This window comes from Hyperoodon ampullatus, assembly GCF_949752795.1.
Source record: "Hyperoodon ampullatus genome assembly, chromosome: 15".
Lineage (NCBI taxonomy): Eukaryota > Metazoa > Chordata > Mammalia > Artiodactyla > Ziphiidae > Hyperoodon > Hyperoodon ampullatus.
Window position 1 is genome coordinate 77,110,567 of NC_136928.1, and position 72,089 is coordinate 77,182,655.

Sequence of the window (72,089 nt, forward strand, 5' to 3'; positions counted from 1 at the left end):
ATTAGCCTTCTTTCTTCTCCACCTCCTTTATTCCATCCTTCTGCAGAAGATGGAAAGCCATTTGGGAAATTGAAGCCCATTTCGCTTTGATCAGTTTTTGAGGGGAGACAACAAAGCTTGGGCCAGTGCTGGAGGCAGGCTGCTCAGATTCAAATTCTCCAATCTTTCTGGGCTTCAGTTCCTCATCTGTAAAAAGCGAATGAGTATATATAGGTGACTTCCTATACTGGCATTGGGGTGAGGATCAAATGAGTTAATATTTGTAAACATTGCACGTGGTAAGAGCTACGTACGCATGTGATAAACCCCCAAATCATTTAAAACACTAAAGCCACAGCAAAAATCAGACTAGGCTCTCAGACGCAGAGGCACCCTGGTAATTCCTGGGTTGAGATCCCTTTCACTGTGGATCATTAAAGAATTACAGATGATGGGAAATGTCACATGTCATCCTGTCTCCCAGTTACACCCATGAGAAACGGATGCCCAGAGATGGAAGGCAGTATGGCATCCCAGGTGGCCTCAAGAGTTTTCTGAAAGAAAACTGTCTTCCAGGCAATTCCAAAGGGATGCAGCCTGCAGGAGGGCCATGAGGGCACCCCAGAAAGCCTGTGCCCCCATCTTTCCCTCCTGCTGGGTCTCCCCCCACTTCTGCCCAGGGCTGTGGCATGTTAATATGTTCTTCCTGAAAAAAATAGAATAAAAGGCCTCCCTGGTCATCTGCGCTTCGGGCGCTGCATAGGCTGGCTCAGCCCCACTGGAGTCTCCAATGCAGAGAACTATAAAAGCTCAGGGAAATCCCACAGGAACTAAGTCATTGTGTGTGTAACACAGCTTGTCCCAAATTTATCTGAACCCAGAGTCCCTTTGAGTCAGCATCTTGTGAGACTCTTGTTCCCCCAACACACAACACTGAGGATGATCCACTTCCCACAGGCAGTGATTAGCAAACACTGACCCCTGGGAGGCAGGAGGTGAAAGACCAAGTCATGGAGCATGGAGCGCCCCGCATTTCCTGGTTCAGGCCCGGGCCCAGCAAGGGCTCTGGAAATGTTTGCCTGACATCTTGCCTCCTTTTGGCTTGTGTTTGTTTGTTTATTTACCTGTTTGGTGGCTACTTAATGAATGGTGTTCCTCCTGCCAAGATAAGGATCCCAATGGCCCAACTACTTTCAGGACCGCAGCATATAAATGACATCTCTAAAGAATTCTTTTCGGTAGTTATATCCGATAAAAAAAAGTCTGAGACCACCTAGTTGTGGGGATTCCTTTCATCACCCGTTATGGTGTCTCATCAGCTCCAGAACTTGGCAGAGTCCAGGGCGGGAGCTTTAGAAGCCAAGTGGGAATCCAGGCTGTGACACTTCTCAGCTTTGTGAATTGGCCAAGTTACCTAACTGCTCTGAGCCAAGGTCTCCACCCTGAAGCCTAATAATATCCAACGTTTATCGAGCACTTACTGTTTGTCAATAACTGTGTTCACAGCTCTACGCATATTATCTCATTTAATTCTCACCATCTGAGAGGAGGAAACAGGGGACAGAGAAGTTATTTGTACCAGAGTAAATAACATGCCCCTAACGCAAATTTAGCTATTGGTCAACAAGTAAATGGCAGTGCTTGGCAGTGCTTGGGCAATTATCCTCCGGGTTTTACTGGTGGTTGTGAGAAGGGAGTTTTATGGTGTATTAGCACACAGTGGGAACCAGCAAATGTCACTTCCTTCTTTCCTCTGGGTTCCTACTACTAGACTGAGTCCAGGGGAAAAATGACTTTATTTCCCTCCCACCTTTCCTTGCTTCCCTCCCTATTTTTTTTTTTTTTTACATCTTTATTGGAGTATAATTGTTTTACAATGGTGTCTTAGTTTCTGCTTTATAACAAAGTGAATCAGTTATACATATACATATGTTCCCACATCTCTTCCCTCTTGCGTCTCCCTCCCTCCCACCCTCCCTATCCCACCCCTCTAGGTGGTCACAAAGCACTGAGCTGATCTCCCGCTGCTATGCGGTTGCTTCCCACTATCTATCTACCTTACGTTTGGTAGTGTATATATGTCCATGCCACTCTCCCACTTTGTCACAGCTTACCCTTCCCGCTCCCCATGTCCTCAAGTCCATTCTCTAGTAGGTCTGTGTCTTTATTCCTGTTTTACCCCTTCCCTCTCTATTTTGTTCATCAAACATTTACTGAAAACGTTCTCCATGTTCCAGACCAGATTCCTTATCAGCCACTAAGCAAATAAAACTGAACCCGACAGGGCTGTCCCTGCCCTCAGGCAGCTAGCAGTCTTGTCTTGGTCTTGCCATGTTAGCTAATTCCACGGGGAACATACACACAAAAAGATCCTAGATCTCACATTTCCATTTTGTTTTGCTGTCATTTGAAGAAGAGAGAGACGGATCATTCACTTCTTGAGCACCTCCACGGGCCGAGCGTTCTCCTTTGTCCCATTTAATCAATGCGGCCACCCTCAGAAAGGTATCACTGTGTCTACTTTGACGGAAAAGCAAATCTGGCACCTGGGTGGCTCAGGGACTCATCCCCAAGGCACTGTAAGAAGCCGACTCTAAACCCCCGGCACCTGCTTTGTTCTGTGGACCTGGGCTTCCTCTCCATGTCCGTTTCTCTGGGCTGAATTTGCAGACGATGACCCGAAGATTTCTGCGAATTTTCTTCTCCTTTTTGGAGGCTCAGGAGGGGCTATTTAGTCAGTCATTATTTCCACTAGTCAGTCCCCATCTCACGAATGGTCTCAGCTCGAGTCCCGCAGTGCAGCCAGGAGGTGGGAGCCATGGGATCCCCGGCACCGCCTTGCGTCCCCTTCACCCCTGGTGTTGGTTGGCCGGCTGCCAGGTTTACTGCGGCTCACACAGCTGTTTCCAGCCAAGGTGAGGGCTTCCTTTTAATGGTGTCATTTACAAGTCAATAAAGCGAGATGGAGCGCCGTTTCCGCCGCGGGTCCCACCTCGCTGGCCTCTGTGGTCTCACCCTACCGTCGGGGGCAAAGGGGGCCGGCTCGAGGCCTCATTCCTGACCTAACTGCCCTGTTCTCTCACCAGCCCCGGAGCAGCCCAGCCATAAAGCCCTTCCCCTCCGAGGGCAGAGTTCAAAGCTTAGGCTCCGCGGGATCCCGTCCTAAACCGTCCGCCCCGCCCCGCTTTATGGCTCCTGCTTCCCGGTCCATCGCTCAGCACGAGAGCGAAGCCCTGGGGTCTTATCTCCCGGCCGAGATAAAGGCCAGGCTCAGGGAAGCCGCCCACCCGAAGGTGCCTCGGCCCAGGGTTCCCACTGCTCCCTGGGGTGAGTTTGATGAGTTAGAGGAAAGATGGCCTTTTTCAAACGGACAGGGAAGACACTCCCTCTGGGTGCTGGGTTTTTCTCTATCTGACCTTCCAAGGGCAACACTTCTAATGGAAGGGCCGACGGGACAGCTCTGGACTCCCAGGGGCTCCTGGCATCCCTCAGCGCCCCCAGGTCAAGGTGATAATGAGGTGAGAGAAGATGGTGGCTTAATGGGCCAGTGCCTGTGGGGAAGCGAAGGAGGGAGGCTCGTGCCCAGGCCCTGGAAGCTGCAGCCCCGCAGGAAAGGGGAGCAAGCCAAGGTCACAAAGCCCCCTGAGGACCGCTCAGACAGGCACTTACCCATTTGCTCAAGACACACACGTAGAGAAGCTTCTGTGCACAGGCCTGTGCAGGATGCCGTGGGTTCAGCTCGAAGGAGCACCTCTCACCCGCTGGGGTCCAGGCAAGCGCGCCAGAAGAGGGAAGCCGAGTCCTGAAGAGCAAATAGGAGTCTGCTGGGCAGACAAAGGGAGCAAATACTTTTTTTTTTTTGCGGTACGCGGGCCTCTCACTGCTGTGGCCTCTCCCGTTGCGGAGCACAGGCTCCGGACGCGCAGGCTCAGCGGCCATGGCTCACGGGTCCAGCCGCTCCGCGGCATGTGGGATCTTCCCGGACCGGGGCACGAACCCGTGTCCCCTGCATCGGCAGGCGGACTCTCAACCACTGCGCCACCAGGGAAGCCCACATTGCTTTTTTTTTAATTGGAGTATAGCTGATGTACAATGTTGTGTTACTTTCTGTACGGCAAAGTGAATCAGTTATAATATACATACCCACTCTTTTTAGATTCCTTGCCCATATAGGTCATTACAGAACACTGAGTAGAGTTCCCTGTGCTTTACAGCAGGTCCTTATTAGTTATCTATTTTATACAGAGTAGTGTGTATATGTCAGTCCCAATCTCCCAATTTATCCCCCCCGCACATTTTCCCCCTGGTAACCATAAGAATTGTCATACTGAGGGGAGTCAGACAGACAAAGACAAATATCATATGCTGTCGCTTACACGTGGAGCGAATACATTTATAAAATGGAAGAGCGCGTACAGAAGACAGGGTGCATTCAGATGGTGCCAGCCATGCCGGTGAGAAAGGGGAGGCCCAGGGCAGGGCAGGGCATGGGCTCTCCTGGCAGCCTCACACTCAGAGAGGAAAGGGGCGTGGGCTGTCCCATAGCTGCCTCCTGGCCTGTGCCTAAACCAGAGACATTACACACACAGCTCTTTCCCATCTGGTGGTCCCAAGAAGCCAAGCGGGGAGGGCCTGAGTCACGCACCCCGTCACCCGCACAGTTCAGGCAGGGGCAGCCTGTATTCACTGACACCCATCCAGGTACTAAAATGGCCAAGAGGAAGCACCCAGGACCCAGGGAGGTAAGAGTCTAGGGGACGGGTCACCTTGCCACTCGCCAGGACACAAATATCTAAGGGTCAAGACACTCTAACCCTGACTCTGCCCACAGCTTGATGGAGATAATCCTGCTCTCAGAGAGTGTGCAGTGATGGTGAGAGTGGGATTCCCACTTCTCAGGAGGTAAACTGAGGCCCAGAGATGTTACAGCGACAACAGCTAATATCAGGCCACCCCTAGCCTATCTGGTGGAGTGGAAAAGGAGCCCCTGCAGGGTGGAGGCAGCCTGTGGGAACTGGGCTTCCGTGCCTTTGTGCAAAGAAGGCGCCCTTCTCTCTGGGAAGATGCAAAGGTGCACTGGGGCGCACAAATTGTCAAGGAAAGCACACGTTGGACTGCAGCCTCCTTGGTCGGGCAACCCTGGGCACCTTGAACTAATAAGAGAAGTAGAGAGACCAGCGGAGGCTGCAGTCAGGCAGAGATGTAATTCAGTCCTGTTTCATGACACAATTTGCTGGCATTGCAGCCGTGGATAACTCGCCATCCCTTTATCTGTAGACTAAGGCTGATAATACGTACGCACCGGGCTTGGTAAAGATTTCAGAGGTGACAGCAGTTCTTATTATTCCAGGGCCTCCAGAACAGAAGATGAAGGATCTGCAGAGCCCTGGATGTTTTCCTTCCTTCTTCACTTAGAGACAAGTCTTAGTTATTTGTTTCCTGCCTCTGTGTAATTACAGTGCAAGGGCCTCATTCTCCAGACCTGTTTTAGTGAAGGAGGAAGGAAGTCACAGGCCTTTCGCCATAACTCCCCGCTCAGAGACGCCAGCTGGGAATTTGACTAATCTGTGATTGCCGCCAGTAACCCCTGTGTGTTCCAGATCAAGGTCCTGCACAGGCCATCCGGGACCAGTCCTGACCATCAATCAGCCACTGTTCTCAGGCCTGACCTCCAGGATACCCATCCTCTCCCGAGGCCTGATGCATTTATGGTTGGGGAAGGGAGCAAAGTCCATCCACACACACTGTGGAGCACCAGGGCCACACTAGCCACTGGCCGCTCCCACCAGAAACTGGACTATGAAAACATCCATTGTGCATGTCCCTTCTGGAGGGCCTGGGCAAGGGTGTACCCGGAAGCCCTTGCAAACAATCTCAGCAGAGCTGAGTATAATCAGATGAGGATGCTCCTTCAGGGCCTAGTGTGGAGACCCAGTGAGGACCACTGGCTTTCTCCAGAGATGTCCTGGAAGAGAGTCCTTTCCACTGAGTTGAGGAAACTAGACAGAATTCCGGAACTGGCTCTGTTTCATGCCCTCAAGCAAGTTCCTTCTTACTTGACAGAAAACTCTTCTTTAAAACATGAGAGTAAGAATATGTAACCTCCAAGGGACCTTCCAGAGCTAACAGAACTTACTGTAAATTAATTAAGTTACCCATAGCTAAATAATTTCAAAGGCAGAATTGTGGAAGCTCTTTTGAATTTTTTTTATAGCAAACGAATCAATAAAAACCCTGTAATATAAAATGTAGGTGTTGTAACATATTGGATATGATATTGGTCAGGGTGTCCAAGAATAAGGGTATAAGTTCCTTCAGACTCTTTCAATCATCGCCTGATCGGTCCTGATATTTTTACCGAGAGCTAGGCACCCCCGTAGAATGCCCAGCAAGTTTCAAGGACTATCAGATATTTGTTCATCCAAGAATTGGGTACCATTTCCAACCCACCCTTTTCTCCAGCCCCTTCTGCCAAGCATTCCTCCAGCTAATAAAACACTGGTCACCCAGCACTGGGTTAATATTTACTCAGTATAAACCGTTCTAGAGTGAAAGGCTGAAGGCCACACTAAAGTTAAAACATTAAAAAGCAGGTCTGACCTCCTGGGTCAGTGTTACAGTTTTCTGGGAGAGGATTTTGATCACAAGTGGTGTTACCTGGAGGAGAGGCCAGACCTCCAGGATGGAAGATGGATACTTAGATCCATCTAGATACTCTACATCCATCAGGTACTGATATTGCAGAAGTGCTTTTTTATTCCCTTGTAGACTTCAGTTTCCACAGGGGAGATGATCTCCACCAGGAAATTGTGAGCAACCAATGAAATGGGTTCTGCTAAGATTTTAGAAACCTGACAAACACTGTATGATGTGATGTGATTATGCATCATTTGGCCAAGGATTTTTTTTTTTTTTTTGCTTTAATGTGACGATAAAGACCCCCAACTGAAATAACTGTTGCCTCACTTAACATTTTAACGGTAGATACTGAGATGTCCTTGCGAGCAGTGATATTTTCTAAAGATGGTCACATCAGTGCCTCTCCCATCCCACGTACTCTTCCTGCCATGGGATGATAACCTTCCTCCATTGAGAGGTGGGGTCCACGCTTTCCACCACTCAAATCCAGGTGGAACTTTGTAACTGCCTCCAGCAATGGAATCTGGCAGAAATGAAGCCAAGTGACTTCCAAGGTGAGGTCGCAAGAGATAATAAGAGTTTCCACCTGACTGTCTGCTGGGACTTGGACCTCTGGAGTCCTGAGCGGCCGTGTAAGCAGCCGGCTACCCTGCAGTCACAGTGCTGGGAGGACCCGGAGGAGAGAGAGAGGATGCCCAACGAGCCCCACCTGCTGATGCTCAATACCTCTAAGTGGTAGAATAATAATGTTATTCATTTATTTTATCCTTTTTGCTTATCTGCATTTATAAAATTTCTAGAGCAAACATAGATCACTTTTTTCAAAAAGTTTTTTAAAAATTTCACTCATATCCTCACCTTCTCAAAGGTGGGGATCAGCAGGCCTCGGCTAATACCTACACTGAATTCCAACCACTGACTCTTTGCACAAATCCACAAAAGAACTGCCTGCCCCAGAATCCCGAGAGGCTTAGACTGGTGACCAGACGCCAGAAACCACCACGCACTTCATTCTAGACAAGTGGATACAAGGTACGTGTTTCCCGTAGTTAGATCCACCAGCCCGGCAGCCTCAGGCGTGGAGCAAGCTTTCCTAAGGCCTGAGCACCTGTTTTGGTTTTTGTTGTTGTCATTGTTATTGTCTTTACTACGGCAAGATGAAATTCATTCATCAAATATTGATTAAGCCCTACGTGCGCCAAGCACAGGGCTGGGTGCTAGGGATACATCTGTGAGCTGACGCAAGGTTTCTGTCTTCATGCAGCGAAAAATACAAATGAAGCAAGTGATCTGAATGCGGCGTACGTGCTGTGAGGGGGGATGCCCCAGAGGCAGAAACAGAGAGGGTGCACCTGGCCCAGGTGTGGAGATAATAGTGGGACAATAAGGAATCCCAACATCACAAGGTATTGTGAGGTGTGATATAGACTTGAGTATTTATGTCCTCCCGAATGTCTTATGTTGAAATCCTAACCCCCCAGTGTGATGGTACCAGGAGGTCGGACCTTCGGGAGGTGATGACGTCACGAAGGCGAAGCCCTCACGAATGGAATTAGTGCCCTTGAAAAAGAGACCCCAGAGAGGTCCCTTCCTTTTTCCTGCCATGTAGGGACACAGCAAGAAGACAGCTGGCTGGGCCGTCTATGAACAAGGAAGCTGGCTCTCTCCAGACACCAAATCTGCCAGTGCCTTCATCTTTATTGTCCCAGTCTCCAGAACTGAGAAAAATAAATGCTTCTTTAAGTTCCCCAGATCTATGACATTTTTATTATAGCAACCGAGATGGACTAAGAAATCAAACGAGCTCATCCTTGTGAGCGCACTTAGCAGAATGGAAATGTAAGACGTGGTGGCCCGTCCCCTTCCCCCATGGCCTCTGGCTGCTCTGTACACCGGCCGTGATTCTGATCGGGCGTGAGGCTTCTGTTTTCCACATTGGTGAGCACAGAAAACCTCGAACCGTGACCCCAGCATAGGTCTTTGTTTGCATAGTCTCTTGTACTCCTGTGTACTGTTCACTAAAAGCCAGGGCAGAGAGAGCCTTTCTTGCTCCGAGGCCAATGGCCATGGTCCAGTATGCTGCTGGGGACACATCCCTGCTGCCAGGCCAGCCTGACCGTGCTGCCAGCCAGGTGGGGCTTGTGAGACCAGTGCCCTTAATTTGTTCTGACGTCCAGCCAGAGGGTGCACCAGTCCTCCAGGGAGCAGGGAGAGTTTGTCATGTCCCCCATCATCCACTGGAACCGAGGGCCAGAGCTCTGCCCTTTTTCCGCAGCCGCTGCCCTGGGTGGATCGCTCAGGATCCTGGCCCCAGCCTCCCAGCCCATAAGAGTGCCCCCACGCCACAGCACATCATCACCAGGGGGCTCTTGGTAACAGGGAAGTCCTGCCATCCCCCCTGGGTATCCTGCCATGCCTCCCTTAGGGTCTCTCGACAAGAAACCCCGAACTGGCTAGCCAGGCCCACTATCTCCTGCTTCTCACCAGCTGCCTCCCTCCATGGCCATTTGTCCCACTCAAAGCCAATTCTGACCATTTGCTCCAGCCAGCCAGACCCCAAATGGGACCCCATACCTCCTCCTTCACGTAACTCCTGACCATCCTTTACATCTCTGTTGAAGTGTCACTTCCTCCAAGAAGGCTGCCTGGAACTGCCAGCCTTCTGTCGCTCCTGAGACCCCACAGACCGCATCATGTATCCATCGCGCTGTAAGTGCCGGGACCCAGGTGGCCAACAGCGTTTTCCCACCTTCCCCTCTTCTATCTCCCACCACCCACCCGGCTGCACTGGGGCGTCTTTGGTAAAACAGAGACCGTGGTTTGCTGGCAGATATGTTACCCAACAAGAGTGGTCCGTATTGGCAACGGAAGCTTTGTCTGTCTTGGAGATACTCAGCTCTGAAGGCCCTGTGTGGTCTCTCCCAGGGGAGACCAGGCACTGGGGTCAGATCCTGGGTGGCCTTTGGGTGCTCTTGCTGCGCGGAGCCTTTGGGAAATGATTGTTTGAACCCAAGTGACCGGGTTTCTTTTCTGCAGACTCCTCCGAGCTCTCAGGAGAATGGACGCATCGCGAATTTTCAAGACGGGAATGAGCGTGAATATTAACCACGGGGTCTATTCTTTTTTTTTTTTTTTTTTGCGGTACACAGGCCTCTCACTGTTGTGGCCTCTCCCGTTGCGGAGCACAGGCTCCGGACGCGCAGGCTCAGCGGCCATCGCTCACGGGCCTAGCCGCTCCGCGGCATGTGGGATCTTCCCGGACCGGGGCACGAACCCGTGTCCCCTGCATCGGCAGGCGGACTCTCAACCACTGCGCCACCAGGGAAGCCCTACGGGGTCTATTCTTGAGGAATACCTCTTGATGTTGCCCAAAACCAGTGTTTCACAGGACACAATTTGGAAATGCTGCCCTAGGAGTATTTAGAAATTTGACAGTCCCCAGAGGGCTATGTGTCTTAATAAATATCTAAATCTTTGGGAGGATTTTATGGGTATTTTTCAATATATCGTACAGTGTCTTCTTTTACTGAGGCAGCGTTGTTTCTTGCTCATGCTGGGAACCATGTATGTGAGTCTTTCCCTCATTACCGTGGCTACTAGGGAGCTCAGAATTGAGTCCTGGCCCACATCCAGCTATTGCCCAGTCCCTCCGAGGGCAAATTTTGTCTTCTAACATTTTCTCTGTTAACATCTTATTTCTTCTACCTTTATTTTGTCTTAGCCATGATTCTTTTATTCGTTGCAAACCTGTTTTACTGGTGTGCCAAGATCCTTCTGAAAATGAGGCAAAGTGTACATATATAAGTGTAAGCAAGTGTAATATTGTCAGCAACGATGATAACAAAAACACTTGCATTCCACAGAATAGGTGAATCTCCCACAGATATAAAATAAGCACCAGCCCTTTTCCAACAAGGAGAAGAGGGCCTGAGAGAGATTTCCTCCTGAGCTTAATTTTCATATTTAACCCTTTCACTCTCTACTCTTCAAAATCAAAAGAAACACCCCCTTCCCTTCCCCACACCCCTTGAGAGACTGAAACAAAACCACCCTCAAGATCAAACAGATTACGTTAATGACACAGAGAAGACAGGATGGTCTGTGTCCACTCTCTGAGCTCCCAAACAACAGGCTTTTGTGCTCAGGAGAGAGATGGGGGGCTGGGGACACTTGATAACCTGTATCCACTGGGGGGTGGAGTGGCATGCCGGGCTCACACTCCAGCACTCGAAGGCTCCATGAGCTGGGTGGGCAGAGGACCTCCGATTCTCAGCCACTGCCTCCACCGCTGCGGACCCCTGCCTGTCCAACAGCAAACAGCCTTCGGAGGACCCAAGGAGGGCTTGAGTCTTCAGACAGCCCTGGCCTATTGGAATCTTCTTCCCCCAGACAAACTCAGTTGAATCCTCTTCCCTTCGGACAACTTCACAGTGAAGTGACGCACATGTGGTGATGATTCTCCTTCCTGCCTCTCTTCCCTGCTCGGGAGCTGCATGTCGTCACCCCCAGGGCCTCCTTGTCCCTTTCTCTGGACAGCCGCCATGCTCTTGCTCTTAGCTCTTCCTCGTGGATGTGGCCCAGGAGCAGACCAGGGGCTGCTGCCTGTTTCCTATTCTCATTCTCCTTGGAGACCACGAGCCCCAGGGTGGCCAGGGGACAGAGTGTCTCTCTCTTCTATGTGTTTACACCCCTTCCCTCAAACAGCTGAAGGACACTCCTTGCAAAAGGGCCAGTGGGTCTAAAATAAAGCAGTAGACAGGCCTGAAGCTGGGCAAGGAGTCCCCTAGACCTGGAGGGACAGGGCAAACCGCCTGAGTTACACATTCCCTCTCTGAGCCAATCACACACCGTGTGTCCTGTCATCATTAATTCCCTTGTCTGTGTGTCCCAGCGGGTGTGAGCCCTTGAGGACAGGAACCCCACAAATTCCAATACCGAATCCCAGTGTTTACAACAGGGCTGACCCCTGAGTATGCCATCAACAAATTAAGGGGAAAGAAAAAGGATAGAAAAGGGAATAAAAAGGAGAAGGAAGTTGACACCTCAATTAAAAAATAAAAACAAGTGGAGTGGGGGAAGGACAAGAACAATGAAGTCTTCAGGGCTGAGGCAGTCAGATGCTCTATTCTTCATCTCCCTGAATCTTCACGGAACCATAAGAGTTTAGATGTTCTCATGAGCCTCATCTCAAGAGATGACAAAATAGGCTCAAGAAGGAGGCAGCAACTAGTCAAGCTTTGGGCCAAGTTCCAGCCGCCTCTTCCGCTCCACCCAGGCCAGCCCAGGGAGTTTTGACTTCATCCCGGAAGCAGTGGACCATGAAATCTTTTTGAGGATTTGTGAGTTGAATTTGCAAAGCACTGTAAAAAATTGGAGTAAGGATTCTCCACTGTGGAATTCTCAGCTCTCAGCTACAGTCCAAACTGGATGTAGAAGACTTGCTTTTAGAGAGATTGTATTTGTTGGGCACTTAAATCCGAGAAATTACAGGTTCAGGAAGCACAGATTTTCCCCATCCTTCTCAGTGGACTATACTCAGCTAAGTGTCCTTCCAGAAAATCCAGACTTCATTCCTTAGGAGTCCTCAGGTCTCCTGGGGAAAAAAAGGAAAGAAAATGCAGGCCTATCAACAATGTCAGCTCAACTTATTATGACTAACTAGGTCTCAAGAGTCAGCCATGGGCATCAGGAAGACCCCAAGGTCACAGACCCCACCCCAGGCACCCTGGGCACTGGCACTTAGGCGGGAAGTTGGAGCAGAAAGAAGGTGCTCACAGGTTCATGGCATGCAGTCAGAGGTTTCCGTGTGGCCAAACCTTGGTTGTAAAAACTGCAAAGAGGCTTATTTTGACATGTCTGTCCCGGGGAAAAAGCAAATCTTTGTAAGGGATCTATTGGTTCCCGCATATGGCTTATTTTGCTTAAAAAAAAAGTCATTTAAATAATTCCGTTGGACTAATTTGTGTTCTTAAAAAATGAAAATGAAAACCATGAGATTTCATGGGTGGTGTTACATTTTTAATGGGCAAGTATCCCAGGTTCATACTTTTAATTAGAAAATGCATCAAACAGCTGGTCGTTGGATGGAGAGATAACACACCAGCAAGGGACTTATGGAGAGCTGACCAGCCCCATCGCCGGGGGCTGGGCACCAAGCAGTCTTAGACAGAGCCCATCTGTAAAGGAGCCACGGAGAGAAAGGTCACTGGAACAGGGCAGGTGGGGAGGGCTTTCTAGAGGAGGTGGCATTTGCACTAGGGTTCTTGTTTTTTTTTTTTTTTTATTAGTTTCTGCTTTATAACAAAGTGAATCAGTCATACATATACATCTGTTCCCACATCCCTTCCCTCATGCATCTCCCTCCCTCCCACCCTCCCCATCCCACCCCTCCACTAGGGTTCTTAAAGTTAACCTACGTTAAGAGAAATTGAGAGAGGTCCAGGAACACAGTGCCTTACACACGTCATCCTGGTGCCCAGTTTTTCAGGAATCTAGAAGTAGGTTCTGGGCTCATTTATGAGATACAGGCCACCTCTCTCTGGCTAGATTCCTGTTAACACCTTGGTGCATTTGTATATCTATTTATACGCGATAGCATCTATGCCGGGGGGACCCCGTTGCTTGTTTAAGTGATGCCTCTGCCTTGGCAGCCCCATGCTTCAGCTGGGCCTCAGATCTGCTCTTGAAATGCAAACTTGTTGTCCTGTGTTGTCAGCTCTGTCCTCTCGGAGTTCAATTTGCTTTGACAACTGGAAAGTGAGGCAGATCACAATTGGGCCCTTTGTTCATTTTCCACACTTTACTGTAAAGAAGAAGAAATTGTGGCTGAAAATATATAGGTATATCTGCTGGGAAACTCCCTTCTCCCCTCCAGTTCCAAATCATGCATTTGGGGATGTTTGTTATATTTTAAACCAGCTGGCGATGATTGGCTAGGGCTGTGTCTGTCTATATGGAATTCTTTCTCTCCTCTCGTTTTGGGCATGAACTTTCTGTCTCTCTGAATTTCTTTCCATCTGTCTTTTTGCATTCCTGTCTGTCCTTTTGGTTGACTGTCTTTCTTTTTTTCTTTCCATCTTTATGGTTTTTCTACGTCATCCGTGGGCCACATGATCATTCAAATTGAACTTCCAACTTTCAAATTACTGTGTGTGGATGGACTCCCCCCGCCTCCATCTAGAAAGGCAATATTCCCATGGGAAAAGATAAGTGTGAAACAAGGGTGGCTAGGGTCCTATCTTTGAGGTGTCCAGACTCATACAAAGAACTTTTTAATGAATTGTTTTTTCTTCAAAAAAGGAAGACATGTGTAGTGTCTCCTCCAGAGGGTTCTGAATTCTTGGCTGCGGAAGATAGAAACAGAATGCTTCCAACCCCTCCCCCTTCACATCCTAAGTCTTTGAAAGCCATCCCAAGATAAAGCAACGTTTTCTTGTCAATTTTGTAATCAGAATTCTGGACCTCTTGCCTATAAGGCAATCCGAGCTTCCCAAGGGAGTGAACCGTCTTGGGTTTTCGGGGCCCATTCTAGAATCCTGGGGAAGGGCTCCCTTTATTCCTGTTCTGCCTTTGATGACACATGACCTTTGACCCTGATCAATGCATCCTCCTGCCCGGAGCCGCAGAAAGGAGAGCGGCTCTCTGAGCGCCCAGAGGAAGAACAGGCAGGGAGGCCCTGACCTCCCGCCCTGCCCCTAACCTCACTGATAAATGAGTTTTCCATCCGTGCTCACCAGCAGGCTCTGAACACAAAGAAACGAGCCCCTCCTGACTCTGTCTTTGCCCAGATGAAACCACGAGCCGAATCTGTTCAGCTCACGCCAGCATCCGGCACCAGAACACACACGAGAGGCATCATATCTGGGAGCCCGGCTCCCCGATTCCATCCGGGGCCTCCCGGCGCCTCCCACGTCCCTACGGGCCGTTTGGCTGCAAAAGTGTTTGTTCCTCCTAACACAGCGCTGGCGGGGAGGGCCGGGCTCCCCGAAAGACGTTCACCCCGACCAGCATCTTAGGAAGTGCCCTTCTGCAAAAGCATGTTTCCCACACTTTTTTTTTTTTTTTTTTTGCGGTACGCGGGCCTCTCACCTTTGTGGCCTCTCCCGTTGCGGAGCACAGGCTCCGGACGCACAGGCTCAGCGGCCATGGCTCACGGGCCCAGCCGCTCCGCGGCATGTGGGATCTTCCCGGACCGGGGCACGAACCCGTGTCCCCTGCATCGGCAGGCGGACTCTCAACCACTGCGCCACCAGGGAAGCCCTGCTTTTAATTTTCACAACAATCCTGCAAGAGTGGCCCTATCAGTCCCGTGTTATAGATGAAGAAAAGCGGTCTGGAGATGCTGAGTCTCTGTCTGGAGTACCTGGAGGTGGGTAGCGGAGCTGGATCCGAGCTCTGGTTTGCGATGTGAAGCGAAAGCCTGTGTCACCCCACGGCGCCCTGGCTGAGTTCCATCCATCCATTCATTCATCCTCCTTGGTGCCAGGGTATATTCTAGGTGTGGACGAACCTAGAATAAGACGTTTCCTTTTTCTTCAAGAGACTCAGAGACCCAGAGCGATAATGGGATGGCGAGATAGTCCTGTGCAAAGCAAACACGGAAGCGCAAGAAACTATTCTCCCTGGGGTTGCGCATTGGGGGAGGGTCGGTGGTTTCAGTAAGAGAGTGTGTGGCAGAGCTCCGGGCCCTGTGCAATGAAGGGGACCGTTGGTGGCACTAGACGAGGAGCTGACCAGGTGGAGCGGGGATCCCAGAGGGCACAGGGACGTTGCAGGGGGAGGAAGAGCACGTGCAAAGGCCAGCGGGTCACTGAGGGGGCGGGCAGGGGACGCAGAGCCCGTGCCTGTGGCGAGGCTGCTGGGAATGTGAAGAGTCGGGGGGGTAAGGCAGGAAATGCAGGCAAGAGCTTGGAAGGTGGGCTGAGCAGCTTGCAGCCAGCATCCCAGGGACCACCTGGGGCTTTTGGTGGGGCAGGATGAAGGTGAGGAGAGTGAGGTACTCACCTCGGATGCAAAATTTAAGTGGAGGCCGAAAAACTCAGTCACCACGACACGTCACATCAGAAATCAGGGCAAAAATATCCATGCTGGGCAACAGGACCAACTTGAAATAAAGTCGACCCTCCTCCCAGCCCCGCTTTTGTTAAAAACCCAGATTTCTGGTGTTCCTCCCTGGATCTACTGACCCAGTCTTTCCACGGAAGGGGCTCTATAATTTCCCAGTGTCTTGGGTAATTTTTATGGTTGTGTTTACTCTTTTTTTTTTTTTTTTAAGATTTTTTTGATGTGGATCATTTTTAAACTCTTTGTTGAATTTGTTACAATATTGCTTCTGTTTTATGTTTTGGTTTTTTGACCACAAGGCATGTGGGATCTGAGCTCCCCGACCAGGGATCGAACCAGCACCCCCTGCATTGGAAGGCAAAGTCTTAACCACTGGAGCACCAGGGAAGTCCCAGTTGTGTTTATTCTTTTTAAACTTGTCTATGATTAATAACCACCTGAGGGCACCTGGTAAAAATCTAGATTCTCACGTCCCTTCTAGACCTTCTGCTTTCAAACGGGCAGGAGAGGGGCCTGGGAGGTTGGAGGTTTAGCAAGAACCTCGGGAGCTTCATGTCATCGGGCAAGATGGCAAATAGCAGTGAATGGCAGGGTGTGTTTTATGCCCATGGGTTCCAGCTTTGGGAAGACCCTCCAGCAAGCCCAGGCAACAGGCCCTGTTTGGGCTGAGGTTTTTTCCCTACTGTTCAGTTTCCAAATGGGAGAATGTCTCAGTTCTTAAAAGCTGCACATGTATTATCTCCCTACAGTAGGTACTCTGGGAGATTCTGGGCAGCATTCTGCGCTCCTCCCTGGCCTCTCACCCCAAACCTTGGAACAGTGCATCCTTGCCAAGAGGCAAGTTATTGCATTCAGGAAACACTGGCCCTGCATGAGGCCAGGCTAAGTTCTGGGCTAGGCACGCAGGAGACCAAGAAGGGACAAGACTGGACCAGCTCTGCAGAAGGTGCTGGGCCGGCAGGGTGGAGGTTGGGTGTGGAGACTCATATCTGTAACCAGGGGGAAGGAAAGATGCAGAGTAAATCCTGAGCGGGGTCATTTCCTTCTGGGGTCATCAGGGAGTCTCCCTCGAGCAGAATGCACCTGCCACTTTCCTAGCTGAGCCCCGCGTTCCCACACCTCCCACCCAGGAGCCAATAAAAGGGTGTCTTGAGCCTCCTTGGCCTATTGAAGGAGGCCCGCTACCCAGCCCCCTGTCTCCGATTCAGCCTTGACTCCCATTCTCAGCTCGACCCAGAGTCTACACAGAATTTCTCCACGACAGCTCTGGCCCTTTTCCAGCCCCAAGACCTCTCTGAACGAGGCCCCCCGAATTTGACCACACGGGGACCCCACTGGAATTCACTGTCTCTTCCCTCCCAGTCCTGGGAGCCGGCCCCAGCCGTGGAGGGATTGGAAAAGACAGAACTGAAGACCAGAATGTGCCCCAAACACCCCTGGGCTTCCTTCCTCTCCTAGAAGTTGATGGCCCGCTTCCCGGTCATCTAAGTCCTCACACTTCAGTTCTTGAGGCTAATTTCCCAAAGGAACCTTTGGGGATAGTGCTTGTGAGAACCGATGACTTCTGGGTGATTTTCACTCGAGCAAATCTTCTTGACTTCCTGACATGGGAGATGTCTGTGCACGGTGCCCAGGGAATAGAGAGGTACATTGATAAAGGATAGAACTGATTTCCTTGACACAGAAATTGAACCTCAAGCCTGTGCAGGAAAATGAGAAAAGACTGGGAGATGGAAACTTCTCTCCCAAATGTCCCAGGGTCCCAGAGTATCTGCCAGCAGCAGAGCAGGTAAGGCCCTGGAATTGTGTCTCCACTGGCCTCCTGGAGGGAACTCTGGAGGATGCTCCTGGGAAGATTCCAGCCAAACTGTCAATCAATAATGCTGCTGTTCAGCCTGCCCAGCGTCTCCTTCCCTCTGCCCAGCAAACAGACCACACAGCTCTCTCCCTGCCCTTCCTTCCCTGAGCACTTCCCTTCCTTATGATGCCACCCTGATTTATAAGAGGGCTTAAAAGTCACCTCTCCTGGGTGTCATCTCAGACCCCCTCCACATGGCATATTTCTGCCTGCTGCCCCTTGGCTCAAACCTTGGGCCCTCTGACCCCTGGCCTCTGCATGCCAGCTTCCAGCACCACACAGACTGGGCAGCCTGCTCTGCCTCTGACCAGGAAGCCCTTCAGCCAACCAGGGCCCTGACCTTAGCCATGACCAGCCAGCCCACAGCCCAAGCTGCCGCAGAGCCACAGCAGCCAACGTGACCTCGCCACCTGCCCAGCAGTCCCCCGGGCTCATTAGACTCCTCCCTCTCCTCTCCAGCCTTGAGTTCTGGGGCCTGACAACACAAAGACAGTCACCTGTCCTACAGGTAGCAGTAACAGCATCAGCTAGGAAGGCAAACAGAATCTTTACCTTCCATCAACTGGAGGATCTTCTTGTCTCCAAATTCAACAAGGAAAGGAGCCCAAGAGGAGATGCAACAATGAGCAAAGAGTGTGGACCACCCTCTGACCCCAGCAGGCCCCCCATCATCAGAGGTTAACCCTTTGATAATTTTGTGCAAAGTGGCCTCCTCTGCTAGTTTAGATTTTTAAGGGCAGGAAATGTATCTTCACTTATCCTTGTCATCATTCAGGTACTCATCCATGTATTATTCAGTCAACAGCATTTACTGAGCACCTAGTTCCCAAGGATATAAAGATAAATAAGACACAGTCCCTGTCCTCAGGGCTCCAATTGTGATAATAGAAAAATGCAGAGGGAAGTGAAAGTTTAGAGGAGAAAGCATGTTTCCCTGTTTCAGGAGATCCAGGAATGCATCACAGAGGAGGAGGCTTTTCAATTGGGTTTTGAAGGATGAATAGGAGTTCTTTTGGCCAGAAAGGCATTTCAGTCATGAACATGTTCCATCTTCACTGATGAAGTCTTAGAGACTGTGATGATGCCTGGCACCGAGAAGACGCTCAGAAACAATTGCATCATATGAGATGCAGACTCAGTTCTAGGACAGGCGCAAAAAGGTGTCATTCTTACTCCTCTGACTCAAACCTGGAGACCAATCGTAATCTCTTGGGAGTCTTGAAAAATACCAATGCTCTGTCCCATCCCCAGAGATCCTGATGTCATTGGCTGAGATGCTGTCTAGTCACTGGCACTTTTAAAACCTCCCCAGCTGATTCCAATGCGCAGCTATGTTTGAGAACCTCTGACTTAAACAATGCTTCTCAATGTGTACATCCATCCGGGAGATCTTGTTAAAATGCAGCTTCAGATGCAGCAGGTCCAGGGCAGGGCCTGAGATTCTGCATTTCTAACAAGTTCCCAGTAAGTCCAGTGCTGCTGGTCCTGAGACCACACTTTGAGTAGCAAGAGTCTCTGAGGCTGAAGCCCCAGAACAAGTCAATAGGTCTCAGCATCTTGCCTGCACCCAGGGGGCAATGGGTGCAGACTCTGCTCTCCCGGGCACTAACCTTCAGTTCTGGATTGGGAGGGCGGTGGCGGCAGGGCTGGGCAGTCAAGGCCACGGGGGCACATGGGGGAGGGGAAGGGAGGATGGGAACTTAGCCGTTTACCCACGTTTTAAGAGCTGGCGTGGCATACCTGTCCCCACCAGCTGCCTGTCCACCCGGCCGCACTCAAGGCCAAGGAGCAGCCAAGGGGACCTGGCGAGCCAGCTGACATCCCAGCGCAGAGGGTGGCGGCCGCTTCCTTGGTGGGAGCTGCCTTCTGGGTAAACATTGTTCCGCGTTTTTTCTTTTTTCTCTTCAAACAAGCCCTTCCCAGCGCTGGCCACATAACCCTAAACAAGGCCTCTCAGTGCTGTTGACACAAAGGCACAAATGGTGTCATTCCAGCCCAGAGATAAAACTCTGATCCTCCCATAATGGGGGGCATTTCCTCTTGGGAAGAACACCAGCCCATGGGGCAATTCAACAAGCCCAGGCTAAGCCCTGCCCTCCGGCGAGGCTCCGCTGCTCTGTTGTTTGGGGTGGATTTCTTTCTTCCCAAAGCTCTGCTTGTCTCCTGTGCCTCCGTCAGCTGATATGTCAGCCTCAGACAATGGCCTCTTTCTGCAGACAATGGTCAGCGTGAGGAATGTCGCAGGAGGGAAGGGCTTGAGAAGGGACAATCAGCTTTCAGAATCCAGTGGCCGAGTGGGTGCTGCAGGGAGGGTCCTGCTGTCACCAGGGCAGCCTCTTCAAAGGCACCATTTATAGGACACGCAGCCCCAGAAAAAATGGATGCTTTGGCAGCGGCGGGAATCAGAGGGTCCTTAGCTGGCCATTGCTGCAGGCCAGCTCCCATTACCTGCTTTATCAGCCTCCGGAGGCTCCTGCAGCCGCAGCCCCTGCCCTGCAGGCTTTGTTTAATGAAAAAACAAACAGTCACCCCCAAATCAGACCGGCGGCTCCCCACACGGCCCCTCCTGCAGTACCCAGCCTGGGCCTCCATCAGCCAGCTCTCCAGAAAAGAAAGGGCGTATTCATCCCCCTAAGGTGGAAACTCGCTTTCTCTCCGGGGGAAATTGTGTAACCGTTTTGTAGTGGAATCGACTACAGTCCTCAAGGTCTTTGGGAAAAAGGAAAACAGATAAGGGGGCGGAGGTTGCAGCCGGCGCTGGCAGCCTTCTCGTTAGATTTGCTCACTGCAGAACGATTTTTCTGACAGAGGCCACAGGCCTGAACGTCATGTCAGCTGGTCTCTGGATTCCAAGGCTCTTCACTGCCATTGGAAAATTAAACTTTTTTGGGCAAATAGCCAGGCATTCATTCATTCACTCGGCTAGCACAATGCCTGACACATAGTAGGTGCTTAGGAACCATTTGTTGAACGAATGAAAAGTTTCATAGTATCTGATTCTCTCTCCCTGTTTAAAAAACCTTCAATAGCTCCCTACTGCCTACAGTATAAATTTCATTTTTCTTACAACTTGTTACCTGGCCCCTCAACTATCTCTCCAATCTCACCATCCCGCTTCTTCTCCCCCACATGCCCCACCAACACACACACACACACACACACACACACACGTGCACGCATACATACACTCTGCTACTATTTCCTGAACCAAAGCACTGTGTGAGCCCCTAGGCCTTTGTCCCTGCTGTCCCGAGGCCCTTCCCCAGCTTCGTGTAGAGATCTGGAGAGCCCCTGGCCTCCGGACTCACCTCCAGTGTTTGCTCCTCCTCTTAAAAGCCATCATGATGCTTCCGACTCCATGGCCTTGCTTTTGCACGTGTCCCTATTGTGACATTTACCGTAATGTTATATTTATCGGTCCCAACCATACACAGACTCCTTGAGAGCGGGGACTGAGTCTGATTTAGCCTCATATGCCGAGTTGGGGCCCAAGGCCTGCTCCATCGTGGGTTCTCCAGAAGCAGGGGACCAGCTAGCCCTGGTGTGCCAGGACCGTCCTCATTTTAGCCCTGGAAGTCCCACGTCCCAGAAAACAACCCAGTCCTGGGCAAACCAGGACTACTTGTCCCCCTGTTAGTGTAGCAGTGGATGAATAAATGCCCGAGTCACCATTCATTCATTCATATAGTAAGACTCTGTGCACTGGGCCCCATGCTCATTCCATTGCAGAGCATTTCTAAACAACCCAGCATCTCTTCCAAACAGCCCCACTGCTCAGCATTGCAAAGGGATGAGTCTTTGCTGTTGAATGAGCATTAAGTCCATCAGGCACCTTTCCTTGGCCCTTGTTTATCTTCCTGGCTATCTCTTCCGGCAAGTAGCCACATTGTTTATAATGCATCTGTTGACATCTGCCTTATCTCCCGGATTTGCCCTGGGTCTCCCTGGGTCTGCCTCCCTCTGAAAGGATGAGCCCTCTAGCCTCACCGTTGAATTCTTATCTAAGGTTTTATAAGTCAAAAGGTCCATGCTGGGGCTTCCCTGGTGGCGCAGTGGTTGAGAGTCTGCCTGCAGATGCAGGGGACACAGGTTCGTGCCCCGGTCTGGGAAGATCCCACATACCATGGAGTGGCTGGGCCCGTGAGCCATGGCCGCTGAGCCTGCGCGTCCGGAGCCTGTGCTCCGCAACGGGAGAGGCCACAACAGTGAGAGGCCCGCGTACTGCAAAAAAAAAAAAAAAGGTCCATGCTGGAGCTTTGGTTCCCAAAGCAGCCCCCAGCCCCAGGCCCTCAGAACAGGAGCAATTGCAGCCTGGCCCCATTTGTCTGCTCAGCTTCCCTCAGACCCTCGGGCAGCTTGGACCCATCTGTTTCCCAGTTCTAGGTCAAATCAAGCTGAGAAAGGATCAGGCTTCATTTGACCTGAGATGGCTGTGGCATCTGGCTGCTCCTCCGACCCACCTCCTCCCCGTCTGGGCCAAACGAGCTGAAATCCAACCCCCCCCCACTATGATGGGCTTTAGGGGACGCCATCTCTCCTGGATGGTGATTTCAGAGCTTCTGGGAAGTGCGACGTCCATAGAAGCCACAAAGACAGACACATCTGGCTTGAATCCCAGCTCAGCCATTTAGCTGGGCGCTTTCAGGTAAGTTACTTAACCTCTCTGTGCAGCCTCATTTAAACAGGGAAATGTATAATGTCCACTTTGCTACACGATTATAAAGAAAGTAGGAGATCGACAAGGCACCCAGCTCAGTGTCTCGTGTACAGTAGCTGCTCCAGAAGCTCCTCCTCTCACTTTCAACACAGAGAATAAACAGCCATTTGGAGTGAATCCATTTAGGATCTTGGAGCCAGGCCTGTCCTCCTTGGAATCTCACTCTCCTGACTTGAGGAGGCACAGGTCACTGGGCAGGGGTTGCCTTCTAAACGTCCTTTTCTCTAGAAGGAGGGCCCGAGTTGCAGAAACTGCCCCCAAACGAAGATGGCTGGAAGCCGTTCATTTAAATTGGAACGTTCCGAAGAATCTTTGGTTAACGAAGGACAATAAAAATAAACATGAACAGATGGGTTTCTTTATAATCCTTGCCCCAAAATTCACAATAAAATGCTAAAATTTGCCAAAAATTGATTTTAAAGCCTGGCTTGAAGGCAAATAGGAGGCATCTTGGTGTTACCATTTGGAGGTCACCCTCGTAAGAAGCGCTAGTGTAAAAGCCCTCTCATTGCCCGTGTAAAAAATAATAATAATAATTTCCTTTCATCCAGAAGCAGTTCCCTGGCTCTCCAGGAGGCCAAGGCTGTGCGTTGTTGTATGCATGACCGCCTACCCTTTAAAAATGCATGTATTTAACCAACCTGCTCCGTTCACATTGCCCACGCTGCCTTAATCTGTCTTTGGACAATCCTTAGCTCACCTTTCAGCTTCTTCCTCTGTATATCATTTGAATGTCCCTATTTATTTCTGGCTTGCTTCTGTGAACACCTTTGACTTTTAATTAAATCAAAGTTAATAACTTTGCACCCTAAGAAATCAGGAATGAGCTGCAAAACTACAATACCTTTGGAAAGTCCTTCTAAGATTTTTTTCTGAATTAATTGCTTGAGGGGAATCTTTTTGTTAGGACACATTAAGAATGTGTCACGTGTATAAGCGCAACATAGGCCCAGGGTAGATGAATATCATAACGGCCAGGACATCGTGCAGCAGGTATAACACAGAGGAGCTCTATGTCAACAGCAGGGGCTTTCTATCACATTTTATGTTATTACAAGTCAGCTTGGAGAAAAACTGGGAATTAATCGGGATAGCCATAAAGACAACTCTTGACACATCACGGCACATGCGGTACTCATTTTTTCCCAATTAGTCTTTTGAAATACTTGCTTTTGTTCCTCACTAATTTCTGGGTAATTGTCCACTTTGGAACTCTTACAAAGTGGGTAGGTATTTGAGAACCATGATGACCTGTGACCTTTGACCCAAGGTGATCTTTACTTGGGGGGGATCCATGAAAGATTGATTTGAGCAGAGCTGAGTTAGACAAACAAGCCATTCACATAACTCCAAATCCAGAGGCAAATCAGGTAAAAATGTTAGCAACCTCTGTGGCCTGGAATTTCCTGTCTCCATAGGCAGGAATGAGAATAATACTTGTCCTAACCTCTGCAAGGGTTGATGAAGGAGTTTCTGGATCTTCCCTTCAAATTATCCCCTAGAATAATCCAATGGCACATGCTAGGTCCCACCAATGGGTGAGCTGGCTTCTTGCCAAATACTTTTTAAAAGGAGCCTAAAGGGTGCCTTTTATATAATTTCGAGCAATAATTCTAAATACTTCCATTACAGGCACTCCTTTTTTTTTTTTTTTTTTTTTCCCAATCTTTCTTCCAAAGAACCCAAGTTTGGGGAAAATTTTTTTCTTTTAAAAAAACTGCACCATTTTAATGAATTTGTTTTCCCAGTCATCAAAACACAGGAAAATTGATATTGGAGTTTCTGACGGGACTGAGGTCCCTAGAGCTGCCACACAGAAAGGACATGATGACAACCAGAGGAAAACTGGTCGATGCTGTGCGCTCTGGGGAGGGGTCCCAAGTCAGGGCCTGATTGCCTCCACAGTGAGAAAGACTTTTAAGTGTTCTCTGCTCCTGTTACTGCCATTCCAGAAACCTCTGTTGTCATGGAAGAGCCCAGGCTGGGAACCACTGACACCTAAGTGTCACTCCCACCACCTCTGAGCCCACTGACCAGGCTGTGGGAGCCAGGTGGGTGGGAAAGAGGGTATAGGAGACCACACGCAGGCTTGTACTGTTTTCCTGGAGGTGTTTTTATTATAAGATGAAGAAGAAGAAGAAAAAAACCTTGACGACATTGATGAAAATTTTTAAACAGGAAAGCACTGATAGTAATCCTATTTTATTTTCTTCTCAATTATCTCCAAACTTTATCCACATGCACATACTCATTATCTGCAGATTCCTTATTTGTGAACTTGCTTCTTCACTGAAATGTATTTGTAACCCCCAAACCAATGCTTGCCACGCTTTCTTGGTCTTTCACAGACTTGCATAAAGTGGTGGAAAGGTTGTGTCGCCCACATTCACCTCCCAAGCCAGGGACAAATGTGGTGATGCCCTGCCTTCTTGTTTCAGCTCTCGTACTGTACCCGAGTGTCTATTTAGTGCCATGGTTTTCATATTGTTGTGTTTTCTGTTGATGATTTCACTGTCTAAAATGGTCCCCAGTTGTAGCACTGCCTAGTGTTCCTAAGCACGGGAAGGCTGTGATGTGCTTTACAGAAAAAATATGTGTTAGAAAAGCTCTCTTTGGGCATGAGCTCTAGCGCTATTTCCCATGAGTTCCATATTAAAGAACTAACAATATATGTAAATAAAGTGTCTTTAAACAGAAGCACACAAAAAATAAGGTTATGAATTTATCACTTGATGAAAATGTTGTAACCAGAGGCTCCACGGAACCTAACCACGTTTTTCTCTTCACGAGCCATGGTTCCTGCTCACTAATTCAATGTCCACAGTGACTTTATAGTAAACGTAACGACTGCAAATATCGAAAATCATCTGTACTCATGATTTCATTTCCAGCTTCTTTCAGTTACTATTATATCATAAACACTTGTCAATATCATTATATAATAACGTTCCTTTGTGTGGACAAACCATCATCCTCTTAACTATTCCCTTATTGTTGGGCCTTCAGGTTGTTTCCAATATTTCAACCTTATAGAAGAAGGTGCAGACAGTATATGGTGTGTGAGCTCCCCGAGGACACTTGCCATCTTCTCTGCATTCTCGGGACAGATCTCAGGGCTTGACATATAGTTCATCTCAAATGTTTGTTGAGTGAATGAATGACTCAGTGATGGTCAGGGACATCAGTCCAACATGGAAGGCCCTTAGCAGAAGTTCAATAAATACCTGTTGTTTGACACTTAACATTTGTTAATCTTCTTACACTGTTGGTGGGAATGTAAATTGCTGCAGCCACTATGGAGAACAGGATGGAACTTCCTTAAAAAACTAAAAATAAAGTTACCATATGATCCAGCAATTCCATTCTTGAGCATATATCTGGAAAAGACAAAAGCTATAATTCAAAAAGATGCATGCACTGCAATGTTCATGGCAACACTGTTACAACAGCCAAGACATGGAAGCAACCTAAATGTTCACCAACAGATGAATGGATAAAGAAGATGTGGTACATATATACAGTGGAATACTACTCAGCCATAAAAAAAGAAATAATGCCATTTGCAGCAACATGGATGGACCTAGAAATTATCATCTAAGAGTGAAATAAGTCAGACAGAGAAAGACAAATATCATATGATATCGCTTATATGTAGAACCTTAAAAAATGATACAAATGAACTTCTTTATAAAACAGAAACAGACTCACAAATATAGAAAACAGACTTATGGTTACCAAAGGGGAAAACAGAGGGAGGGATAAATTAGGAGTTTGGGATTAACAGATATACACGTCTATATATAAAATAGATAAACAAGGACTTACTGTCAAGCACAGGGAACTAAATTCAATATCTTATAATAACCTATGATATTACATATATAATATATGTATAACTGAATCACTTTGCTGTACACCGAAACTAACACAACATTGTAAATCAGCTATACTTCAATTAAAAAAAAAATCTGCTAACCACCTGCTATGTGCTATGTAGCTAACCCCAGGCCTGCATCTTTATTTTCATTGTATTGTTAACTTTGCATTACCTTCGTCCGTCAGTTCTATTAGCCTCATTTTACCAGTAAGGAAACTGGTACTTAAATAAGCAACATGTGCAAAGTCACACAGCTGACTGGAGCCACCATCCTGCTTCTAACCCAGGTCTCGGTTACACCCAGTGCCCTGCTCTTTCTGCCACACCAGGCCGAAGCCCTCGGTGTGTGCTGAGCCCTGCGGGCACAGCCTCTTGCTGTCACCAGATCAGGGTGAACAGGATCAGTCAGCATCCTGCAGGGCCCACAGGGTCACATAATCCCTCGGGCTCTGCTTTCTCCTCCCCTCCCCACAATTCTCCCACCTGAATTCCCCTTTCAGCTATAATCACACATGCCTGATGTGATGGCTGCTTCCATTTTCCGGTCTGGGCCCTGCCTTTATAGAGGTAATTGGTGGGCACTCAGGCTTCAAACCTGATCCCAGGTAAAATGAAACCCACAGCTGACTTGACTGTGCTGTGAGAGTGGACGTGGCAATGCACGCTGGGTAGAGGCTGCAGGGTTCCGGAGCTTTTCAAGGTAGGGGTCTTGATCTCCTCTTTTTATTTGGGGGTGATGGTGTTGAGGAGGATATTGGGCCTTTTCTTGACATTTATGAAAGAGGAGGTAAAGATGGAAATAAAGTTTGCTACATTTGATCTGCATTTCAAAAACAGGGGGAAAACATCCTGTAATCAAACACAATGGAAAAGAATATGAAAACAAATGTATATATCAAATACATAAAACTGAATCACTTTGCTATACACCAGAAACTAACACAACATTGTAAATCAACTATACTTCAATTTAAAACAATAAACTAAACAATCGAACAAAAAACAGAGAGATCCCCTTGACTGGTATCTCCCAGCCAGGGAAGGCTGTCTGGTACTAGGTATAACCCTCGGGTTGGTATTGATAACAGAATAGCTCAGATATGGTGGTGAGTCCCAAAGCAGGGGTAGGAGGCCTCTTGCAAATTCAGAGGCACCTTGATTAGCTTGTCAGTAACCTTCCTCATTTGCTATTGTACAAAGCGCTTATATAGCCATATGCTCTCTGTCTCCTGATACCATCAGGGAGGAATAGAGAAGGTGCTCCCTCCTCTGGGAACGGCCTTTCCCACTCACCTGTCTGGGGCGCCCACACTCAACCATCCTGCAAGACCCAGGGCAAATGGTTTTCCTTCTCTGAAGACTTCTCCGACAGAACTCCCCCAAGGTGGTCCCAGTGTCCCCTTTGCCACATGCTGCACCGTGTGAGCTCACTGTAACCAACACACTTTCCTGAAACATGAACTTATTATGTCTGTCTCTCCTGTGGGCAAAGGCTATGCCTTACCCATCTCTGGGTCCTCAGAACTGGTGCAGTATCTTCCGTGTAGAAAGGGTTCTGGAAGCACTGAATGAATAAGTGAGAGAAGACGGACATCAACTTCTTAAAAGGAAGTTGCAAAGTCTTCTTCCACATTTATTTAGGCACAAGCATACCTTGTTTTATTAGGCTTCACAGATAATGTATTTTTTACAAATTGAAGGTTTCGGGCAACCATATATGTAGCAAGTCTGTTGGCGCAATTTTGCGCACAATACTGGCTCACTTCATGTCTCTATGTCACATTTTGGTAAATCAGGTAATATTTAAAACTTTTTCATTATTATGATATTTGTTCTCGTGATCTGTAATCCGTAATCGTTGATGTAACTACTACAACTCACTGAAGGCTCAGATGACGGCTAGCAATTTTTCTCTAAATTCTTTTTTTAATTAATTAATTTATTTTTATTCATTGCTGCACGTGGGCTTTCTCTAGTTGCGGCAAGCGGGGGCCACTCTTCGTTGCGGTGCATGTGCTTCTCACTGCAGTGGCTTCTCTTGCTGTGGAGCATGGGCTCTAGGCACACGGGCTCCAGTAGTTGTGGCACACGGGCTCCAGTAGTTGTGACTCATGGGCTGTAGAGCACAGGCTCAGTAGTTGTGACACACAGGCTTAGTTGCTCCACGGCATGTGGGATCTTCCCGGACCAGGGCTCGAACCCGTGTCCCCTGCATTGGCAGGCAGATTCTTAACCACTGTGCCACCAGGGAAGTCCCATGGTTAGCATTTTTTAGCAACAAAGTATTTTTTTAACATCTTTATTGGACTATAATTGCTTTATGATGGTGTGTTAGATATACATGGTATATCTCTCCATCTGTTTGTATCATCTTTAGTTTCTTTCATCAATGTGTTATAGTTTTCTGCATAGAGGTCTTTTGTCTCCTTAGGTAGTTTTATTCCTAGGTATTTTATTCTTTTTGTTGCAATGGCAAATGGGGGTGTTTCCTTAATTTCTCTTTCAGATATTTCATCATTAGTGTATAGGAATGCAAGGGATTTCTGTGAATTAATTTTGTATCCTGCTATTTTACCAAATTCATTGATTAGTTCTAGTAGTTTCCCGGTAGCATCTTTAGGATTCTCTATGTATAGTATCGTGTCATCTGCAAACAGTGACAGTTTTACTTCTTCTTTTCCAATTTGGATTCCTTTTATTTCTTTTTCTTCTCTGATTGCTGTGGCTAAAACTTCCAAAACTATGTTGAATAAGAGTGGTGAGAGTGGACATCCTTGTCTCATTCCTGATCTTAAAGGAAATGCTTTCAGTTTTTCACCTTTGAGAATGATGTTGGCTGTGGGTTTGTCATATATGGCCTTTATTATGTTGAGGTAAGTTCCTTCTATGCCTACTTTCTGGAGGGTTTTTATCATAAATCGGTGTTGAATTTTGTCGAAAGCTTTTCCTGCATCTATTGAGATGATCATATGGTTTTTATCCTTCAATTTGTTAATATGGTGTATCACATTGATTTACAGATATTGAAGAATCCTTGCATTCCTGGGATAAACCCCACTTGATCATGCTGTATGATCCTTTTAATGTGCTGTTGGATTCTGTTTGCTAGTATTTTGTTGAGGATTTTTGCATATATGCTCATCAGTGATATTGGCCTGTAGTTTTCTTTTTTTGTGACATCTTTGTCTGGTTTTGGTATCAGAGTGATGGTGGCCTTTTAGAATGAGTGTGGAAGTGTTCCTCCCTCTGCTATATTTTGGAAGAGTTTGAGAAGGATAGGCGTTAGCTCTTCTCTAAATGTTTGATAGAATTCGCCTGTGAAGCCATCTGGTCCTGGGCTTTAGTTTGTTGGAAGATTTTAAATCACAGTTTCAATTTCAGTGCTTGTGATTGGTCTGTTTATATTTGCTGTTTCTTCCTGGTTCAGTCTCGGAAGGTTGTGCTTTTCTAAGGATTTCTCAATTTCTTCCAGGTTGTCCATTTTATTGGCATATATTTGCTTGTAGTAATCTCTCATGATCCTTTGTATTTCTGCAGTGTCAGTTGTTACTTCTCCTTTTTCATTTCTAATTCTGTTGATTTGAGTCTTCTCCCTTTTTTTCTTGATGAGTCTGGCTAATGGTTTATGAATTTTGTTTATCTTCTCAAAGAACCAGCTTTTAGTTTTATTGATCTTTGCTATCGTTTCCTTCATTTCTTTTTCATGTATTTCTGACTTGATCTCTATGATTTCTTTCCTTCTGCTAACTTTGGGGTTGTTTTGTTCTTTTTTCTCTAATTGCTTTAGGTGTAAGATTAGGTTGTTCTTCTAGGTCCTTGTTAAACGTTTCTTATATTTTCTCCGTTCTATTTCCAAGATTTTGGATCATCTTTATTATCATTACTCTGAATTTTTTTTTCAGATAGACTGCCTATTTCCTCTTCATTTGTTTGGGTTTTTACCTTGCTCCTTCATCTGCTGTGTATTTCTCTATCTTCTCATTTTGATTAACTTACTGTGTTTGGGGTCTCCTTTTCACAGGCTGCAGGTTCATAATTCTCATTGTTTTTGGTGTCTGCCCCCAGTGGGTAATGTTGGTTCAGTGGGTTGTGTAGGCTTCCTGGTAGAGGTGACTGGTGACTGTGTTCTGATGGATGAGGCTGGATCTTGTCTTTCTGGTGGGCAGGACCATGTCCAGTGGTGTGTTTTGGGGTGTCTGTGAACTTATTATGATTTTAAGCAGCCTCTCTGCTAATGGGTGGGGTTGTGTTCCTGTGTTGCTCGTTGTTTGGCATAGGGTGTCCAGCACTGGAACTTGCTGGTCATTGAGTGGAGCTGGATCTTAGTGTTGAGACGGAGATCTCTGGGAGAGCTCTCACCGATTGGTATTACGAGGGGCCAGGAGGTCTCTGGTGGACCTATGTCCCGACCTCGGCTCTCACCTCAGAGGCTCAGGCCTGACAGCTGGTTGGCGCACCAAGACCCTGTCAGCCACACGACTGCTAGTGCTGGAGGGTCTCCTGCAGAGGTGGGGGGCAGCTGTGGCTCACCATGGGGACAAGGACACTGGCAGCAGAAGTTCTAGGAAGCCCTCCTTGGCATGAGCCCTCCCAGAGTCCACCATTAGCCCCACTAAAGAGCCTGTAGCCTCCAGTGCTGGGTCGCCTCAGGAATAAAGCATTTTTTAATTAAAGTCTGTACATTGTTTTTTTGACTTAATATTATTGCACACTTAATAGACTACAGTATAGTGTAAACGTAACTTTTATATGCATTGGGAAACCAAAAAATTTGTGTGACTTGCTTTATTGCGATATTTGATTTGTTTGTGGTAGTCTGGAGCTGAACCCACGACGTCTCCAAGGTATGACTGTACCTTAAAAATCCAGTGTTGTCGGGCTTCCCTAGTGGTGCAGTGGTTGAGAGTCCACCTGCCGATGCAGGGGACACAGGTTCGTGCCCCGGTCCGGGAAGATCCCACATGCCACGGAGCGGCTGGGCCCGTGAGCCATGGCTACTGAGCCTGCGTGTCCGGAGCCTGTGCTCCGCAACGGGAGAGGCCACAACAGTGAGAGGCCCGCGTACCGCAAAAAATAAAATAAAAATAAATAAAATTCAGTTTTGTCTTGAAACATGGAGTCTTTGAAGGGGACATTAGCTCTAACTTCTCCCAAAGTAAAAGAATCCTTTTTTCAATATCTCAGAAAAAAATAGTTGTTAAGTATTTCCCCAGGCACCCCCAGTGATGGTAAGCAGGGGGAATCATCCTAACTTTCTGTAGGCTCTCTGCCTTCCTCATCATCCAGGGCCCTGAGATTCTAGATGATGGAATAACAGTAGCAATCATGGTTTGCTATTAACAGTGTTCATTACCGCAGCCAATGTTTATTGAGCACTAAAATGCCTCATTTTATCCTCACATCAACCCAATAAAGTGGCATGATTATTTTCTTCACTTTATGGACAGGAAATTTGAGGCCCAGAGAAGTGAAATAATTTGCCCAAGGTCACAGAGCTAGTCAATTGCAGAGCTGGGATCACAACCCAGGCAATCTTGCTGTGGACCCCACATCCTGACTACCACACTCTGCCACCCAGTAGAAATGAGTGAATGACTTTTATGATGCCCAGGGTACCAGGTATTCTATTCGCCCTTTCCCAGATGTTAGCTCACCCACCAACATGGACCACCCTGTAACATACACAAGTGAAGGTCCCCATTTGACAGGTGAAGCACCATGCCACCCCCTCCATAGGGTAAGTGCCACAAGCGCCATACCTTGACTAGGACCACACTGAAGATGCTGCCTTATACACACAGAGACTGTGCTCAGAAAGTGCTTCTTTCTCGCTATACAGAAATGCCGGTTCAACAAATTCATTTGGGTCATGTTGATATACACCGAGAATGTCCAAGGAGTCTCTTTTCCTCTCTGGAGACCACAGCAGAACTCTGAGATCCTCTCCTGCTCTAGCAAAGGGTCCTATTTTTAGCTGAGGTCTAAGGAAGAAGAGAAGGGAAGACAGAGAGAAAGGGCAGGGAGGGGATGTAGTTGGTAGAATTACAGGAAGCATTTGGCTGCCAAATCCCCATATTTTAGAAATGGGCAGAGGAGAAGAGCCTAGAAAGAGCAGTAAAAGAAAAAACAGGAGGGGCTTCCCTGGTGGTGCAGTGGTTGAGAGTCTGCCTGCTTATGCAGGGGACACGGGTTCGAGCCCTGGTCTGGGAGGATCCCACATGCCATGGAGCAACTGGGCCCGTGAGCCACAACTACTGAGCCTGAGTGTCTGGAGCCTGTGCTCCGCAACAAGAGAGGCCGCAATAGTGAGAGGCCTGCGCACCGCAATGAAGAGTGGCCCCCGCTTGCCACAACTAGAGAAAGCCCTCACACAGAAATGAAGACCCAACACAGCCAAAATAAATTAATTAATTAATAAACTCCTACCCCCAACATCTAAAAAAAAAGAAAAAACAGGAGAAACCTATCAGAATCTCCTAAGTGATTCTAACCTATCAGAATCACCCCCCAAGATTCTGTTCTCGATTCCAGCAGGCAAAACATGTTATTCAGAGCACCCCTTCCCAGACACTCTAACACGAGCAGCTCTTAACTTCCAGGCAGCGGAGGGAACTGGTCGTGGACATCAGGATCTCAAAACTTCACAAGTGATGGATGCTGGTCTCCGCCTCCCAGCCTCCCCACTCAAAGCTCCTTTCCAGCTGCCCTCAGAGAAGTTGTCCAAAGAACACCAGGTGGGAGTGAAGGGGGGTTAGTCCCACTGACACACGGCCCTGTGGTTAGTGGAGGCTTGAAACTCACCTGGAGAGCAGGTGGGGTCAGCCTCACCTGGTGTGGGTGCTGAGGCCCAGCCTTCTGCAGCCTTGACACCAACTAGGGGACCTGCTTGGAGTCACCTGTGGTTTGGGCATCCTGCACAGCTCACCTCAGCACCACTGCTGGTTCAACACAAGTTGTCGGGACCCCCTGTGTGCAGCAGCCCCGGGGAGACCAGGGCCAGGAGGCACGTGACATGAAGCCCCACTGCTTCGGGCAAACTAAAGCTAAAACAAGAGGCAACCCTTACTCATTGCGCATTAGGGGGAGGCATGCACCCTCCCCGACAGGAGGAGTGAGCAGGGGAGACCCGGGGGCCCTCACCTCCCTAAAGAAGGAGGAAGATTACCTTTCAGCCCTTCCCTGGGCCAGCCTGGTCAGCTGGTGCGATCCACCATGTTCCCGAAGGTGACCTTGAACGCTCAAGGTCAGGCCGAGCGGCCTGACCTTGAACGCTCAAGGTCAGGCCGAGCGGCCTGCCACATCCAGAACTGGAGCGCCAGCCATTCTGTGGGTCTGATGGGATGAGGCAGCAAAGGGGAAAATGCCACGGCTCAGCTAGCCCCACTCGTTCTCAGGTGGGTCCTGAGGTGTAAACTCAGGGCGGGGCTGTGAGGATGCCGGACTGCGGCCGTGAGGCTAGGCCGTGCTCAACAGGCCGAACTCCTCGGTAGGAAAGCCAAGGCTGGGATCTCCATCAGTGCCTCCTGCATCTGCTTCCCAATCGGCCCCGACTCAGGGAGACACAGTTGTGCGGGGACCACCCCTCAAACACGTCTGCTACTATTTCAGCATCGGGAAGAACGACCCGGCCTGAATTTACACCCTACCCCCCAAACTCTAGTGTTCTCTCTGCCCAGGAGAGCCCCGGCTTCGAAGGCACGCGCTGCTCCTACATCAGGAGAAGGGACCCAGACAACAGACAGGTCACCCAACCTAGAAAGAGAGGGTTCCAGATCCAGCCTTTCCACTTCTGCTCTCAGCACCTCAGTCTGCTTATCCGGAAAACAAGGGTGAAAAGAGCAGGTTTGATGAAACACTTTGCAAATCATACTGTGAAGAATATTCTCCACCATCAGAGGGGGCCAGACCTGAGAGCACTGGGCCTGGCCGGGCCTTCCTTGGACCCTCCACTGTGAATCCTGGAGGACGGGGCAGGGGCATTGCCTGACTCCCAGGGAGGGCTCGTGCAGTGCGGAGAGGACTTGATTCCATCTATGAACCAGTGGGTCTCACTGTGGCCACGTACGTCTAACACCTTTCAGCTGGACAAGGCTGGCCGAGATGTCTTAGAATTCAGCAGGTGCCAAGGCACAGGTGAGATGTCTGACCTACGAGGCAGGGGACCCTCATTTCCCATTCAGAAGAGCTGAGAAGAGCTTCTCTGTTGAGAACAGAGAAGCCAACCAAGCTTCTTCAAAACTACAACTTCTCCCAGAGGAGAGAGTTCGCTGGGACCGGAGAGGATGTTCTCGGGGCCAGGTGAGTGAAGATCAGTGCTACTGCTCAGCCAGGAGAGGTAATAGAACAGAGGATGGGGCTTCGAGGGGCAGGTGCGGGCCTCTGGTTTTCAGAATCCATGATTGTCTCCTGCTCTGCTCCCCAACCCATGCGGCAGGCAGAGATAAATTTACGGCAATCAACAATGAAACTTCAACTTTCTAATGAACTCGGTGGCGGGCGCTTTCTATTTTTAACTGGCCCAATTTCTCAGTCACATCACATGACTCCTATTGTCTTGGCTGAGAATTATGAGAAGCCGAGAGAGAGAGAGAGAGAGAGAGAGAGAGAGAGAGAGAGAGAGAAGGGAGGGGAGAGAGAAAGAAATCGGGCCATATTTTCTAGATCAGGAATGACCTCTTTAGATGCACGCATATTTGCTATTTCATTTGAAATTGGTTAAGTAGCTTTAGAGAAAAATGATTTCTTACTACCTCTTTGCTAAGGAGAAACAAAAAGCTATAAAATGACCTCACTGGGGTCACATAGAAAGTTCTGAGCTAAATAAGAAGTGGTCTTGGAGAATATGTCAGTGTCCTAGGTTCGTTTAGCCTCAGGAGCCTCAGAAACTTTTGGTTTGGAGATGGGGTGGGTTCATCTTAATTTTTTACAATTCATATAAGATTTCACCTTATATTGGGCAGTCCTACAAGGCAGTGGAAACAACACTGCTTTAAGCTTGGAGAGAAGCGATGCTGGGCCTTTCTCCACCAGCACGGCCTGGCTCGGGCAAGTCTTGTCACATAGCTGTGCACCCCTTCCCATATTATGCCATCCCCTCAGTCTCTATATATGACATTTCCAGGGCAACTGTCAATGTCTTAAATGTAATATGTAACTCATAGCTCACCATCCTTGAGAGAAGGGGAAGAGATTGTTTCTCACCTGTTACACATGAAAGAAAGCCAAAGTGGTTCCCTAAAATTCATCAGTTTGGACAAATCAGCTAAACCACCCAGGACTCAGAATTACCCAAATTCAGTGTATCCTAAAAATCTGAAGTCTGAATGCCCTTGTCAGGAAGATGAATATCTGCTAAGAAACTACACCTTTGGCATATTAATCAGGCCCTAATTCAGGATCTACTATGTGGAAGCCCATGATCTCCAAACCGTGGACTGAGGTACCCAGAGGCCCACAGCAAAGTCTTAGGAGCGCAGAAGGGCATCTTACATTTTTGGAGCAATTCCTGACATTCATCAGTCCACACACAAGCCATGAGTTCGAGGTTTTTGGTGTTTCAGCATTAGATTGTGTTCCATTCCTTTCGAGGACGCCAAATCCTCGCGAAGCTGGGATTGGGGTGGCTTCGGTGATAACAAGCACAGGCGGTGAGAAGATGGATGTGGAACAGGAAGTAAAGGTGATGGTGTCCAATCAGACCCCAAGATCTGAGAAGTTGTGTTGGCACCTCCCACATCCTGTTAGCTGTCATTATCTAAGAGTGAAATTCAAAACAGTACTTTTCTTTCACTTGATGGGAATTATTCAAAGGGCAACTAATTTGTGAGGAGATAAATAATTATTAAGTCGTTGGATATAACTACTTAATAAACAGAACTGTTAGGTATTTCTCCTGGCCTAGGGGCACCATGAACCAAATTGGTTTGGGAAACTTCTGGTTTAATTCTACAACCCTATCAGGTGATCTGTCAGCTTCTTACTAATAAAGTTATATTAGAACACAGTGGTAATGATTATGAACATTGTGGCCAATGGTATTTCCCTCAAAAAAACCACAGGAATATTTCTGATCCCACGTGTTTTTCTAGAATCTTGCCTCTCTTCTCATCAAAAGGTCGAGTTTAATTGTCCTTCTCTTTGACCATGAATCACGCTCAGTGACTTCCTTCTAATGAATGTTATGGGATAACAGCATGTACAAGCGATGCTGTGTGACTCTCAAGACCAGGTCAAAAAGGTGATGCAACTTCACCCTGACTCTTGAAATGCTCATCCTTGGAACCCAGCCACCATGCTGTGAGGGAGCCCAAGCAGCCCACATGGAGAGTGCACGTGGGGAAACCCATGTGGAGAGGAACCGAGCCCCGCCCCCAACAGCCAACAGCCAGTACCAACGGCCCATCATATGATAAAACAAGCCTTCAGATGATTCCAGCCCCAAATTTTGAGTCTGGAAGCCAAGGCCCCAGACATTGTGGAGCAAAAATAAGTCATCCCCTCTGTGCCCTGTTAGAATTCTTTACCCAGAGAATCAGTGAGCATAATAAATGGTTGTTTTAAACCTCTGACTTATGGGGTATTTTGTTATGCAGCTTTAGCTAACCAGAGCAAGTGTGATGGATGCTTATGAGATGCCTATCCAGCCCAGGAACTATCAGCTTCTCCACCTCTCCTCCTGAACTCCCTCTACATGACCATAGGGAGAAGGTCCACCACATCTTGCTTGTACAAGGTAACTCCACCCCTCTGGCCACAGATAATGATTGGATTAGGAGTAATAACCTGACCAAGTTGGGCCAATCCAGGTCCCATCTCAGGAATTTGGAATTGAGGGAGAAAAACAGAGAGAGATGGATTCTCCTGCTGTGACTGGGTCCTGTGACATGTAAATCCAGGAGCTTTGGGGCAGCCCTCTTCTATGCCATGGAGACTGGCAAACAGATCTTTCTCTTGAAAGAAGCAGATACCCAGGGAAGAGCAGAGGTAAAGGAACGAGAAGACTGCCCGGGTTTCACAAGGCCTTGCAGTTCTGGATTCCAATTCTTCCTGAGGCTTAAGAGAGCCCTCTCTTTAAAATAATTTCCCCATTTTGCTTAAGCTAGCTCGAGTTGGCTTTTGCAGCCCTAGGGGAATTGTTCACATCTACCCAGCACTTCACAGCCCACTGAGCCTGTTTACATGTGTGGTCTCATATGATCCTGACCATAACTCCAGAAGATGTATGTTATTACCCGCCTTATAAGGAAGAAAATATGGAGGTCCAGGGAAAGTGACACGGTCAAGGGTTCACAGGAAGAAGCAGAGGTTAAACTAGAACTTGAACTAGAACCGTCCTATGTCTCCAAATGCCAAGCTCTGTTTGGGAGACATTTCCTCCTGCTCTGTAGAAGTGGAGAGGTAATACCCAGTCTGTCCTCAAAAACCAATTACGTGTTCATAGCCTTTGCCTCTTGCTGCGTGGGACTCGGATATCCAGGATTCAGGCCAGTCCTCAGGGAGACCAGACCTAATTTAGCCAAGGAAAGAGAGTGCCAGGCACCCAGAGAGCTCAGTCCCCTGGGAGAAACTTGCCCGGTCAGTACTATGTATGCTCCAGACAAGAGGCTCTGCAGGCCTGAGATGGCAGGAAAAGCTGCCCAAAAGAGATGGAGCTGAAAAGTTGAGATTTGGACAAGCACGAGGTGAGGGAGGGGGTGCTCTGAAATTGCTTCCAAGGATCTTCCCCTCAGATTGTTTGGGAACCAGAAATCTGAGCTTTTCAATCCTCAAGTCTCACAATTCTCCCAGAGAAAGTTTGCTGAAGAAAGCATCTAGTCCAGCCTCCATGGATGCATGACTCATCCTCCATGCATGAACCAACCCCCTCTGCAGAATCCCAGCAATGCTCAAGGTGGGATGGCGGGGAGGGCAGTAGGGGCAGTGGAAAGAGCAAGCAGAAAAAATGATCTGGGTTCAAATCCTGATTCTGCCACGTATTCGCTTTGGTCCCCAAATAAGTCACTTAAGATTTCTAACCCTCCGTTTTCTTGTCTCTCACCTTCCATTGAGATGCTGTGGAGCTCAGAGAAATAGTAGATGAAGTGCCCGACATAGGCCTGAAACAGACTGGATGCTTAATAAAGTCTAACAAATGATCTCATCTGACAGCCCGTCCCTCTCTGTTCAGCTCTAATGGTTAGAAACACCTTCTGGATGAGCTGAATTCTGCCTGCCCAGCGTGCCTACCACTGACCCAGTCTTTCCCTCCAGAGCCCAGAGAAGGAGGACAGCCTCTCGGACCGCACTGCTGCTTCCCGCCTCCACCCTCAGACAAGTCCCCTCCCTGCTCCCCACTGCGAGATTTCTGAGGCTGTTCCTGGGGAGACTGCACACACTGAAAGCCTTGTGTGCATGGTAGCTCCTCTTTGAGTCGGTTCAGCTGCTTCCGTCAATACAGCCCTCAGATAAGATGCTGGAACTCAGAATGTTTGGCTCCAGAGCAATCTGCTACAGCGGAATCATACGTCCTTTAGGGAACGTCCTCCAAAAGGCAACATTAAAGCTCCCCAGCCTGCCACACCCCTCCCCCCCAAGGCTGGCCTCACCACTGCACAAACAGAAGCCAGAGGGAAAGGTCCAATGATTCCATGGAGATTTAGCTACTGTATTGACAAAACTCAGCGTTAATTCCCAGAAAGCATTCGAGCCCCGAGGTGGGACGGGGCGGGGGGAGGAAGGGAGGGCTCGCTGGATAACTGGGTGAGAATCATAGCCGCTTTTCAGCGGAATCTGACCTAGTTTAATGAAATCAGGTCATCTGTGAGCTCTTCATTACCCTCAGACTAAACAGGACCCAACAGAGCAGCCAATGTCCCTGGCCTTTCCGAATCCTGTTCATTCGTATTATGCCATTTTGACGTTGGGTCTTCATACGTGTGGACTTAGTCTCTGGGCCCGTCCAAAGGTAGTAAACAGCCTGGGTGAAGGCAGGAAAGTAAATAAGAGGACTGATTTTAAAAGCACACAAACACAAAGGCCGTGTAAATACCCCAGGTCCCCCAGCCTGGGTCCTCTGGGAAACCAGCAGACAAAAGGCATCGTGAGGGTCTGTGACTATTATCGCTGACTGCTGGATGGAACTCACCTATTATTCTGCCGCCTTCTCGAATGGAACTCGTGGTTCCAGCAGATCTTTGGGGCAGGGGGCGGGCTTGGGAGGGAAATGAAATTGTCAATTTCGGGATGGTCGGCTGGATTCCAGGGCAAATGGCTCCCCAGCAGCAATCGTAAAGGACAGTTACCCCTCTTGAGACTGTCCTAGGGGCTGGTGATGGCTCTATTTCATCTGCATTTTCCTGAAACCAAAAGCCCGTGGCCTGAGGCTGGAAATGAGCCTTCTTCTTTCGGTGGATATTCATTCGTTGAATGACTATTTACAGAAGAAAATGATATGTGTGAGTTTCCCGTCCTTATCAGAAGTGCCGCAGACCGTCAACCTCAGAAAGGGTAGGATGCCTTATCAGGAATACACATACCAAAGGTGGCCCAAGAACTGAGTGTTTGGGGTGTGGTGATATTTTTAGTCCTCAAGGTCACCCCTCAAGAACACGTTCCTCGTCAGTTACCTCAGTTAAGTGCCTTGTTGCTGTTCAGAGATGCCTGAGGACTTGTAGATGTAGACTGGGAGAGATGAAGTGTGACCCTGGGCAAGGGGTGTCCCTTCTCTGGGCTTTAGTTTTCCCATGTATCCAATGCGAAGGTTCTATCACGTAATCTTGAAGGGCTTTCTAGGAAGGTCATTCTGATGCTCCAGAGTCCTAAAACCATTCTCCGGCTCAGTTCCACAGGTACCCCGGGCTCTTCTTCAGAGCAGGTGTGCCCTGGAGAAACCGCCCCTCTGGTCCTCTGGGATCCACCACCGACCTTGGCTCCCTTAAGCCCAGGCTATGACACAGGTCTGCTCACTTCCAGCCCTGCCATTTGACAGTAGTGTTTGGCCTAGATCTACTGTTTCCTTTCATGGTTAGTAAACATTATTGAAAAGAGCAGAAAAGATTTCCTTCCCAAAGGTGAGGGACTGTGACCCTCCAGAGCTGAGGGGCTGGAAGGCATTGGGTGCCTCTGTGCCCGGCCTGACAACCAGAGTTCAACTCTGTGAAGAGAAGCCAGAACCTGCCAGCAGAATGACGGCTGCGATTCTGGCTTTAACCCCTCTGTACTATCTAATTGGGGAAATGGCAGGATAGAGTTTCCTGTTTTATGGGCATTCGATCATATATATTGAGTGACCATGTCTGCAGTGGGGCAATTGGTTTAAAAGGGGGTTATAAGGATTGACTTGTATTTAAGTGCTTAGAATTCCAGAATGGTAATTATCTCGATGTGCATCCTAATTTATAGGAACTCCAGCGAGCTCGACAGCATATAAATTTGAGCCTGTCTAAGGGAGTCCCTGAGAGAACATCTCTAATCAGGGAGGCAGAGAAGCCACAAGAAAACCTACAGAGGTTTGGCCTAGTGGTTCTCAAACATTTAGCCACAGAATCTTGTTTTTGCAGTAAACGCTTACGTGAAACCAAATACAGAAAACAAATCCAAGGGGACCTGCTCAAGTTGAAGCAGAGTGAGGGCCCAGGGCCCTGCCTCGCCTTCCCTGTTTCAGCCCCCTCCCCAAGCCTCCAAGGCCCAAGACCCCATGCAGCTCCTAGGACTCAGAAGAATCTGAATCTGAAAAGCAATGAGTGACTCCAAGGTCTTCAGTTTGTAGTTGAGGACACCAAAGTCTAGAAAGATAAAATGACTTGCCAAAATCAGAGTGTAAGTCGGAGGCAGAAGAGGAACTAAACTTTCACATCCCTGAGTGATGCTTGCTGACCGTTCCATTAAGTGCCCAGTTTTTAATGGTGCCCCAGCCAATCTTCATTGTTCACTTCCATTCAGAAACCGATTTAAAACGTTCCCTCTGGTAGAATCGAAACAACATTTTAGCCATGATCTGAGGAAGCGGTCAGCTGCCTTTCCTCATGGCGGTGGAAAGGCAGCTGACTGGAAGTAAGAGGTGGTGCTGCTACATTTTCTTGGACACGCGCTTTTCCTTTCTGGGAACCATCATCTTCCTCTGTCGAACTGGGGGTGGGACTGATGATGGGAGACACTAAACTCTGTGACTTCAGGGTTCGTACAAATTTGAAAGCTAAGTATTGTGGATTTGGAGGGAGGGATAAATTAGGAGCTAGGGATTAACAGATACACACTACTATAAATAAAATAGATAAACAACAGGGTCCTACTGTGTAGCACAGAAAACTATATTCAATATCTTGTAATAAACTATAATGGGGAAAAATTATAATGGAAAAGAATCTGAAAATGAATATATGTATGTATATATATAAATCACTTTGCTGTACACCAGAAACTAACAAACACAACATTGTAAATAGAAGGAAAGATAATATTGTGGATTTAGATCCCCAAAGTCATCTTCTCTATATTCTCCCATAAAACAGTCCTTTGAATAATTTTAGCTCAGCAAAAATAGAAAATTCAATAGAAAGATGAGAAAATAAAAATAAGGAATCTTCCAAATTTTCTTTAATAGGAAAGAGTTGGAAAATAAAACAGAAAAGGAGAAATGTCAGGCTCAATCCAGGATATTTAACATCTGACTAACACTATTTACAGAAAGAAAAAAGAGAGGGGAGAAAATTATTAAGGGAACTTAAAAATTATTTCGTTTAAAAAAAAAATTCCTAGGAGGAAAAGACATAAGCTCCATGATTCAAAAAAGAAAAAAAAAGAATGAAAAAAGATCCAAAGTAAGTTACATCAGTGTAAAGTTTCAAAACATCAAGATAAGGAAAGATTTAAAAGCTTCCAAGGAAGAAAATTTAAATTGTATCTAAAGGAATGACATCAGACTTTTCAATAGCAGCACAGAATATTAGAAAACAAAGGGACAGTGCTTTCAATTTCAGGAAGAAAGTGATTTTCAACTTAAATCTCTATACCCGGCCAAACTAGCTAAATAATGTGGGAATATAATAAAGAAAAAAATTTTTTATGCAAGAACTCAAAAATTTTACATCTTATACACCGTTTCTTAGGAAGCTAGCATGGCTTATGCTCCAACAAAATGAGAGGTTAAACAATTAAAAATAGATAGATAGATAGATAGATAGATAGAGCGGGTGGGTAGATAGATAGATCAAATGAGCAAGCAAACTAAGCACAGAACAACCAACATAGAAAAGCAGCAATGATAAGTCACATGTCCCAGACAAAATAGGCTAGGTTACATGCTGGGGCTTACAATTACAAAGGTTTATTTCTTGCTACACAACCATTGTGGGTTGACTATGACTCTGTCTCATGTTGTCTTTACTCCAGATCTAACTTGACGGAGCATCTTTTATCTGAAATGTTGACAGCCATCATGGCAGAGGATAAAAGAAATCATGGCAAACCATACTCTGACTCTAAAATTTCTTCTCAGAAGTGATACAGACACATGCCACGTCTACTCACATTTCATTGGCCAAAGCAAGTTACAAGACTAAGCCTGATATCAATGGGACTCAGAAATATAATCCTCATCCAGGAAGGGACAGTGAATATGTTTTAACATGAAGTTGACTACATCCCAGGATGAGAGCTATGTGTCAGGCTTAAATAGCAGTCCTGATTGAAGCAGAAGACAGAGAGCCATGGGAAAGTGTTCTACAGGTGGGAAAATGCAACTGATGGATGAAAGCACTTGCAAAAAAAACTCTTGATACAACTTAAAGATTAAAAAAAAAATTAAGAATATGTATAGAGTCCTATGTAAAGAATTATGAACTCCAGAAGAAACCAAAATATTATATTAAAAAAGGAAAGTATTCTTAATACAGCACTTGTAAGTGAACAATATTTTCATGTTAAAAATGTAAATACTATTGATTTAGGTACAAATTGTGAAGTATCAATAATTAAATCGGGAGGATAGGAAGAGAGAACGTGAAGGATGTAGTTATAAGAGATTTAAATCCTTAAGACAACTAAAGTAACCTGAAAGTTAGAGATATTCTTTCCTGGATTCTGATTCTGTGATATCTTGTGCTCCTTCTAGACAGTAGCACATGGTAATCAACCAGTGGCGCACCAGCAGTCAATATGGATAATGCCCAGCGTTAATACATTTAAAAATACCAGTACAAGCACACAGAAAATGGAAATAACTCATATAAAAACCAACTTAAAGTGCTGAAACGGGTTGCCTTTAAAGAGCAAAAATCAGAAGGTGAACAGGGTAGAGCAGGGGATTTTTGTTGTTGTTTCCAAAACAATGTACATTTTACTTTAACAAAAATACAAATAAAATATAAATATATATATATGGCATGCTATTTCTGATTCGTGTTTGAAGTAAGCAGGGTATAGATCATAAATAAATAACAAAATTCCTATATTTAAATGATCAATTTTCAAGGCATCCAGACATAATAAATTGAACCTGACATTATAACCGTCCTGGTGGTAATGCAATCTTTCTTTGATGATTCAGAAAGCACTTTAAGGACCTGGCAATGACCTGAGTCATTTCTCTGAACATCCTTCTTCATTCTTCCCTAATTTGTTAGTCTTGTAGAAATTGATTTCATGTTGTCCATTTTAAAATCTCAAAGAATCTTTCTCTTTGGTAAACGCAACCCCCCTTTGGGGGCTCTACTCATGATGCTGGAAATGTCCACGGCTTTCCCTTTGCTCCTCAGCAGACAGAAGAGCTGAGGGCTTCTGGTGCAGTCAGAGAGCCAAGTTGTGCAAACCAAGACGTGGAAATCAGGCTGAGAGGAGACATCCTCGTGTCCTCAGAGGCAGAGGGAATCAAATTAACGGAAGCCACTCTGGGAGTCCGGAAATGAAGGGTCCATCGTTCCCACATAACGCCGTGTGGGAAGTATAGCCAAGCTCTCTGAGCTAGAAATTTCTCTGAGGTTGTTTTGCCTGCCTTCAAAAGGTTGGGCTGATAAGCATGTCTTTAAACAGATTTTACCTGGAAAAAAAAAAAAGCCAATCTTTCAGGTAAGTTCATCATGTGATATATCCATATGATAATTTATACAAATATTAACAATCACATTTACAGAAATATTCCTAGTGTCACGGTAAAATATTTATAATATAATGTTAAAAAAGCAGAAAGAAACTGATATGTAATCTACAAATTGTATACATATATGTGTGTGCGTTTTGTATGTTAACAGTATCTATCGCTGGATGGTGAAACTGACCAATTTTTAGTGAATTTTATGAAAATCAAATGCCATTTAAATAGAAAAAAATTATGAAATTACTGTAGGCAACAAAGTAGGTAAAAGATATGGAATTTAGTCCTGGTTCATCAACCAATCAACTGGACAGCTGAGCAAATGTATTCACCTCTTTGGCCTCAGTGTCCTCATATGTGAAATGAAGCAGTTGAATAAGAAAAGTCACATACACCCCTCCACGAAGTCTGACACCAGTACCTGGGGGCTTCACATCCTCCACACCAGCTCTACCCTCCCTCCTCTCTCTTCCCAAAGTACCTTGCATAAGTTTGCCTCTGTCACAGCACGCTCCATACTCTCCTGAGTTGTTTGTTTACTTGTCTCCTGAGAAGACTCTTAGCTCCTCTGGCTCAGGGTCTGGTTTTCTGTCTTTTTATTCCTTAGTGCCTAACACAGCACGTGGCCTGAGTGGTCCTCAGTACGTCAGTATGAGGGAAGGAGGGAGGCAGGGAGGGCCCATGGGTGCCTCCACCGGCCCTGCCATTAATCTGCTATAAGACCTGGAGTGGGTCATTCTAATTCTTTGAGTCTCAGTTTACCTATCTGCCAAAGGAGCTCTTTCATTTATTGAAGACAAATATGGTTTGAGCACCTATTTTGATGCCAAGCCCAATGCTCCGTGTGGTGCCTGTCATAAATGTAAATAATTCCTTTCCTTTTCTAGGACCTTGTGGTCAGAATCACATTTTCGTGGGTCTGTTCTGCAGCCAGAACAGATGGCTCACTTCGAATGCATTTGCCGTAGCTCGTCCATGATTTATGTACCCCCCGCATACCTCTCCCGGGTCTCCTGAGCTCTGAGGAAAGTGTGTTTCTAATCTCAGCTAGGTTCCCTTTCACACAGCATCACCAGGGATAGAAAGCTGGAGAATGACACACTTTCCCAACACTCAGCTTTTCTAGAGATTCCCAGCCTGGTGGAAGACATCATATAGTTTTGGGGTCTGCAAGCCCCAGGCATCCTTTACCTGGATCCTTTCAGCCCCAAACTCCACATTTGCCACAATAAACTGAGAAATCGTTTTATCTTCCTTTGGCTTGGGGTGTCTGAGCTCCATATTCTGTGTCTTGCACCCTTTTCCTCATCCGTATCCAAAGTTGTGATGTAAGGGAGGAATGCGACGTTTCTGTCAACAGACATTGGGTAGGGGGACGACCACAAAAGAAGTTAAATGTCCATCTTCTCTCGTGGGAAGCCACTAGAGGATTCCTAAAACTGGCACAGCAAGAAACGATATGTCACTGAAAGACGAGGAGAAAAACAACGGGAGTCAACCAAGAGAGTTAAAAGGCGTCACCTCTGGGGAAAGGAAACAGGGAGAGAGAGGTTGGGGGAAACTTGCTTTTCCTAAGAAACCTTGTGGAATTTCTCAAATTACATGCATGTATAACTCTGATAAAAAATTGAAAACTGAATTAAAGAAAATGAAATCCTCACTGACCTCGAGGATAACAGCCCATACACTGATGCCAATAATCTGAACCATTGGCCATGGCGGTATCTGAGGATGAAACTGCAGTTTTGACCATCCCTTCCTGCTCCACACCTCCATCGTCCCATTCCAGTGAGCCCACCCCTCCCCCTCTGCTCACACGCCCCTCCAAGATTCCACGGCACCTACAGTGGGGTTCATCCTGAGACACCCAGGTAACTTGCATCTTCAGCAACATTGCAGACCACAGGTGGGACCCGGATCAGCCCAGTTCAGACCCCACTCATACCCTGAGCGTGCTCTTGCAATGTTTCTCCATGGAGTACTTGCTAACCTTCTCAGTAGATCAGCGCCACCTCCTCATCAGCTTCCAGGAATCCAAACAATAAATGCCCCCGCTGTTGGAAGCAGCGAATCTTCATTTCTGGGTGAAATTGGCCAGACCCAACAGCAGAGAACAATTTCTCTCATGACACCAACTCCTCGAGCTCTGGCGGGTGGCAGCTGCTGCCCCATTAGGAACGCATTTTCCACGGTGCAAACAACCCTGCCACCCGCCGGGCTACAGCCAACTTTGGAGCTGCCCCCGGAACAGCTGGAATGGGTCACTCAAATCCACGGGTTGTGGCACCCCAAGAAACATTCGTCCCAAATAGAGTATCTCCTTCTTCCCATGTGAACAGTAGACAGAGAAAGCTGCTCAGGTGATGTCGGTGGTTGTGTTGCAGTGATTGGAACCACTAGGCACTCACACACACCTCACATTCTCACATACACATGCGCTCCCACACAGATACACACAGCCTGCATCCCTGAAGACGACCTGGAGGGCTCAGTGGGCCCCAGGTAGAGCCCAACCTCTCGTCCTGATACGTCCAAGAAAAGACACTGCATTTAGCCACGATACCCGTGGACCGGAGGGAAAACACACACTGAGCCTGCCGTAGGTTCATGCCTCACTTACTCATAAATAGGAAAAATAATTTTTTTTTTTTTAATTTCACATCTAAGGTAAGGACGGAAGTGTGCTTCCTTTGGCTTCAATGGAAAGATACGGAGAGCAGCATCGTCTTATTTCACAAACGCCGTCTCCCTCCACTCTCAGCAGCATCATTCCTGGAAACCCTAATGCTCCTAATAGTACCACTGGAATTGGGGTCAGAGATAATAAATATTTGATTTGAACATCCCAGTCGACTGATCCTTGCCCCGGCAGACTGCACACCAGGCTCGGAGGGCTCAACTGCATTTTTAAAATCCCCCGGAAAGCTCCAGGCATTGTAAGCAGGTCCTGCTGACCAGGCTGATGTTTTACAGCCAAGCTCTCCAACAATGCCATTTACTGCACACGAAAGATCACAGCCAGCAGATGTGCGCGGCCTGGCTCTGGCCTCTTGAAACTGCATCTGTTTTGAAATGTGACTCGACTTCAATCCGAAGCTGACCATAACATCGACAGCACGGACGGGAGGTGTTTACTAGATAAGCTTTTGATATTTGATGTTTGCTAATCATATTAAAGGCTTGAAACAAAATCCCGGCTACAATAAATCCTCACAATTGTCCACATGAGGCAGGAAACGCCAAGGAGCTCTGCCTGCTGGGGGGGTGATCAGAGGCTGGGTGACACAGTGAAGGGAGCACAGGTCTGGAGGTCAAGGAAACAAAGACTTAGGGACTCAGTCTAATTCCTTCTGGGACTACCAGTGGACAAGTCACTTCCCCCATCAGTTTCCCCATCTTAGAATTATGGCTCAGACTCGTGAAAGGGTGACTGGGGAGACAGAGAGCTGAGGAGCCTTCATATCGCAGCATCGCGTGTGAATGTCTGACTATTCGTGGGGTAATGAATTCGACTTTGCAGCAATTCCCAATTCCCTTTCCTCTGTCCCTCCTGACTCTGTGACAACCGAGGCTTTGGTGTCCACAAGAGATCAGCTTCTCAGAAGCAGCCTCTCCATGGCAGAGGGCGAAGCCTGCCTTTGCTGGTGGGCAGCACGGAAGGCTCAGGACCTGGACCACAGCTGTCACTCTCAAGGAGAGTCATCCCTGGATTCCTTCCCAGGAGTTGGACCCTAAGAAGGCAAACTATTTGGGGCTGAAAGTGGCTCTGGATGTCATCTCAGCCACACACACACACACACACACACACACACACACACACACACCACTTCCTGAATGAACAGCTGGTGCCCTGCCCTCCATGCTTCATGCCTTCATGCCTTCTATCTCCCTGACCCCATCCCATACCCCTCATCTCTCATTCGAGATGTCTTCCTCGATTCTCTCTCACCTTAACCATAATCTTGCTTTAGGCCTTAACTTACACTAAATTTAAAAGTGGGTAGGGCTTCCCTGGTGGTGCTGTGGTTGAGAGTCCGCCTGCCGATGCAGGGGACGCAGGTTCGTGCCCCGGTCTGGGAAGATTCCACATGCCGCGGAGCGGCTGGGCCCGTGAGCCATGGCCGCTAAGCCTCCGTGTCTGGAGCCTGTGCTCCGCAATGGGAAAGGCCACAACAGTGAGAGGCCCGCGTACCGCAAAAAACAAACAAAAAAGTGGGTGAAACCTAAAGCCCAGGGGATCAGAGAAGGCTGGTCTACAGTGCCTCCACTACTATTCCGCTATCTGGTTTCACTTTTGCCCAGCCCTACTTCTCAGAACCTAGCCAGCACCCTATCCTGATGTGTCCCTATTAACCTGACCTATCAGCAGTAACTAATAATAGCACAGGATCTGACCTTCCCAAGACAGTCTAGCTTTGAAAAAGGGAAGCATGAAGACTGAGCATCCTTCTCGGCTCTGAGAAGTTGGAGCTATCGTGATGGAATGGCAGGTAGTAATTAGGTTGCGCTTTCTAGACACAGCGGCCTCCCTCATCACCTCACAAATCCTCACCATCTAAGCCTCCAGATTATTGGGTCATCTTAGGGCTGCCAGAGCTTCTCAGAGCCATCTGGTCAGAAAATATGGATCATCGACCTTTCCGAAATCCCCATTCGGCAATAATGGGGAGATTTTGCTTATATCGAAGGAATAGAAAACTCTTCACTGAACTGGTACCAGGCAGGTAGAAGACCAGAGCAGAAGGGCACAGAAGTTCGCCTTCCCAGGAGCCCTGCCAGCCACTGTAAAGGCTGGTTCTGCTTCCAGTCCTCAGATCTCTTGAAACACTTGGCCAGTTGCGTGAAGTGATTGGCCGTCAGCTCTGTCTTGGGGGGAGGGGGACCTTCTCATTGGTGTCAGCGCTGGACATCAGTAAAGTAATTTCCTTTGTGGGACTAATTTAGTGCCTGCTCACACAATGAGGCCTGCCTGCTAGGCGATGTCATTAACCAAACTGGCCAATTTAAAACCGGGATCATCACAGCAAGAGCTCACCACCAGACACACATTTCTCACCGACAAAGAGGAAGCAGTGCAACTCAGCTAAGAAGAAACTTACAAACATGAGCTACTTTGGGCTGAGTCCCTTCTCTGAGTAGGGCACTTTGCTGACAGTACCTCACTGAAATCTCTCTGCCTACCTCTTTGGGGTCCTGTTGTAATTCCCTCTTTGATGGATGAAAGCCAAGATCCCAGAAGGAATTAGAAGTAAGTAAAAGCAGGGGACTTCCCGGGTGGTCCAGTGGTTAAGACTCCTCATTTCCACTGCAGGGGGCACAGGTTCAATCCCTGGTTGGGGAACTAAGATCCCATATGACACACAGCGTGGCCTAAAAGAAAAAAACAAAAAAAGTAGAAGCAGGATTTGAGCCTGAATCTCTGACCCAAAGTCTAGGCTCTGCTGTGAAAACTGTCAGCCTCCGCTTTTTCCCAAGAAGTTTAAAGACAGAAGGTAGGCCGTGTTAACATTTCACAAAACCCTGGGGAGGCAGACTTTCACAACTTTTTTCATGACTCGCTGTTACCCCTGGGTGCCTCCTTCAGAGCCTCTGAGGAGTTGATTTCACTGAGAAACCTGCTTTTGGGGCTGGGATCCAACACCTGCCAACCACCATTGTCTCAAGCGCTTCCCCACTACCACCTGGCCCACCACTCTTCTGATGCCTGAAGCTGCCTTCTTCCAAGTCACGGATGCAACTAGTCCGGCCCTGGCACTAGAGTTTTTGTTGTTATTTTTATTGCCATTATTTGTGTTTTCATTTAAAAAACATATTTATAATGTTTAGCTTTCCTATTAGAAAAGTGAAATTAATTTTTTAAGCCCCTAGAGTTCCATCAGTCAAAGAAGGCCACCATGAATGCTTCTTTCTAATTTTTTTCTATGCGTAATTGTGTGTCTGCGGCTCTGTGAGACTGTGTTTTCTCATAATCATGGCTAAATGCACAATTGTATAGTCCTCAATGTTATGACATAACCATTTCCCTCTGTTTTTATAGTCTTCATAAATATCCCTTCAATAACTGTAGAAAAGCCTATTGTTTTTAGTATAAAAACAATATAAAAATTTTTTTAAGTAAAAAAGAATTGTTTACATAGTGAATCCCCTATTGTTGGATCTCTAGGTTATTCCCAATTTTTCTCCCTTATAAACAACGCTGTAATGAACATGCTTGTTTGTAGGTTGCCTTTAGAAAGATGTCATGAAGTGATATCACTAGACCAAAGGGTATGAAGAAGTTAAGATCCTCAATAGATGTCCAAACAGCATTTAAAATATTTAAATATATTTAAACATTGACTCACAAAGTGTCCAAGTAGGAAAGAAACTTCAAAATCACCTGATTCAATCCCTTTGCCTCCCAGGTGAGAGATGGCAGTGGGTCTATGAGATCGTGGTCGGCAGTCACCCCTCACTCAACGAAATGGTGCCTACCCTTTATTTTGCTCACTTCCAGCAGCATTGTGCACTGGCCTTTGCTCAATTCTTTGCTCTTTCCTTGGAATATCCTCACGTTGCCTCCTGGCCTGTTTCTCCTTGTGGAGAAAACCATGCAGACTTCAAGGCCTGTGGGCCCTCCTCTATGGAGGTTTCCCTCCCTGTCAGTTGGTCACCATTGTACTGGGAGTAGGATGGGCCAACGGGGAAAGGAAAGTCCACTGGTGAGACCCCCTTACACTGAGGACCACACCCGTGGTCCCACCCTCCCTGCCAGAGGTGTGACTACCTCTACCCCTACACTTAACCATGAACACACAATAAGTGTTCAATCACACTGAACATTTTCTTCCTTTCCCTTTTCTTTTTTTTTTTTTTTTGGCTGTACCGCACGGCTCGCAGGATCTTAGTTCCCTGACCAGGGATCGAACTCACACCCCCTGCAGTGGAAGTGTGGAGTCCTAGCCACTGGACCGCCAGGGAATTCCCAATTTCCCTCTTTTCGTGGCCTAGCCCCAGCCCGGCCCTCAACTCCAGCTCACAGCCAGCTGGGCCAGGCCACTGAGAAGCAAGTTCTTCCTCCCCTTCCTGGCCACACTGCCACTCTGCACGGGGTCCCTCCCAACAGCCAAGTCAACGTCCAACAGCGAGGCCATCCTGGGGAAAAGGGCAAGCTTTCCAACCAGAGACCTGGCTTCGAATCTCAACTCTACTTCATAGGCAGAGACCCCGAGCAAGTGACATGCCTCCCTGAGAGCTGTACCCTCGCCTGTGGAGCCATCTATAACTCCCTTAGAGGGTTACTGTGAGGACCAAACATCTGTAAGTCTCCACTCTTGGCTTCCTATCACCCAGGCACCTAACTCGGTTCACTTGCTTTAAAAGGCCATCCGTCAGGGGCAGGCGACAGGGTGGGAAAGATAGAGAGAACCAGAAATGATCACCTCCTTCCTCCTTCAAATGGCTACAGGCTAACTGGGATGTCTTTGTCAGGAAGTGATGTGTACAAAGACACGAAGCCTAACTGTGTAATTATGCTGGGATTCCTTCTAGTGATTAGCTTTTCCTTATGAGAAAGGCAAATAATTATCTTTCTTCCTCAGATCCAGACAGCACGTTCAGAGGCATCTATCGCATATCCGGTGGGCAGTAGGGGAGTGGTGGAGGATGCCACCCAACAGAATACAGAACAGTTTGAAGCCAGTAAATGTTCTCAGAAATTACCTGTATAAACAATGCAACATTTTGGAGGACGGTGAGGCTTTTGCTTGTTGCTCAGGTGTTTTACCAGTGACAGAGGTTAAGTGCTATGGGAAAGCGGCATACACAGAGGTGACCCAGAGCGCGGCAGGCAACCTCTGTCAGGAGGTCGTGGTCAGAGCGGTATCCATCCCCAGGACACAGTGGGAGATTCCAGCAGAGGGAGTGCATACCTCCTGCCCTCAGGGCCTTTCAGAAACAAGGGCCAGAGCCCAGCCCGGGCTGCCTTGGGTTCCTGCTCCAAGCTCCCCACTGTTTCCAGGGTCTTCCTCGTTAACCCAACTTCCTTCTGGCCTCAGACACAACCCTCCATCCCACCCCTTTTCCACACCTGGATATTTCCTTGGCCTTCAAGAGTTGTTCAAGTATAATCTCGTCTAGCAAAGCTTTGCTTGCCTTGAATACTCTCAGATGAGGTTCCCCTAATACACTGTGTTTCCCTCATCACAGCACTTCCTGGGTGGCCTTGTAAGAGACCCTCACTAAAAGAATGTTCTTGAGGGCAGACATCCCTGTGTATTCATCTTATATCTCCTGAACCTAATACAGTTCCAAGCACATAGTAAAGTATTTGTGGACTGAATAAATGAAAATGACTTGACTGACAAAGAAGAGGTTATTGATTGGATAGGAATGAATGAATGGGTGTATTAATGAAAGAACCTAAGTTTACCTTCCGGACAGTTTTAAATCTGGGCTGAAAAGGAGTCGCTGATAGAATAACAACAGGCTCCACCCCGCCGTGGAGGAAACTATAGGTAGATTCCTACACAGAGGACGGGCAGTTGTGGCCGGCTGCCTATGGGCAAGCCCAGATTTCCTGAAGAGGCACAGAGACAAATGTCAATCAAGGGCATCCGGCTGTCCAGAGGCAGAAAGAAAAGACTACATTTAACTTGCTCTTTGCTGCTTCAGTGTCGTTTCCTCAAAGCCATTAACTGGAATTTGGATTGAGATTATTCTCTTTGGAGGAAACAGATTCATTTTCCCAGGCTGTACAATATTGCTTAATAAATTTATTGTGGACATTTTACATCTGTCTCAATAGGTTTTACCCTCCCTTTAAAGGTCAGCTCCTCCCGTCTCCATGCAGAATTCAACATGCATATGAGTCCACCTGTCCTCACACCTCTGATGGTTCATGCTGTCCTCCCTACCAGGCACCACCGTGTACCTGCGACCACCACCAGACTGGGAGCCCATCAAGGACAGGGACTGCGATTGTTTTCCTTTCTGCGTTGCCAGTGCTACCAGCAACTTAATAATTATCCAGAGAAGGTGTTCAATTCCTGTTTGTAGGAATAAGTGAGCCTATGATTTGATCCTTGTGATGTTTAAAAAAACTCACCAAAACCCTTCTGAAATACGTTTACCACCTCTCAAACCCCTAGCACCTGGTTCAGAAGCCTTTGGCCCCTAAGCCATATTTATTCCTGTCTCTTCTATAAAGCCCCTTCTGAAATGATCAGAAGTCACTCCACATCTGGCTTGAAGTGCCTAAACGTTACCGGGTCATGGTCCCAGGCCCCTGCTGGAGGCATGCTGCGGGAAGAGGGATCTAACAAGGAAGAAAACGTGCGCCCGCCTTCAAGGAGCTCAGTCATGGGGGGCCCAGTGGGAGGGGAAGGAGCAGCCACTGTCTGTGCTCCGGGGCTGGGAAGGGCTACAGTAGTGCGGAGGCTGCAGACAACTTGTGGAGGGTCCGGGAGGCCAGAACATTCCAGGGAATAGGAAGCAAATAGAGAATTCTGGGGAGTGTGCTGGGACCAAGGGTGGGAGATAGGACAGCCAGGCAGCAGGGGCGGGACTGTGGAGGGCTGGAGGCTTTAGATAAAGCCCCTCTCTCTCCTTCCCAGAAGGAAGAAGCCCCCGGGCCCTCAGGCCTTTGCGTCCTGAGAAGAGAGGGCTTTGGTGCAGAGAAAGACTGCAGTACCTCCCACGAGAATCCATTCCACGCTGGTGTCCAGCTCCCGCCTCCTCTTCCCGCTAGCTAAGTGTCTCCGTGCCCGGGGCCCAGTCACCCGATGGGCACACCCTCCGGGTCGGGGATCAGGCCCCTGATGGCAGCTGAGGAGCTGGGCTCTAGGTAGGCAAGATCAAAAGGCCTGAATAACCTCTGGGGTCACAGTGACAAAATGCTTATGGGCTGGAAGAGGAAGGAGCCATTAGAGGACGGAAATGAACGCGGGCTTTTTCCCCCTGAGGACGCACAATGGGGGCCTCTGGGGAGGGAACAAAGCTGGCCCACTTGGGTGGGAGGCTGGCGGTGACGAGCCGGCCCTGTTCTCTGGCCCGGGAGTTAATGTCGGCCGCTGGAACAATGGAAGTGGTGACCCGGCTGCGGCTTTAGAGTGAGAACAGTGCCGGGGTCAGAGCCGCCTGACCCCCAGCGAGGTTAACCAGATCGAAGCCTCCTCCGCCGGTGGCCCAGCCCACTGTGCCCCTAATGACTGGAAAATTGGAGTTTCCACCAGCACTGGCCTAGCTACCTCTTCAGGTAGCCATAGAGCTGGGGTTAGGAGCCACCGAGGTGGGGACCCCCGGCCATCACCTCACCCACTTGGGGACCTCACCCCTTTTCCTGAATTGTCCTGCTGGACCATCCCACCTCCAACCCACCCACCCTTCCCAAAGGCATCCATCACCCCTCCTGGCTTCCCTGTTCTGTTTTGGGTAACAAAAATAACACAGCTTTTAACTTGTCAAAACATTGAGTCAGTAGCTAAAGAAGGACAATGATCATCCTTTATATGGCTTTTGTTTTGTGTACTATAAAAGAAAGGCTCACCCATTTTACAAAATGGAGAAAAGCAAAAAGGAGAAGATAACACCCATCCCAGAGAGGGGATTGGTGTATTTCTTGGTATATTTCTTGCCAGGCTTCTTCCTGTGCTCTGTTTTTACATAGTTAGGGTCATTTTGTGTTCACAGTTTCATACCCTGACTGTTTCAACACTACAGCCTAACGATATTCTCATGTGACTCAGAAGTCCCCTCAACCATGATGCTTCAAATCTACAATAGGTTTATAAATTTACTTATTGACCTATTTATTTTTGGCTGCGTTGGGTCTTCGTTGCTGTGCGCGGGCTTTCTCTAGTTGCGGTGAGCGGGGGCTGCTCTTGGTTGTGGTGCGCGGGTTTCTCATTGTGGTGGCTTCTCTTGTTGCGGAGCACGGGCTCTAGGCACACGGGCTTCAGTAGTTGTGGCGCACGGGCTTAGTTGCTCCACGGCATGTGGGATCTTCCCGGACCAGGGCTTGAACCCGTGTCCCCTGCACTGGCAGGCGGATTCTTAACCGCTCTGCCACCATGGAATTCCTACAATAGGTTTAAAGGCAATCATACCTAGAATAGCACAGAATGGACCACGGTGTGATTAAACATTCGTCTAGGTTGGTTCTTATGCTTTATTGATACAAATACTTCTATGATGAACATCTTTGGCAGAAAGCTGCATCCATATCCCTGATGATTTCTTTGCAGTAGATTCTCAGGGACACATAATGGAATTATCCAATCAAATGGTATAAATTTTTTTTTTTTTTTTGCGGTACGCGGGCCTCTCACTGCTGTGGGCTCTCCCGTTGCGGAGCACAGGCTCCGGACACACAGGCTCAGCGGCCATGGCTCACAGGTCCAGCCGCTCCACGGCATGTGGGATCTTCCCGGACCGGGGCACGAACCCGTGTCCCCTGCATCGGCAGGCTGACTCTCAACCACTGTGCCACCAGGGAAGCCTGGTATAAATGTTTTGAAAGAAAATTTATTTCAGTTTTTTAAAATGATTAAAAGCCAACCCATATGGTGATCACTGAAGATACAGAGACCAGTGAGATGCAGTCTCAACCCTCTGAGAGCTCACATAACGCAAGCACAGGCACCACTCCAGTTCCCATGCAAAATGGACCACCTTTCTCACTGTGCAAGGGAACAGTTTAATAAAAAATACAAAACAAAAACAAAAACAAAAACATTGAAGAGCTTGGGGTGGTGGGGCAGAATCTTCTCATAATCCTTGGCCTTCCCTATAACGCAGAACTTAAAACTTTTTTTGCCATTTAAGAGTCATTTTTGGGAATTCCCCGGCCGTCCAATGGATAGGACTCGGTGCTCTCACTGCCAGGGGCCAGGGTTCAATCCCCGGCTGGGGAACTAAAAGCCCGCAAGCCACACGGCACGGCCAAAAAAAAAAAAAAAAAAAGAAAGACTCATTATTTTCATAGCATGCTTGATCTACAATCCCCACTCTTCTTGGAGTCAAGCCTATGGAAGATGAGTGACTTGAGACCACATGGGCACTGCCAACCCCTCTGCCAGGCTGGGTCCTGCCTCTGGGCCTTTGCTCATGTCATCCCCTGCCTGGAATGCCTCTTCCCCGAAAAGTCCTTAATCAGCCAGATTAAGGCCAGATCTAATCCCATCCCAGAAGTCTCCTGGGCCTCCCCAGTCCACACTGCATTCCTTTCCTACCCATTGTCATGACCACAAAGGTCAGCCTTTAATGAAACATGAGCTCCTTGAGGCCAGGAACCCTGTCTTATTCATCTCATGGTACTTGGCATATCATTGGGACTTAATAGATGTTTAATGAATCAATCAAAAGATATATGCCACTTGTTAAACAATAAACCGAGGCATATGACAATTTTTTAGTGTTTACTTGAGCAAAAACTGATTCCCGTCAGGCAGCACCAAACAAGAAGTGGACAGCAGTCCACTGACAGGAGCCAGGGGCAAGACTTCTATAAAGAAGACAAGGAAGCAAAGCAAGAAAATCATTTGATTGTCTCTAACTTACCCAGTCGCCTTATTCAGGAGAGCCTAGTTGGCTATTTATGCTTGGTTGTCTTTTGGTTTGGATTTCTTAACCTTGAGGCAATATAGGATTAGGTTTGCTTTGCTTCCTAGGCTACTTAAGACATTAGAACCAACTCATTCAAATGGCATCCTTGTTAAATTAATTTAACACACTCTTTGCTATTTACTAATTATTTCCTTTGTGTTCATCTTATCTCTTCAAATTGATTATGCGGTGTAATGGTTAAGAGTTTGTGAAGATCAAATCCCAACTCCGCCTTATGGCCTTGAGCAATTCTCAGATTTATCATCTGTAAATGCCAATAATAACAGTATCTATCTCTTCGGGATGTCTGTAAGGATGAAATAATGCTGTACCAGATAGCAAGGAAGCTCTCAAAGATTGCTGGGGTTGTGTCCAAAGGGTTGCAGGAGCCAATGTGAAGGATTGCCCCTAACTAAAAAAGACACAATTTGAGGATGAAAAACAAAAATAAGCAAAAGGAATGAAATTTGAAATCAATACGTATACAAAAATCTATGAGTTCATAAACACTTTTAAAATGTCGTTGTTCACCTTAGACATTGCTTGGGCACAAAGTCATTCCGAAAACTGATACAAAGGAGGACTCTAGCATCTTAAAAGAGAATTAAATGATATAACACCTTCATCTCATATGAATTTATTAGCGCACAGTGAGGGCTCAATAATGTGATGTTGTACTGGATGATGAGACTAGGTTTCCTGAGAGGAGAAAATGAATCCTCTTCTTTTTCTTTTTAAATTCCTTCTTCTTTTGATTAATTATCTCTAGTTCTCCATTACCAGCTTAGGCTCAGGCTCTTAGTAGGTGCACGAGGAGGACTGATCAATTCCCATGTCAGAATCCACAAAGGTCTTTCATTATCACGTTCCTCTGCCTTTGACTTCGTAAAAGGCAGGATGAGAACGTCCCACTGCAGAAGGAGAGAGGGCTCCAGGAGGGCACACTTTGATGCAGGCAGGGACCCTCCCCTCCTCTCTCTGCCTCGCTTTAATAGGAGCCGAGGAAGGAATCTGCTTTAAGAAACCGGATCATTAGAGCTCAAAGAGGCCCTTAAGAACACCCCATCCAACGCCCTCATCTGCAGATGAAGGAACTGGGGCTCCTGGAGGTTAAGTGACTCGCCCAAGATCACAAAGCCAGGCAGCTAGGCTCCAGCCAAGGGCTCTTTTCACTGTGCTGCTTCAAGGAAGTCTCTGGAAAAGAAATTCAAAGCTCAGCTTTAAGATTCCTGAGATGGATTTGCTGAGGCAACCGAGCTCAGCTCTGCTTCTGAAGAAAAGGAGGGGGAAAAAAAAAAAAAAAAAAAAGGAATGGTTTAAACCACTCTGGACAATACATGTTCCCACCTACCCTTTTGCACAGCATTTGGAATGTCATTTGTGGACATTTCATGGATGTTTGGAGATGGGATCACAGTTTCTCCCAAATGTTCCTGGACCAAAGGACCACGGGACAGACTCTGAGTGGGCCTGGTATCCCCATATATCAGCACAGGAGCTAATAATCCTACCCCTCCCCCCAGACCAGCCACGGGTACCAACCCCAAGACATCCAGACCACACTCTCCCTAAATACTCTTCCCACAGTCTTCCCCATCTAGGACGGGCACCATCCACTCAGATGCTCAGGTCCACCATCTGGGAGTCATTTTGATTGTGTTTTTTGCTGTATCCTCTATGTCCCATCCATCAGCAAGTCCCATTGCCTCTTCCACAAAAGCACATCCGGGGAAGGGCAATATAGGGGTGGGGGAGTGGAGGTACAAACTGTTGGGTGTGAGGTAGGCTCAAGGATGTACTGTACAACCCGGGGAATAGAGCCAATATTTTGTAATAACTGTAAATGGAAATTAACCTTTAAAAATTGTATAAAAATTAAAAAAATTTTAAATAATTAAAAAAAAAAAAAGCACATCCAGAATCTGATGACTGACATCTTTCTTCACTGCTGTCCCCTCACCCAAGCCACAGGCATCTCCTGCTCGGGCTGCACCTGTAGCCTCCTAAATGTTCTCCCTACATTCACTCTTCACACTTAAGCCTCCACACTCCACCCAGCAGGGATCATCTTTGAAATACAGAAATCAGATCACATCACTGCCCTGCATCGACGCCTCCAGATGCTTCCTATGGCAGTTCAAATAAAACCCAAAGAAAATCCTCAGCATCTCCAAAAGGCCCTGTTAGCCCAGGCCCCTGCCTCTCCAGGCTCCTGTCCGGGCTGCTGCTCTAGCGACCGTACACCAGCTTCACGGCCTTTCCACCCCTCGACACACAAAGCTGTGGTCTCCACCTGGAGCACTCTTCATAGTACTCACCCTACTGTGTCATCTCTCTGGGCTCTACACAATATCAACGTAGCAGAAAGCCCTCTGAACTCACCAGTCACTCTATACTGTTGCTCTTTTGTTTGTGGCACTTATCTCTATTCTTAACATAATACTCATTCTTTTCTTTTTTTTAAAATTTATTTGGCTGCACCGGGTCTTAGTTGCAGCATGCAGGATCTTCCGTTGCGGCACACAGGATCTTTTGTTGCGGTGCGCGGGCTCAGTAGTTGCAGTGCACGGGCTTAGTTGCCTTGTGGCATGTGGGATCTTAGTTCTTCGACCAGGGATCGAACCCGCATCCCCTGCATTGGAAGGTGGATTCTTAACCACCAGGGATGTCCCAGTACTCATTCTTTTACATGTATGTCCATCTCCACTTTCTAGGGTAAGCCCCGAGAGGACAGGACTTGGCTCAGCTTGCTCAGGGATGCATGCTCTGTGCCTTGCACACCACAGGTGCCAATAACAATTTGTTGAAGGTATGAATTCAGCTTCTGAGGTGGGTTGAGCTGAGGGGACAGCCTCCAGGAGCCAACAAAAGGAACATCAGCTTCAAGAAACCTTCCCTCGCCACTTCCAGGACCCTGCCAGAACCCTGATGATCTGTGTACTACTGGTTCTCCAACTTGACAGCACGTTGGAATCACAAGAAGAGTTTGGAAAAACACTAATGCCTGGATTTCATCTGCAGCCCATCTGATTTAATTCGTCTAGGGTGTGCTTGGATTGGGAATATTTAAGTTTCCCCAATGATTCTGATGTTCTGTCAAGTTTGGGAGCCATGGTCTACACCACTTATGCAGCAGCAGGCAGAAAATGCTCTTGGTGCTGTGCTTTGAAAGGAAGGACAGGAGCAAAGAAAGAGCATTAATTGAATGTCTTTCATATAAAGGTCCTATACTGGGTAATGTATATGCTCTTTCATTTAACATTGAAAGCAATACTGTGAGATGGGCATTATTTATTTCATTTATTTAACAAACCCTTCGTATTTACCATTTTTCAGACACTGTTCTAATCGCTTTACACTATTAACTAATTTAATCTTCATAGCAAACTCATGAAGCAGGAACTATTCACCCTCATTAGAAGTCCAGTGATGTGGCCAAGGTCTAGTAAGTGTCAGCGCCACCATCAGAACCCAGCCTGTTTCCAGTCCCAGCGCATAACTTTATGTTATCCCGCCTCTTTTACTATCTGTATTTGATAAACAACTTGCAGCTCAAAGACATAAAAGAACTTTCTCGACGTCACACAGCAGACATTTATAGCAGCTTCATTCATAACTGCCGAAACTTGGAAGCAACTAAGACATCTTCCAGTAGGTGACCGGATAAATAAAATGTGGTACATCCAGACAATGGAATATACCCAGTGCTGAACTATCAAGCCATGGAAAGACATGGAGGAAACTGAAATGTGTATTACTAAGTGAAAGGAACTAATCTAAAAAGGCTGCACACTGTACGGTTCCAACTATATGACATTCTGGAAAAGGAAAACTATGGAGGCATTAAAAGATGAGTGGTGGGCAGGGGCCAGGGGGAGGGAGGGATGAAGAGATGGAGCACAAAGTACTCTAGGGCAGTGGAAATACTCTGTATGATGCTGTAATCATGGGCACATGTCATTATCTATTTGTCCAAACCCGTGGAATGTCCAACACCAGGAGTGAACCCTAATGTAAACTGTGGACTTCGGGCAATAATGATGTATCAGTGCAGATTCATCAATTGTAACAAATATACTGTTGATCACAGGAGAGACTATGCATGTTAGGGAATAGGGGGGTTGGTGGGAAATCTCGGTACCTTCCTCTCAGTTTTGCTGTGAGCCCAAAACTGCTGTAAAAAAAAAAAAAAAAAAAAGTCTATTTCAAAAAAGAAAAGAAAGGTGTATGTCATATCATCCAATTTCAAATCCCCATATTTTTCATGCGGTGCATCTACTACCCTCATTTAGACTCTAGGAGCTTTGAGATCAGGGACCCCATAGTTTACTGTTACTTATTCTCCCAAAAAGCCGGCCGTTGTGCTGAGGGTAGAGTAGATGCTTAATAAACAGTTTTTTGAAGTGGAAATTGTAGGAGTGTTCTAAGAAATGGAGTCAGATCAACTTCAGGGATGCGTGACTTTCACATAGAGGCTCACTGTGTGCAGAGCAGAGGTCGTTCTTTAATAATAAGATTAGAATGAGCTGCAATTAACACGGCCAAGCACCCGCTGATGGTACCCAGCTCTCTGCTACTTAATGGACTTTCGTCCTTTATATCTAAATGAGAGCCCTGCAGTTGGTAAAGTATTTTTGCAAATCGATAATCAATGGTAATAATGATTTTAATCATTTCATTAATATGATCGTCATCAAAAGGATATATAACAAGAACAATACGAGGGAGCTGTTCTCTGACCAGTGAGGAAAACCACGACTTTCAGATTCCACACTGAGTGAGCCAATTTCAGAATTTGATTTCCTTTTTCTTTCATTCCATATTTAAATTCCATCTAAAATGTTTACCGATCGAATAACATAAGGACGACTTTAGAAACCAAACATTACGCACAGTCCGCGTTACTTCAGCCTCCGGGGCTATGTGGTGTCACAGTTACAGCCAGGCTCTCTATTTAGAGAACACTCTCCTCACCTTTCCCCTCTCTCCATCTTCTGTACACCCAGCTTTCCTACCCCTTGAACACCTGAGCCGCAGCTGGGATGCCATTCTCCACATGCCTCCCATGGTTTTATGAGTCTAGCCCATTATTCTGTTGGATTTTCTAGAAGGTATAGTCACTGCCTGAAATTATCCTCATTTTACAGATGAAGAAACTGAGGTACAGAAGGATTAAGCAACTTACCCAAGTTCACAGGGCTTCTGATGGCAGAGCTGGGTTTGGAATCCAGGGAGAATGACCTTGCAAGGCCAAACCCTTGCCTGGGCATCACCCAGCCTCTATCATTGATATTCTGTTACCATCAGTTTGATAGAGAGCAAATCCCAGCTCCACCAAATCCGTCTCCAAGTCTCAGGTTTCTTAAGTGTAAAATAGGGATAAAAATAACTCGCAAGAAGGTTGTAGTGAAGACTAGTGAATTAATCACCGTAGGGTACCTAACATGCCTGTCACATAGGAGGCGCTGAGATGTGCAGCCCAGCTCTGCCATCTATTAGCTGTATGACCCACAGCAAGTCATTTAACCTCCCTGGGCCTCAATGTCCTCATCTGTAAAATGGGAATAATAATGTTACATTTCTCATGAGGATTTTATGACAATAAAGTGAAATGATATAGTTGAAAAGCATAGAAAATCAGTAGACATATATAAACTCAATAAATATTAGCTGCTGGTGATATTATTATTATGTTATTATTCCACTCTTACCTTTGTGTGCATTTTATGGTTTAATCAGACTGTGGAGACCATCTCAGTGTCTGCTGTTTTCATCAGTCTTATATCTTAAGTCATTTTTCCATGTTTTTTTTTTCTCTAGAGTTTTCTTAAGTACCATTTTCACAGTGATGGAATAGGTTATCAAAGTGGTGACCCACTGGGTGATGGGTTTTCAATGCAACAAACATTTCCTGCACACTTGCTTTGTGTCAGTTCTGTGTTAGGGTCTTCAGAAGATACAAAGAAATACTTGTCAGGTATATTTCCTATCTTCACCCTTGAGAAAACCACAGCACAGTAAGATACCTGCTATAACTGAACTTAAATGTTCTTACTAGCCCAGGGGAAGAAGAAATCAATTCAATCCAAGGGGAGATTTGGATTTTGAAAATGAGCATGCTCTTTCTAAAAAGGTCTTCTGGTGAATATAAACTAGAATTCTGAATGATTGGAATATGCAGGGACCTCGAGATCTTCACGTTTATAGATGGGGAAGCAGAGACCCAGAGGAGGCAGGAGACTTGCCCAAGGCCACACAGCACTATGGTGACCTCATTGGGAAGCAAGCAAGCTGGTGTACACTGACTGCTCTTCTGGCCCACGGGAAGAAGAAAACAGGAACACAGAGTTTGGGATTCTGGAGAACTATTCTTTGGGCCAGCTACCATGGCTGTAAGGAATTGGATGGTTACTAACCCTCCCTGGGCCTCAGCTGCCTACCCCACCGTTTACATAGGCATTTGTAAAATACTACTAATTCAGGTTGGGGTCATTTAGAATTTGTTTTTTTTAAATGCCCAGTTTGTCAGCCTCTAAAAATTAGCCTAAGTAAATGAAAATATGATTAACCTTATACTCTGCAAAGGATTTTCATATTTATTATCTCATTTGAGCAAAGGCCTTTTAAGAAAACTAATAGTGGTGAGGAAACTGAGGTCCAAAGAGACCGAACGACATACGTGAAGACATCCTGATGGAAAGAAAGCATGAATTCAAACTCACTTCTGCCAAGTCCATCCCTCTCCCTACTGTGCTTTGCAGAAGTGACTTTGGTTCTGTTGTTGTTATTTTAACAGACACACAATATCCCCACATTTCACATCCTTGCTGTGGATACTGGGAATATGAACGAGTTGACTGAAATGTTCTCTTATACATTCAGGAGCATGTATAAGTCGCTCATTTATTTCATCCATTCATTATCAGTAACTGGAGAGACACCAAGAGATCCTTCTGCAGTCAGGGTACTTGGGAATCCTGCACAGGCCTCAGCTCCAGAAGATACCAGCACAGTTCCAATGTATTTCACGGTTAAAACTAACAAACATTTTATTGCAAAACTGCTGTGTGCCAGTTACCGTCCTGGGCACTGTCTCTGCGCAGGAGGATAAGCCAGACAGCTCTGGACACTTTCAAGGGTCAGGGGCAAAGGTGTCAGGAGCCTGAAGGCAAGTTTTCCAAACTCCTTACGGTGGCTGGAGCCCCTAGTTAGAGAGGATGCTTTGAAAGGCTTTTGGGAAGGAGGCCCTGTGGGAAATGCCTGGAACTCTCTCAAATTGGCTCCATTTCAGACCCCCAGGACCAAGAAAGCATTCAAAGGGGAGTCCTGAAGGAACCATTTATATGGAGATCTTCTGGGGGGCGGTGTGGGCCAGGGGGCGCTGTTCAGGAGCTTGGATGCAGGCCATGGCTAACAGGGCTATTTCTGTTCCAACCAGAAGACGTCTAACTATCTCTGGCTTCTAACCGGTTATAATGGCTAAATACACCCACTTTACAAAGAAAGAGAGGTGGGAGGGGGAAGAAAGAAAAAAAGAAGGAGAGAGAGAAGGAGAGAAACTCTAGTCAAGAAGGAAAAAAAAGGAGCTGTGTTTTCCCTCTAGTCTCACGGGACTGTGAAGCGTTGTAGCTGGAAGGGACCTCCCATGTCAGTCCAGCCAGATGTTTGAAGTTATAGGATCTTGATTTCCACCCAACAGCAATCCACCAAACAGTGAGAGATGGACAATGGTCTCAGTGGCCCATATTAGAAATCGCCATACACACTCCCTCCAGCTGAACCTCCAGGTCGATCCGGGAGCCTGGAGACACTACCCAGGGGACTCCCATCCTAGACAAGGTCTCCCTCCCCCTCCCCTAACCTGCAGAGGTCCAAAGGAGCAGAGCTTGGGAGCTGGAGAATGTCGTGTATAAATCCTAGCTCCACTGAGCCTCGGTTTCCTTTGTGGGTAAAATGGCAATGATAATATATACCTAGGACGGTGCTTGTGAAGATGACATAAATCGATCACTATAAAACACCTAGAAAGTGCCAGCCACAGAGGAGGCACCCTCTGGGTATGCTGAACACCTTTCCCCGCTACACCAAGACCTTCCATGGGGTCCCATGGGGAATGTGAGTCCCTGAGCACTGTAAGGGGAAAAATTCCCATTCCAGCCCTCAGCATCCATGTGTACTCTTACCCCAAACTGATTGAGGTTCCCACTGAGATCAGGGTTATGCTGCGAAGGTGGCCACTGAGCTAAGTCTTAGAGGATAAGGAGCCCTTTGAGCATTAAACTGAGAAGAGAATGGTTTCCAAGCAATAGGAACCCCTCCTCGATGAAAGGTAAGAAAGCCTGAAAATGCCTGCGCAGACAACGGGCTCCACCTCTGGTTTATCTGTAACGGTAAAAATGTCAGGGTGCCTCTAAGTGTAGTTAGTCCAGCCATCAATAAGTGCGGGCTGACCTAATGATTAACGAATTGATAACAAAGAGTTCCTAAGTGCTGTCTCCTCATTAGAAGCCTTTGTGATGATGATTGAGCTCATTAGGGTCTTTGAAAGGAGTTGGGCTCAGGTGAGACAGCTGTTTCCCCAAGGAACACCTGAACATCTGGTTTCAGGAGCGACGGGACCACAGGAGCTGACCCACCCAGTGACTGAAGGCGCGGCTGCCGACCACTCCCATCTTTTGTGGAGGCCTGACATATTCCAGCCTTTCTTGAGTGACGACATTTCCTTTTTCTCCCCTTCTCTTCCCGTCTGTAAGTCTGACATTGTCCCAAGCAACCCCAAAGCCCCGAAGGTGTGTGCAGGTCACGCATCCTTTCTCCTCCAGGATCACAGAACTTCTGATCCAGTGCTCGTTAACTTCCTTGCTCTCAACTTTTTCTCTTTAGCACCAAGGCTTGTAGACCAAGGCTTTGCCAACTTTGATGACTCACAGGTATTTTTGTTACAATGCAGGTTCTGATTGGGTCGATGTGGGATGGGGATGTCCTGCATGTCTAACAAGCTCCCCGGTATAGCTGATGCTGCCGGTCCACCCGTGGTCCACACTTTGAGAGGCTACAGACTGGATGGCAATTGCTCCCCAGCTCATTATCGTGAAATCTCCTTGCAAGAGTAACACAAAACTCAGTTAGCTCAGTAATTGATGGGATTTCCTGTGCCTTCCTTTTCGGGGAGCTGATAGCAATCTCTAGCACTGGTACAGCAACTTACTATTTACAGAGCCATTTCCTGTCTGTCTTGTCAGTTCTCTTCCACCCATCATGTGAAGTAGTTCAAGGAAGCATTTTCTCCCTATCTGTCAAAGGAAGAAAGTGAGGCTCGGGGAGATTTTCATTCTCCAATCAGCTCAAGTCTGTGTGGCACTGAACTCACCTCTCCCAGGCTTGTCATCACCACTGCTCTGGTGTCCTCCGGCCTGGAACAGAAGGAAGAGGTGATGGAGCACGTCCTAGAGAGAGGACACCTTGCCACGCCCGTTGGTGATGGACGCTGTTACCACCAGGGCTTCACTGTCCGTCATCCAGTCTTCTTAGAGTCTCAGCCATTGCTCCACACTTTAAAGTAGGCTGCAATGATCTTGTGCCCTCAGTGCTAGCCATCCTGCTTATACACCTTTCCTCTCCTCTTTACAACAACTCTATGAGATAAGATGTGTTCTTCTTCTCCCTTTTACAGCTGAGGAAAGAAAAGCCTGAAGAAGCTACATAGATGTTCAAGGTCACAGGAAGTTACAGAGCAGGATTCAGAGTCAGGTGCATTGGATACCCAACTCTGTTCCTATAGTAATCTGCTTACATCTCTTAAATGTATCACTTACGCTCTTCATATCTAAGTTCCCCACATCGTAGTACCTTGCTATTCTAGAAATGTCTGTTGTGTTCGAGAAACATCTGCAGAATAGAATGAAATTGAATTGAACTGAACGATGCTTTCTAATACATTATATTTCAATAGCTTATTGCCTCCTGAAGTGACTGGGAAATAGGAACACAGTGTTTCACACTCTGAATAAAGTTAGTACAACTTTATGCCTCTGCAGTTGCTACAGAGAAAATGTTACAAATGGAAGTACAGTTATAAACAGGGCAGCTAAGGCAATATGATGATTTGTTTCTGTTTTCTAATTTCTTGTGGATAAAAGAGCCAATCTGTGCATAGATTTAGTTTACCTTTTAAAATTTTACTCTTAGCAATATTAATAATAATAATGGCTCTCTTTTTTTTTTTAACAGCTGTTATTTGCCAGATACTGCATCAGATATACATTATGTCCCTTAATCCTTACAAAAAGCCTAGAAAGTAGATGTTAGTATCTTTGGAACTATGGAAAATGATGCTAAGCAAGCTTGAGTGCCTGGCCCTAAACCACAGCCCTAGTAACAGGGTTTCCAGAGTTCCTCTGACTTTGCCTCTCCTCTTCATTTTACCACAGTTATCTTTCCGGTAGTGATACAAAGTTAGTTTGAAAATGAGACCAAGTAGTCTCCTGTGAATGCTCTGAAGTCACTACACCATTTAGGTAGTTTTCTCATATTTATGATTTTTCATTCTCCACTCCACTCTCCCCACCCTTGAAATAGATGTGCCAATTGCTACGTTACGGAGGAATAAGCTGAAGCCCACAGAAGGGTGATCATTACCAAAAGGCACCCAGATTCAACTCTAAGAGAAACCATTTCACTTTGTGGTCTGTTCCCCGTGATGCTTATTTAGCTACTTTCCATTTCTGGTGAGACCGGCCTATATTCCTTTTGGCCAAAGTCCATGCAAGACTTGCAGGGAGGGATAAATTAGGAGGTTGGGATATACACACTATCTGTATAAAGAAGATAACCAACAGGACTTACTGAGTATAGCACAGGGAACTATACTCAATGTTTTGTAATAATCTATAAGGGAAAAGAATCTGAATAGGAATATATATATATATTTATACGCATAACTGAATCACTGTGCTGTACACCTGAAACTAACATGATGTTGTAAGTCAACTATACCTCAATAAAAAGAAAAAAAACCTGCAGAGAGTGGAAAGAATAGGCACAGCATCATTCAGAGTCATCAAGAAGAGATATGTTTCCAAGCATGAAACTATTAACATTTCAGAGCTAATTTCATTAAAAAAAAAAAAAACAATCACCCAAATACCTCACTTACAATCTCATTCATTCAACCTAAATACTTGTTGAAAGAATAAAACACAGCATCTAAAGTACATTTTGCTCTGACTTTTCAGGTGGTGAAAGGAAAAGAGAGATCATAAAAGCTATGTTCATGTCTGGCTCAAATTGCCCGTAATTTCCCTTTTATAGAATTGATCCTCTGTGAACGACTTCCCCTGAGTTCCTGGCATCATTTCAGACATAAAATCATGATAAAAACATTGAAGAGGAGCCTTCAGTTCAGCGATGTGATAGTCTTGAGTTCATCGATATCTGTCTCTGATATAAAAACAGACATTGTGGGACTTCCCTGGTGGCGCAGTGGTTAAGAATCCGCCTGCCAATGCAGGGCACACGGGTTCGAGCCCTGGTCCGGGAAGATCCACATGCCGCGGAACAACGAAGCCCGCGAGCGGCAACTGCTGAGCTCGCGTGCCCCAAGTATTGAAGCCCGCACACTTAGAGCCTGTGTTCCGCAACAAGAGAAGCCGCCGCAATAAGCAGCCCACGCACCGCAAGGAAGAGTAGCTCCCGCTCGCCGCAACTAGAGAAAAGCCCACGCGCATCAACGAAGACCCACGCAGCCAAATTAATTAATTAATTAGTTTTAAAAAAAAGAAAAAACAGGCATCGTCTGGAAACACGTGGCTAGAAACTACAGTCCCAGCTTGGGATGGGGAGATCTGGTACTTCTGTGACCTCCTCTAGATGCCTTATGGTACCCAGGGAAAGGATGGAAGGAAGACAGAAGCGTTTCTCTCCAGCCCTTTATCCTCAGCACCTGATGTCAGGTGTAGTGTTGGCACCGATAACTTGTGTGTTGGTGGGGTGGAAGAAGGAAGGGAAGTGGGTGGGAGGAAGGAAGGAGCCTCCATCCTGCTCATCAGGATAGAAAGGGCTTGCCAAGAAGTGAAGCCACTTGAGCAAAGAGGCAGGGGTGGGAAACGGCCTGGACTAGAAGGGAATCTTCATGCACAGGGCAGGGGCAGGGAGGGGTGAGGGCTGGAGCCAGAGCAGGAATCCCGGGTTTCCACACCAAATGAAAGAGCCGGTCTTTATTCTCGAGAGGACGATCCTGGATCAATGAGCGGTTTTAAGGAAAAGAGAGGGAAAACTGGAATTGCGTTTTAGAAACAGCACTGTGGCCGCAGTTGGGGAAGATGGGTTGGTGGGGGGATGAGTAGCTTTAAGGGGCGCAGAAAGGAAGGTCGAGGTGCCTGCTTGGGTCCTGGGGGTATCATGGCTGACTCCCAGGTTTCTCAGGCAGAGGTGACACAGGGGAGAAGCCGGTTTAAAATGTCCAGTGAAGAACATGAGAAATAGCCCTTCTCTGTTGCTTTTCTGTTTCCCTTTCATTTAGTTTGGACAAGAGAGGCAACAGGAGTTCAATGACGCCTTTCTTTCTTCAGCCCTGTGGGTCATTCACTGAGGAGGTGGGGAGGGGGCCGTGAGGAGGGCGAGGGCGAGGGGTATTAGCAAACACGGAGCGAAAGCCGCCGACGGGTTGCTAAACAGAGCGCGCCCAGTCGCCGGCCAGCACCTGCCGCGACTGGGACGCCCAGCGCCGCCGTGTCCCCGTGTCCCCGGGGGCGGCCGCTCACCCCGCGGGCCGTTTCCAAACGAAGGAAGACAGCAAAGCCTGAGCCCCAGTGGCACCTTTAGGGACTCGGGGACTTGCTTTAGAGACGGTTCTGCCAGCTTAACCTTTAGAGTTTATTTTTTATTACAGGGATTTTTAAATTTTATTTTGGGGCATGGGGGTTTTGTTGTTGTTTGTTTCCAAACAGCTGCAACCTGCCTGCACAATTTCAAAGCGCCGCTTCTGCCCCCGGGGCTGCTCTCTCCTGACTTCCTGCGCGTCTGAGGTTCTGGATGGCCAATAGCAGGAGCCGATGGACCCACACGCCCCGGGGGGTCTCCACAGAGACCTCCCCGCGCTCCCGGGGACGCCTCGGTTCTGAAGCCCAGGCTCCCTTCCCGCTAAACTCTGTCCCTCGAAGAGAAATGGCTTTTTTCCTTCCTCCAAGGTCTCTCTCTCAGTCTCCCTGTCTCTGTCTCTCTCAATCTCCCTGTCTCTGTCTCTCAGTCTCCCTGTCTCTGTCTCTCTCAATCTCCCTGTCTCTGTCTCTCAGTCTCCGTCTCTCTCAATCTCCCTGTCTCTGTCTCTCAGTCTCCGTCTCTCTCAATCTCCCTGTCTCTGTCTCTCAGTCTCCGTCTCTCTCAATCTCCCTGTCTCTGTCTCTCTCAGTCTCCCTGTCTCTGTCTCTCTCAGTGTCCCTGTCTCTGTCTCTCTCAATCTCCCTGTCTCTGTCTCTCAGTCTCCCTGTCTCTGTCTCTCTGTCTCCCTGTCTCTGTCTCTCTCAATCTCCCTGTCTCTGTCTCTCTCTCTCCCTGTCTCTGTCTCTCTCAATCTCCCTGTCTCTGTCTCTCTCAATCTCCCTGTCTCTGTCTCTCAGTCTCCCTGTCTCTGTCTCTCTCAATCTCCCTGTCTCTGTCTCTCAGTCTCCGTCTCTCTCAATCTCCCTGTCTCTGTCTCTCTCAATCTCCCTGTCTCTGTCTCTGTCTCTCTCTCTGTCTCTCTCAATGTCTCTATCAGTCTGTCTCAGTCTTTCTCTGTCTCTCTGTCTCTGTCTCTCCCAAGCTCTGTCTGCCTCTCTTTCCCGATCTCTCTCTCTCTCTCTTTTCAGATTTCAAAGCAGCCCCTGAAAGGCTGACTATTCAGGGCGGGCGGAATGAAGCCTCTCTCGGGCTGGGCTGCCGTCAAAGCCGCGCGCACTTCTGAAGCGGCTGCCCCCGGTCCACCCTGGGCGGTGGCGGTGGCGATGGCGATGGCGGCGGGCGCCCCTGCGGCCCGACTGGCCATCTGTATGCAAATCTCCCTCCGCAGCCGCGGCAAACTCGCCGCAGCCCGGCCGGCCGGCGGGCCGTGCGCTCAGCAATTACCCGTGCACGTCGGGCCTTTGTGCCCGCGCGGGCTTTGTGGGTGCCGAGGCTGCCAGCACCTGCCCCGCGGAGGTGGCAGATGGCGGGACTTGGCAGCAATATGGAAGTTCGCCTGGATGTGGCCGAGCCGCAAATGGACATCTTTTATTTCCTCCTGGGGGTGGGGAGCTGAAGAGAGGGGATTAGTGCTGGGTTGCCATCCACTCACACACTGGGCAGATATTTATTGAGGGCCTACTATGTGCCCCTCACCCGGCGGTGTAAGGGGGAGCCCCACAGAGGGGGACACGGAGTGGGCGTTTTACTGGGAGGAAAGAGAAAAACAGGGAAGCGGCTACTGACATTCAACATTGCTCCATATGCGATTGGTTGAGCAAAGCCTCTTTTTCATTCCTGGGGCCGGTGGACCTGGTCGGCCCCCAGGGCTCCTCCCTCCCAGAGCCCCACCCCCAGAGCCCTCCCCCTGCCGCCTCACGTGCCCACGGTGGCGCGCGGCGCTGAGAAGCCACGGAGTGCTTCCTAACCACGGGATTGTGTTGTCCTGAACCCCAGCTCTGAAGCCAGAAAAGGGCTGTTTCTTTGTCCCCCGACCTGCCCTCAGAGCGAGGGTCCACTGTGGAGACAGGCTGTGGCCACCCCTCTGCTGCAGGCAGGACCAGCCTGCTCCGCAGTGCGCCTGTGTCAGGTCCCCGATCTGCTGAGTCCCGGGGCCTTTGCACAATTTCAAGTGCCTACCCTCCGCAGTAGCTCAGGAGGTCCCTCAGCCATTCTGCCAGTTGGTGTTATCTCCACTTGATGGAGAAGGAAGCTGATTCAGAGACGGTTAGTGACGACAGAGATCTTGGGGTGACCTGGGAGGGGAAGCCGGACTCCAGCCTGGGTCTCCTGGCCCCCAGTGTTGAGCTTTGGGGATGGCAGGGCGGATGTCTCCTTCAGAGTGAGTTGACCTCTGCTTCCCAGAACAATTCCAATGCCGGGCTATTTAGAGAAAACATTTGGTCAGGGCCAAAACACCCTTTTTTATTTCCAAATAATGTATATACCTGGCACGGCACTCCACACCTAAGCCTCACTTCATCCCTGACCCTCCACCCATCTCTTACCCCCGCTGTCACTGCATGTGCCGTTCCTTCATTGGTTCCGAGCTCCTTGTTCCTTGCTTAGGTGTATTTGCCGTGGGCTACCTCCTGTGGGAGCCCAGGGC